Source organism: Durio zibethinus, chromosome 1 (genome assembly GCF_047325235.1).
Source record: "Durio zibethinus cultivar Kanyao isolate XHJ-2024 chromosome 1, ASM4732523v1, whole genome shotgun sequence".
Lineage (NCBI taxonomy): Eukaryota > Viridiplantae > Streptophyta > Magnoliopsida > Malvales > Malvaceae > Durio > Durio zibethinus.
The window spans coordinates 6,309,533-6,381,621 of NC_143162.1; the positions used below are offsets into that span (position 1 = coordinate 6,309,533).

Consider the following 72,089-nt stretch of genomic DNA (forward strand, 5'->3'; position numbering starts at 1 on the left):
CTCCCCCCTAAAATATTACTTCTAAAACTTTGCTTATTTGCTCCATTTGAATTTTGAAACCCTAATCATCCATTTGCAATGCCAAATAATAGAGGAAAAAATTTTTAAAAAAGAAAAAATTATTTAATATATGAAGTTTTTTAATTTCACAAGTAAAATTAAAATGATGACACAAATCTCAATTTTTTATATTAGTTTTTTTAAAGATATATAATAAAAAAATATTTATCATTATCTTAATTTTATTTGTAAAGTTAAAAAACTCTACTATCAGTATTTGATAATTAAAAAAAAAAAAATAGCTACAACGAGGCTTCACAAATTTTTTAGAAAGTCTTAAATTGAGATAAGGGTAAGGATCTCATAAATTTAAATTCTTGCTAGATGGCACTTATCAAAAATAATTGTGTAAACCAACTAAATTAAATCTTAAATTTAAAACTTCACAATTTTAACCATTAAAACTAAAATCAATGGAAAGTCTGTAAATAGTGTGGAAAAAGAAAAGCCCAAAATGAAGCCATTAGCAATGATAACAAGAAAACTTAACCCTGGCCCTCAAGGGACAAGTCTGCTCATGTTTAGTCCATAAACCAATATCTCATGGATAAAGGTATTAAAATCAAAAGAAAAAGAAAAATGAGCAAGAAAAAAAAAGTATAAAAGTACGTCTAACCTGGTTATCATTCCACCATGAATACATTAGTTCCCTATTTCTCTATTTATAATTGCCCTGAACGAGAACCTATTTTAGCACAAAAAAGAAGATTAAAACAGTGTAGAAGAGGAACAAATTTATATGAAGAAAACATTATGGTAATTTGTAATAAATAAAGAAAGTGAAAAAAACCTTCTTAAAATACTTTTGTCTGATTCTATTGAAGGTTATTGAAAATGGAAAATCCCACCCGCATTAAAAGGGATTTTTATTCTTGTGTTGATGTCAAGTTTCATATATTTGTATGAATAGGAAGTGTATACAATTATCATGATTGTTTTTAGAAAGCTGTTAATTTGTCATCGATCACAATTGCAATGTCTAAATAAAACAAAAGGAAATTTTAGATTTTCCTAATCTTCAATCAGAGATTCTCTATCATTTTTTCCTTGGAGAATAAATCGTTTTGTTTTTTTTTTGTTTTTTTGTTAATTATTGATCTTGAAAAAAATGTCCAGTTGACATTTTCTGTGGACAAAAAGAACTCGCCTAATTCGTTAGTATATGACGTGGTACATAGCAAAATTCATGGCAACCCATTTTTTTTTTTAAATCCAATTAACAAAAAAATATTTTGTCAACTAATCCAATTGCGCCGAATCCTGGACCGATCGATTAGTTTATAAAAATTCAGGATGCCACATTCTCCACTGCATGCTTAAGAGTAAGGCTAGAGTCTTTGACTTTTTGGTGCTATATACGTTTACAGAAAAGAAAAACCATTTAGCAAGCTTCGTGGCAAATCCTGGAAATAAAGCTTGGGTTGGCTATTGGTTGGATAACTCCGATGGAGAGAAATTGACTTAATCAACTTCTTCTCGATGATTTGAGTATTTGACCCTCAGTAACTAGACAGATACAAGGCTACAAATTTGCCACGGCCAGGGGAAAGAAAGCGGCGGAAAAAGACAGAACTTTCACTATTCCATATGGATATGGTGGATGAATACCAAGATGAAGTGGTCCGTGCTGTTTTATTAACCTTTTTTATTTATAAAGAAGTCAGCAGATTGAAATAAAGGAAAAAGGTTGGTTACGTTGACTTTGCATTTTAAATTTTTTAAATGTTATTTTAAGATCGATTATATAAATTAATTAAAATAAATCATGAGTTTAGGGATAACAATTATTTAGTAAGTTACAAAAAAAACTTAACAATTAAATCTATTATGTAATTTTTTTTAGACTAAAATAATAAAAAATATTAAATTTTATTATTTAATTTAAACATTTTTTTATACTTTTATTACACTCTTATTTAAGTATAATAAAATATAGAAACTTATTTAAAAAAGTGAAATGCTTCAAAAAAAATTTTTTGTGTTTCATATTTTTGTTATTAATATATACATATTTTGTTAGGCAAAAAGTATTTATCTAATCAAGCCAACAGAAATATAATCAAATAATTAATCAAATAAAAAATAATAATTTAACGTGATTTTATCCAATCAATTAACGTTTATGTATAAAAAATAAAATTAATTAATTATAGAAAATTACACATAAACAATCAAATCAAGCACTTACTATTAATAATCATGATTCTCTCAATCTCCTCTAATCATAAAAATATTATCAATACAAACATACATATACTTATATGCACTAATGCATTATACTTATGTGGATCATCCAATCTCTTCTAGTTCACTTACAAACATATAAACATACACATCTATAAGACGTAAATCTCCAATACTCTCATAGGGTGTCTATCCCATAAAATCTTACAACTTTCTTATATCTTTTTTTCATATATAATCCTATAAAGACTCCTTCTATTTATAAACATACAAACTTACATATTAAGAATCACATACCTCTTAGAATTATTCTTCTACAAATTTTTTTGTCCATCAAGCAATGTCTAATCAATCTCAAATAAATTTCTTATGAGATTTGAGTCACTATTTTCAATAATTTCTACCTTAACTCAAATTTTATCAAATCATCTATTTTTATGCTAAACATACTTGACTTTACTTATAATAAAAGTCTTACAATTATCTTCTCTTATGTGCCTTCATTCTTTATGCTTTTCAATCCTCAAAATATAAACTCGAGTTCTTCTCTTGAATCGAACTCTTTTGAACTTACCTCTTTTTATATCTCAAATCATGTTCTGATACCATTTATTAAAAATCAACACACAGCACTCGAACACACAAATATATTTGTTTTGACACAACTCAAAATAGTCTATTCCAAACTGAATTCACTAACAAATAAATATTTAACTATAAGACTTTTGGAATAAGAAAAGTTACAAAAATTTATTATTCAAAACTTAACTCAAAACTTAATAACACACTTTTAATAGTCTATTCATTTAGCTATTTTTTTTATGTCTAATTATCTGAAATTATCAAACAAAAACTAAAATATCTTAGTGAAATTTTTTATATTTTTACTAAATTCCAAATATGAGATGTAAAATAATGTTAAACTCTTATAATTCACTTAATTTTTTATGTAAAATTATTATATTCAGGGTAAATCTTAATATATCTCATGCAAACAAGAACTAACAAAATCATGTTGTCCAATATTAAGAACATAGGCAGTTAAAATAATTAAGTTGGAACTACATCCAAAGTTGTATAAAATCCTTAATTTCTTTTTTTTTTTATCTTAATTTCTTTCAGATGCTACCGTAAGACAAAAATAGATGGTATGTCAGTACAACATAATCTGTAAATCTGAGAAGATTACTATTTACATTAAGCAAAGCACTTAATTAATTAGAAATGTTTTCAAAATTGTTGATAACGTTTTGACTTTTACGCTTTCCCACACTTTTCTCTTTGGAGATTATTATTGATGAAAATCGTACCGAAATCTGTACTTCAGTGTTTAGATCGTTTTCTTCGTGAAAATTGCACTGCTGACTTTAGACAAACGCTTTACGACTAGCATTATGTTGATTAAAATTGAAATTTTATCATTAAAAAATAGGAAAATTTCAAAGATTCGGTGAGTTTTAGAGGAAAATTAACGCACGACCAGAAAAATATTAGCCAAGTATCATATGTGGCTTCTACAAATTTCTTACCGCGCACTTAATCAAAATTCAACAGACGAAAAGAGTCATTTAGACGTGCAAGGTATTAATTGTGTCTAGGCTCCAATGGAAGTTGGCAAATTTCTCTAGGAATTTCTCCATTAGTAATTATCAACACAGAAATTAAAGCTATAGCTGATCTCGGATTTCTTTTCAAAAAATATATAAAGAATGATGGAGTGATTGGATGTTTTGAATCATATTTTTTTGAGTAAAAAATGCCTACATTTATTATTAAATTAAATACAAACTATCAAATGTGATGATTGGTAAACACATGCGAAAGTAAGAATGTTTAGTAGAGACCGAGAAGAGAAATAACGAACAACTTGACTAATTAATCCAAGGGACCAATGGACAACAAGGAAAAGTCTTCAACTAATTTTATTGAATACACATTGATTACTATTCTCACTCGTGAATGTATATATAGCACATAAAAGTTAAACATGTTATTGTGATAATGACAAATATTATCGTTTGCAATATGGGTCAAAATTTTCTAGATATTTGATCGATTCAAAGCAATAATAAATTTGGGGTTGAATATATATACGAGATGGTTAACCTTTGATGTTGATTTCTCCACTATCTACTTTATAATGTACTCCACTATGAAGCAAGTGTCACTTGTTTAAACCTATATCGAGTGCCTATCTGGTGCTTAACTCTATTTTTCTTTCAGCCATTTTACTCGAAGGATTTGCTTGTTGGGCTTTCTTTTTATTAGCCTTAACTAGTTTAAAGTGTTCTGTTATCACTAGTTAAGCTACGGCCTATTGAGTTCTGTTTTCTAATCATATTTGCTCTCCTAATCCTTTTAAAGCCTTTTGTATAGCAACAACTTTGAAGTCAAATTTAACGTTGACTTTGGCTTCATTTAGATAGGGTAGCACAATGAGAATCCTAACATCGAAAAGGGTTAAATAGTGATTGAGACGCAAAACCATCCGGTGGAATAGCAAAAAACTCAAGGTCTTTGTCTTTCACATGATGTCCTGAAAAGCTCAATCAATGGAGGGCTGGTAGATGTTTCACAGTTCTCAAGAAGATATTAATTGACGTTCTTAGCTACCTTGATAACGACAACAAATTTGTTTCCACGTCTAGTGCATTAGAAAACACGTCAAGCTGTTGGAGTAGTTTGCAAGGAACTGTGTGGCTTTTCTTTGGTGATTTTGAATAACTTCTTGTATAACAGATTGGTTTTGAACGAGGGACAATAAAAATGGAAGATGAGAGGCGTGATTTCATCAGTAGTTTGCCTCAGGATATTCTGAAACGAATCATATCAATCCTTCCTCTGGAAGAGGCAGTGAGGACAAGCGCCTTTTCAACTGTCTGGAGAAGCCTCTGGGTACCTGTATTACTAACCTGTCATGAAGAAGCCAAAGAAGAGCTACAGGAAATCATCTCCCAGTCTTATGATATTCATCGGGTATGGAAGCTGTGTTTAAGCTACCAGGAAATTAAGGATGGAGTCACTGTTTTAGCTACCAAAGGGGTAGAACAAGAACTTCACCTCGAGTTCTCTAAGAGGGAGAAAGAGGCCAAGAATTTCCATTTGAAGTTGAAACCAATAACTCGCCCTGCCTCACAGATAGTCCGCTTTTCCACTCTCAAGATGCTTCGTGTTAGATCAGTTAATCACCTTGGCAATGATTTGATTTCTGCCTTATTCTCCACTTCTAAGTTTCTTGAAAGCTTGGAGCTAGAAAAGTGCAGTGGACTGCAAATCCTTGATATAGAAGCGAATGACCACCTTCAAATCCTGAAAGTGATGGATTGTCCAGACATGGCCAACATCACAGTCTCAGCTAGAAATCTCAGATCATTTTGGTATCAAGGTGTTCTTCCTCAGATTCAGCTGAAGAATACTTTAGACTTGGTAGAAGTGATGCTTGATTTGAGGAATGGTTTTTGCAGTAGTGAGTTTGATTGTGAGGATGTTCTTTCTTTCCTAACTTCTCTCAGGGAAATTGAGATCCTCACTATTAACAGCTGGCTTCTTGAGGTATAGTTTTTTTTCCCCATTAAACAGAACTCTCCTTGCTTTTACTTTTTTTTTTTCATTCCTGACAAGAAATACTTGTCTTTCCATATATAGTGGTTGTGCTCGGGAGGAGTAATCTTTTCAAGGCTGGAATTCAGATTCAACAATTTGAAGGAATTGAGCTGGATGGATTCTGGACTGAACAAGACCAAACGGGACTCATTGGCTTGCTTCCTGAACATCTGTTCTTTCCTGGAGAAGTTGTTAATCAAAGTAAGAGTTGGTTTGCCTACAAGTTTCCCGCATTACTTCAAATGTTTCAATATAATCTTTCATTCACTAATTTTTTTGTCTGAATAAAAACTGCAGATTGATCCTGACCTCAATTCTATACCTTGTCCATATTTTCACCAATACTGGCATGAACCTCACCTTTGGATGGATGATGCAACAGTGAAATCCAATACTTCACAGCTCGAACACCTCAAGATTGTAGAGTTTTTGGGTTATAAAAGTGAAGAAGATCAGATTTTGCTAATGGAACTTTTATTGGAGAGCGCAAACATGCTCAAGTCAATAACTGTTACTTCACCAGAGAATCATTCATGGGAGGTTGCAAAGGTCCCTCAGAGTCAGCTAAAGCCGACATGGAATACAAGTAACCAACAACAGCAGAATGCAGTTTTCTCTCTTATAAAGGACTTCTTTTTGGAATTTTTTGGAGAGATTAATGTTGTTTTCCGTCCAGAAAAGGCTGGAATTTGTAATTTGAGTTTTTGGCATTGAATCCTACTTCTGTATTTTGATTGAAGAAACTGTAATAATATTTTCATTGTGTACGTGCATAAATCGAGTCGTGAGCTATTAAAGAAAGGGATAGGGATTGATTAACAAGGAAGTCCAAAAACCCTGACCTACATCTTATGTAATACATAATTGAAACTGTTTATTATGAACATTGTGCATTTCTATTCCGCAATAACTATTCAGTAGATTTTTTTCTGTTCTTTTTTTAGAAAATGCGACTACAGCCGGCCTCCAGTTCTTCCTCAAGCCATTTTATTCACTTTTCTTTCTTTTAATTCATTTTTTTTATAGCTGGAACAGAAGAGAAGAAGGATGCTTTCCGGGCTTCATTAGCTGGATATCCCGTCAAAAGATTGATGTAGCATTTTACTGTATTTCTTTGTCTTGCACTTCAAGTTACAGAAAGCTTTTAAGGGCAGTTTTCCTTGAATTATACCATCACATTGGATTCAAAGTCTAAAAACTTTTAAGGGCTGTTTTCCTTGAATTCCCTTAAGCAAGCTGTATATTTTTCTTCCAATATTCCACCGACCCCGTGCAAGTTGATGACCAAGAATCCTTCAGCACGACATGTGAACACTCACGAAGTTTCATTTGAATTTGTCATAGGAAAAGTTTAAGCAGTACCAGAAGTTTTGATTATCAACCCGTGTCACTTTCCTTCAAAAGAAATATGAAAAAAAGTTAAATCTTCGAGTAGTAGGTAATAGAGGCTGCTTGGACCATGCACAAACAATTGATTAATTTAGGTGAGGCTGGAGGTGATTGAATTTCTCACGTTACCGACAATCAAACAAAGCAGACAGCTGATCAGGCTTATGCGACAACGTTCCTCTTCTGTGGTTTCTAGATGGTTTCCCCAATTAGGCAATCTACTTAGAATTTCTTTAAACCATGGAATTCACCGATAAAACTCATTTAAGGTCTTATGAAACAGCTTTCCTTTTGTACATTGTTGACTGTTCTAGTTTATTGACTTTAGGCTTTTCCACCTTTGGAGCTTATTTCTAAGCACTCACTCACACACATACACGCACGTACATACACATATATATATATATATATTAGCATGTACATAATTAAATGAAAAGAGACTAATAACAAAACTAAAAGCGAGACAAATAGAAGATTAATTGAGGGAAACAAATAGGAACTGTTAAAACAGAGAAAAAACGGATGTTGGTTAGAGTCGGAATCAAGATTGAAAGAGCAAATGCACATGGAAGGAGATGGTGGGGGGAGGGAAGGCCGTCCTTGGAGGGGAGGGGAAGGCCGTAGGAGCTAGCAATCAAGGTCAGTCCCGAGCAGGACCTAAACACAATGATGAGGTATTGATGCCCCCACGTCAGGTGGGTACACAATTCTTTCGTTGGGTTATCCTTTGGTCCCACTGCCAGACCAATTTGATTGACAAACAGGGCCGATGTTTTTAATTCACTGAAGACCCATCTCTCCCCCATGATATGGCCCACTTCACTTCCTGTTCGGGGTCGCCACTTGCCTGCTCCCCCGTTTCTCATTTCCCTTGTCTTTTGACAGAGGGTAAAGAAAAAAAATCGAAGAAATTTAGAATCGATTTTAAATTGTAATATTTGATTTAATTGGGATTGAATTTTTTTATTTTATTTAGATTTAATTTAGATTTTAAATATATATTAAATTTGAATAAATATAAAAAATAAAAAATCGAATCAAATTATATATTTTTGTTAATTTTATATATTTTAAATTTTTATAAAATAAAAATAATTGTTTTACATCTAAAGCTACTTAAATATCTCAAATTTTATATTAAAATAATATATAAAAAATTATAAAATAAAATTTAAAACTAATAAATTAAATTAAACCGATAAAATGTGATTCGGATAATATAAAATATTGGTTTCAATTTGAATTAAAATTTAAAAATTTATAAATATTATATATTATTTAAAAAAAATTAAATCATATCAAATCAAATTCAAATAGTTGCCGTTCTTAAATTTGATGTTTGACTTTCTTTTTCAATTATTTCTTGAGGAATAGAAAAGAAACAAAAAAAAAAAAAGACAAGACATGCAAGTCTTAAACTCGTCGACAATCGAAGTTAGTTATTTTACAATTTAATTTTAACTATTTTTTTTTCCCTTAAATGATATATCGACATTTAAATTTTATTTTCGAGATGACTAATTAGGTTTGTGAAGTGTTTGTTCAAGCTTTGAATTTTATTTATTTATTTTATGGTGAGGATGCTTCTTGTTTAAGAAGAGTAAAATGTATGGATAAAATGCATGCTCATTTCCCTTCAATTATTACTAACAACGATTTGCTTACAAAATTCAAATCATGTCCAAATTCAACTACCTTTCTTTAAAAAAATTTTTATAAAAAAAATCAAATTTAAAAATAAAAAAATAATTGCAGAGGTTGAGATTTTAATGTCAAACATACTAAATGTCATCTATTAAATATAATTATATAAATAAATTGAGTTATATATTTTAAGTTTTATATAGTAACTAGTTTTAAATTCGTGCAATGCACAAAAATATATTCATATATCAATAAATCTTCTATAAATATAATTTTTTTAAAATGAAAATATAAGTTATGAAATTTATGAACAACTCATAACTTATATAATTATTTTTATTTAAATTTATATATTTTAATCTAATAAAATAAATTAATTACATATTGAACGTACTTATACAATTATCATTAGCTCTAAAAAAAATTCAAACCATAATTTATTGAATCAAAATAATCTTTAGACAAAAGATAGTAATGTTTTCAATTTCATTTCATCCTTAAAATCAATCTTTCATACAAACTTTTTTCATGGGAGATTCTTTTATAAGTTGTTATTGAAACAAATATGCAACAATTGATTATATAACTTTATAACAATCATAATCATTATAATAAACTTATACATACCTCTTCCAATAATTTTTGCCATTCAAAATATTATACTTGGTTGCCATCGTCTCGAACACACAAATATTACTTCTAAGATCTTCAACTATCTCTTGAATTTTATAATCTCCATTTTCCTAAATCATAAGTATAAATATATCATTCAATTAATTTAAATATTAAATAATATCAAAATAATTTTTAACTCAATACTTTAACAGATATTTTATAAAGATTGTCAATATTTTTATTAATTAAATCCTTAGCTTCTGTATTGAATAGTACAAACATCGTCTTATCAGAATTATCATATGCCTCAATATTCAACTCGTACCTACAAAAAAATGTAAATTTCTACAATTATAAATATAATATAATAATTTAAAATACTTTTATTATCATCATGAAATAATAATTTTTTTTATGTATCAAATATAAAAAATATAAATGCTAATTACATTGGAGTGGGATTAGGGGCATTAACATTGCAGGAATAACATTGAAATTTTTCATCAATTTCAAATAGCTTCTTGTTACACGGACATGACATATAATGCCAACCAAAAGTGATATCAACTTTCATAATAACAACTCTACTAGTGAAAGACTTTTTTTGCATATATCAAATCATCTTTAAATTAATCATAAAAAAATATTAAAAAAAAACGCTAATATCTTAGTTAAAGAAATATAAAATATAAGTATAAAAATAGAATAACCTTTAAATAGCATAGATCAAGAAACAATGTAAAGTAAAAATTAGAGAGAAAATTGAAATAAAATTAAGTAGTGATCAAAAGATATAAAATTAGTGAAAAGTGGTTAAAAATGCATTATACTTAACCTAGAGCTACTTATACAAAATGTGTGTTGTAGGTTAATTAATAAGGTAATTTTAAATTACAGAAGTTAATATTGAAATAATAAAAATTGTGAGTGAATAATGATCTAACAATGACAAGTTTATTGATATTAAAATATTTTATTCTGCCATTAACATTTAGAGATCTTTTAATTTAAAACAATGAAACAAATTAAATTTATTGTATTTAATAATGACAATAAAACAAATTAAATTTTAATTAAATCAACGTGCATTAATATCTAGTTTTTAAAATTATAGAATGTTATCAATGAAATCAAATAAAATCCACATGCGTTAATATTTTATCAAATGAAACCAAACGTTACAATGAAATCAAATGAAATAATATTTAATGAAATATAAATATATCAATTAAATATAAATTAATAAATATTTTATTTCATTAATTTAATTATGGAGAATTAATTTGATATATTTGCTCTTTATATTTACACATGAAATATATCAATTACTCAAATGAATACTATATTTAATCAAATATAAATGTATATAAATTATTTTATAATTATAATTGTAGTATTTATTAAATTATTAATTATATATTGATTGATTTAATTTGTCAAAATAAGAAATTTTTAAAATTTTAATACTTTTAATATGAATTGAATTGAGAGTGATTTAAAGTCAATAATAAAAATATAAATATAGTCAATTAATAAGATAATCTTAAATTATGAAAGTTAATATTAAAATAATAAAAATTGTGAGTGAATAATGATCTAACAATGACAAGTTGATTAATATTGAAATATTTTATTTTGTCGTTAATATTTAGAGATCTCTTAATTTAGATAATAAAACAAATTAAATTTATTGTATTTAATAATGGCAATAAAGTAAATTAAATTTTAATTAAACCAATGTGCTTTAATATCAAAGAATAAATTATAAAATATTACAAATGAAAACAAATGAAATTAACGTGCATTAATATTTTATCAAATGAAATCATATTTAATAAACTATAAAAGTATCAATTAAGTATAAATTAATAAAATATTTTATTCCATTAATTTAATTATGAAGAATTAATTTAATATATTTACTTTATATATTGACACATGAAATAATCAATTACTCAAATGGATAATATATTTAATGAAATATAAATGTATCAAATAATTAATTAGAGAATCAACAATTTTATAATTATAATTGTACTATTTAGTAATTTATTAATTATATATTAATTGATTTAATTTGTTAAATTAAAAAATTTTTAAAATTTAATACTTTTAATATGAATTGAATTGAGAGTAATTTAAAATCAATAATAAAAATATAAATATAATCAATTTAGTTTTTTGAATTATATTTGCTTTCTATGTTTATACATGAAATATATCAATTACTGAATACTATATTTAATCAAATATAAATATATCAAATAATTGATTAGAAAATCAACTATTTTATAATTATAATTTTAGTATTTATTTAATTATATATTGATTGATTTAATTTGTCAAATTAAGAAAACTTTAAAACTTTAAAATTTTAATACTTTTAATATGAATTGAATTAAAAGTGATTTAAGATTAATAATAAAAACATAAATATAATTAATTTAATTTTTTGAATTATTTTTAAATTAAAAATATATTAAATAAAATAAAATACATTTATTAGATGTCACGTGATAATTTTTAAAACCGTCCACATTGTAACATTTTAAGCAATCCATGTAGAATTTTTTTCATTTTTGCCAAAAACTTTGGCTTTTATATATTTATATAAGATTAAAGTTACAAATTAATTTAAATTAAGAAAATGAATAAACTTTATCATATTATATTCTTTAATTTTTATGAAATTATTTTACTTAATTTTAAGAGTTTGACTCATCATTATTATTTTTAATTAATGACCCTTTTATAGGATTATAAGATTCAATACTTAAAACCTTTGCAAAAGTTCAAACTAGCTGCATAGTTTAAAGTAAATAAAAACATTGGCATTTACCACCTTCACAGCTCTTAATAAAACCTGTAAATAGACTTTTATTATTTAAGAAATTATTTGTAATTATTTACTCATTCATTTTTTTTCTTCGCAAATTAATTAAAAATAACAAAAAGAAGCTAATCTCTTGCATTTTAGATTTTATTGCATTTCAGGTACATACATAATTAATTTTGAATGTGAATTAAAATAGAATGTATTTATTGAGTGATTAATTTTGTTTAGTGACATTTCATTTTTTTTTAATTTGCTATTAAATTTTCTATTTTTATATTAATTTAACTGAAGATAATATTACATGTATAAACTCTTTTAAAAATGCAATCTCAAGTGTTAATTCTCATTTCATGTCAGCTAATTGGCTCAACTGACAACATATCATCAATTTATAGGAAAGTAAAGATTTTTGGACCACCTTTCTCATGCATGGATTGTTATAGGATTTTGTTGATAATGAAAAATATATATTATACTTATTTAGTTAATTAATGCCTCATATATAATGTTATGTTCATGTAAGACTCCAAACCATATATACTAACTCATATTAATGGTCGCTCCCCCCACGTGAACTGAGTTCTGGCCCAGTGGCACCCAGGTGTTCCAGAGGAGGCGTATGCGAGTTTTAGTTCGTCCTCATCAAACAGGCAATTAAAGCAGGTAGGGAATAGGGGATTATGTAATATATATGTATATATATATATATATATATATATATATAAAAGATATAAACTAACTAAATATAAATGAATATAAGTATATTTATAACTTATTTATTTATTTAATGAACAAACTATTTAATATTATTCATAATTATTTATTAAGTATCATAAACAAACAAAAATCGAATATGTTCACAAATTATTTATTAGATGCTTTATTAATTTTTACAAATAAATCAAATATAAATGAATTTTTTTATATTAATTAATTAATGAATTTTAAAATATTATTTATGATTATTCATTAAATTTAATAGATAAATATATATAAACAAAAATTAAATATATTTACAAACTATTTTTCAAATATTCTATTTATTGATACTTCTAATAAAAAGAAAACTGCAACAATAGAAGATATATTAGATATAAACATACAATTAGATAACTGGAGGCTAGAAATTTAGAAAAAGAAGAAAATAAGCTGCACCTGCTCTGCAATACTATTTAGTACTGCTACATTATTATTTAGATCCTTTGTCGGTATGACAATAACGATTCTTTATTTGCTTATTTGACAAATTCTTTAAAAAGGTATTTATATGAAGACTTGTTAAAATAATGTTTATAAAAAATTACTGTGATTAATGTATTATTTATTTAATATTTTGGAATATGACAAAAATAGTGTATTAAATGAAAAATTAAAATAATATTTTAATTAATTTTAACAATTATCAATATGCATTCATTAAGTGAATTTAATCGAGTTCAATTAATCTTTGTAGATAATATTTAAAAGAATTAGATTTTAAATATATCAAACAGATTTGAAAGAGTTCGAGTTTTTAAAACCACCCAAAAAAATCGATTTCAAATAAAATTTGCAAATACCTGATTGTATTATCAAAATAGGAAAAAAAATCTCATTAATTGGATTTTTTTTCTATCTTTGCATTGCATGAAATATGGAATCCAATGTTGCATTGTTTAAAATTTTTTTATTTAATAGTAGAGGGTTTTTTGTGTTTTGCTTAATATATTCTCTTTTTAATCAATTCAAACAAATTTATTTATGTTGGATCTAAAAAATTAATAAATTTTTTTTTTACACGCTCAATAAATTTTAACTTATATAATAAAAAATAACATCTTTTTTTATCACTTGAATTAATCATTGGATTAGGAAAAATTAGAGGGGAAAAGTATGGAGAGGGGGGGTTGTGGCATATAAAGAAGACAAAAGCAATCATATTTACGGCCTCTACGTACACACATACACACACACATATATATATGCATGTAGTATGTATATTTACTGCTAATAATCATGTCATAAGACTTTGAAGACAGAGTTTGTAGCTACAAAAGGGGGAGGGTTAGTTATGCCGTGAATCTTGTGTTCTTGTTCCCACTTTAGGGTTTTCATGTATGAGTATATACTCACATGTTCTTGTTTCCACATTTGCTCGAATTAAATCTCATATTGTATTTTCTTAGGGTGTTGAAAGTCTTTTCTAAGTTTTTTAAGTGTTTGGTTGGACTATTGCTTTTTGCTATCATTTTGTTCACATATACTTCCATATTTCGACCGATTTGATTTTTGAAAACCTTGTTGACCAATTTCTAGTAGGTCACTCATGTATTTTTTAAGTCGAAGAGTATTCCATTGTAGCAATACAAGGCTTTCTCAATAATGAAGGCTATTTTTTCCTCATTTTCTTTCAATATTTTGATTTGATTATAGCCTGAGTAAGTATCTATGAAGCTAAAAAAGCCATGCTCAGCATGGTCATTATCAGTTGATTTATACTAGGGACGAGAAAATTATCTTTTGGACAAGCCTTATTGAGGTCAATAAAATTGACGTATGTTTTTCATTTTTTTGTTGTACTTCTTTACTATGATCACGTTAGATATCCATTCAGAGTAATAGATTTTCCTGATAAAGCTTACTTATAATAGCTTGCCAATCTCTTCTTTGATAACTTTTTACCTTTTTGAGGTAAATGTCTTTTTTTTTGCAAATTGGTTCATGTTCGGGTTGGTATGTAGTCTATAAACCATTACCTTAGGGTCAATCCCTAGTATGTCGGATGGTGTCCAAGCAAATAAGTCGGCATTGTTTCTCATGAGTCAAATTAATTATTCTTTATGGTCGAGTTTAAACCCAATTTACATACATTTTTCTAGGTTATTCTCCTAAAAGGGTATAGACACAAGGTTTTTTGTGGTTTAGGTCGATTTTCATCTATCTCAAGTTTTTAATCAATTTTTTTTTTTTGCTTAATTAGGTTGATACTATTTATGCAAGGACAAATCCTGACATGGTAGTTAGTTTGTTGTTAGTAAGATGATAAGTAGTAGAAATGTAGAGTTGAACAAAAATTTCATTTCATTTCTCATTCAGTCAGTTTCTCAGCTCGATCTTATTGACACGTATATTCTGGCTTGAGAGCTCGATCTTTGTAAATTCTATCAAAAAATTGCCAAACATGTAACTTATATAGGTATGGAGCTTAAAAGCTTAAAATAGTTTAAAAGCACACTTATTTTAAGTCAGATTTAGTTGTTGTTGCTTACCTTTACTTTTTTATTTCTCTTCAATCTCTGTTGCTTCTTTCTTTTTTTCTATTTCCTCGGTCCTAGCCAAATTGTCAATCTGTTTTCCAGCTTTTCCCTTTATCATTGTAACATAACATTGTCATGTCGCAGACTAGTCTTCCAAAACTTCTCTAACCCCATGAGGTATTGGGAACTTAATTTTCAAATGGGTAGCCAATCCTATGAGCTGTATAATAGACTGACTAGGTCAACCCAATATCATGTTGTAGGCTAATGGGACATTCACGAACATAAACTCTATGATTGAAATAATTGTCTTTGGCTCGATCCCTAGAGAGATGAAAGTTTGATGGTCCCTTTGACTGACATCTACTTATTCTCGAATCTGATCAATTGAGTAGGATAAGCTAGAGTTGGTCTTATTTAATTCTCATATTCTTTATGGTAGTGTAATATAAGATGTCGATCAAGCTTCCATTATCAAACAAAATCCTTTTAACCACATAATTATACACCACATTTGTAATTATTATGACATCGTTATGAGGGTATTGGATTCCTTGTAAATCTTTTAATCTAAAAAAGATTAGCTCGTTCTTCCAATCCTTCTCCCTTTTGGTTGAGGAACCAATTGCAATAACCAAGACCTGATCAAACTTCTCTTGGTCAAGATGGAGCTTTCCTTAGTAATTACATTGATTACCCTGGCAATCAATCGATTATTGATAGCTTGGCTTTCATTTTCTTGTTGTTCATCTTTTCAAGCTTCCTTCTTATTCTCATATGGTCTGTCCACCCTATTCCTTGCTGGTTCTCTATAGTCTCTTTTTTTGTAATCTAACTTATCTTGACCTTGTCTTCGTTGATCTACGAATCTTTCTAACTGGCCTTTTCTAATCAAATTATTAATTTTATTCTTCAAATCATTACAATCTTAAATATTGTGGCCTATGTTTTAGTGAAATACGTGTCTTTTGGTTGGATCCCTCATTGTATTTTATCTTAGTGGCTCTGGCCATATGAGCTTTGAATTTCTCTCAATTTGTATCAGAATCCTCTTTCGAAGGGTGTTTGTGAAGTATAGTTCCTTTCTCTATTAGAGCTCTTAGGCTTATATTGTCTTCTTTTTGGGGGAGGATAATAAAAATATTTATCTTTTTTCCAATTGAAAAAGGGGGATAGGCCTCTTTTATCTTCGTTATTTCTTATTTTAGTTTCGGTATTTATATACTTATCAGCCACAAGTAGGACGTCCGTTAGCATCTTTGGTAGCTCTAAGAATAAAGTTAGTTTGAGGTTGTACTTTTTGTCATTGAGTCCATTTGTCAAGGCGACTACAGCAGCCATTTGCTCTAAGTTTTTCACTTGTAAAGCTTCCACATTAAAATGCATGACGTAGTCTTTCATAGACTCATTTCTGCCTCAATAAATTGACATAAGACTTAGAGTGATTTTCTTAGTTCTTCTATAGATTACAAATGAAAAAGGAATAAGTGGCTTAGCTCATTGAATATTGTAATTGACCTCGACTTGAGGTGCAGTACTTGGATCGAGCTACCTCTTTGAGAGTTGTGGCTATTCCTTTACACATCAGTGCTTCATCTGTACCGTACATCATCATATTAGTTCTGTAAAATTTCTAATGATTAAAAGGATCAGATGTACTATCGTAAGTTTTTAAGGTCAGCATTTTAAATCCTTTTAGAGGCATGGCCTTGTTAATTTTTTTTTTTTGTGAAGGGCAATGTCTCCAAGAACTTTTGCTCATCCTTAAAAGTAACAGCCTTCCTTTTCAACTCCTTTTCCATAGCCTATATTCGATCCTTTAGGTCTCTACTCTGTTGAGGTTCTAGGTTGGTTTTTTTTTTTTTTTAATTTTTGGATTGTGGTGTAGGTTGAATTGTGGTTGGGATAATGGCGGACAGTCGGGATAGCATGTTTTTTTTCCCTAGAGGCTAATAAGGCCTTAACTTCTTTATAGCTTAATTGTTTTTCTGTAGTTTACCGACTAGGGGTGATCAAATTAGGTACTTTTGAAGCTTGGGATGGAGTTATAATTTATAACATTTGTTTAAAGGCTTGTATCTGCTCAATCAAAACTTAAAGTTATTCCACGATCAAATTGACCTATTATGGGTTAGGTTAGTCCGTATGCTGGTTATTATATGTTTCTATTCCAGTCAGGACATCTGTCTCTTTTTCCTTATTGGCTCTCTTTTTAGGTGGCATGATTTCTGGCTCGACTAATGAATTAATACCTTTATTTGACATGCCAAAACGTTGGTGCTGAGCTCCGAGCTGAAGGGTAAATTTCTATAGTCATAGCAAAAAAAAGAGAGTGGTTAAAGGCAAAAGCATGTGGTGTTTCCTGCGTTTGCATTCTAATGTTCAAGTTAGAGATCGGTATAAGAGATGTTTGAAAAAGAGAAAAGTAAAAAAGTAAAAAAGGTATTAATAGAATGGAAATGGATTGATTATACTAGGTGTCTTTATTTATAGGCATAATGCGAGGGGTTTGTGAGGCATAATGATGATGTGGCTGAATTGACATGGCACTAAACATGTTAGGTTAGCCTGACATGTCTAGTCAGCCCAAAAGTTCAAAATGCTCCTGGCTATCTGTTGATAGTCGCTAATGAAAAAAATGACTAGAATACCCTTTTGACTTAAAAATGCCCTTAACAAGCACATTACTACCTTGAAAGTTTGATCAATTGCTTTGCTTTGATTGGGGTTTTCCTTCATCATTTTTGGAGGGAAGGTTTATTTAAAAGAACAGGTTACCAAAATACTTGTATAGATTTCGTTGATATGTGAATTTGTCAGCTATATCTCTTTTTGGGAAAGGTTATGGTTATCTCAACTTCAGGTTAATGAGTGTTTAGCTAGCTCTAAACAAAAATTAAAAATAGCATTTAAATAAGTCACATTCACCTTTAATATCTATACATTAATGAATTTGAATGTGTTTCATGTATGATATATATTTTTTTACTTAAAACTATTAGAATTTAAATATTAATCACTAAAATTAAGGTTATGTTTAATGCATAGGATTATTGATAGGATAGGATGATAATCATCCTATATCATATTTGATTTGTATCTAAAAAGAGGGATAAAAATTGTAAATAGTATTAATATCCTTTTGGTATACAATTATTCAATCCTTCCCAAATGGAAATGATTATTTTTAATCTATGACATTAAATTTATATGTCCAATTATATCCTTAAAAACTATAATAATAATTTTGATAAATAAATAAATTATCCTATCTTAATCCTTACATACATTAATCATAAAATAGGATGACATTATCTAATCTAATTCCATTCATAATATCATTTTATCTTATCATATTATATTCTTGTGTACCAAACATGACCTAAGAGTTCAATATTCTATCATCATAAAGTTATGTAATGTACAATGAACTATTTTCTAATAATAATTTTGGATTAATGCATGATTGTGGTAGTACTATAATTAACTTATTTATATAAATCAGAGTCTATTGCATTAACAAGGAAACAGAAAATCAAGAATTTCGTTAAACATGTCTTCCTTGGAAAAAGCTAATTAAAAAGTTTATAGTTGTATGTAGGGTGGGAAGCACCATTGTCTAAATGATTTTGTTACTTCCACAACTATATATTGATCTTCAACTTTGCATTACGTGGTTGTTCAAAGGGAATTAATTAGTTAACAATGGAAAAAGAAATTAAATGAAAAATGGTTGAAACTGGAAAATTTACTCACTTCCCCTGACCCTTATTATCTTATATATCATCATCACACACATACACACACACACACACACACACATATATATACACTAGTTTTTAGTGTGCAAGATGCACATAATTTTTATATCTAAAAATTTAATTTAAAAAATAATTTTGTATTATACTTTCATAATAATAATAACAAAATGCTAGCAGTTTATGCTTGATTTTGATATATATATATATATATATAAGTAAAAGTTGATAACTTTTGATTTTAATAACCTTTGATATGTTTTAATAACCTCGATTAAAAATTTCATAACTTTTGATAAAATTTTAGTAATTTTTTATATAATTTTGATAATATCCAATATTAGTTTGATAACTTGTGATAATTTTTTTAACCATTGATACAAATTTGATAATTTCTTATAAAATTTTGGCAACCTCTTGAAGTAATTTTGGTAACCTTTCGTATAATTTTTGTAATTTACGATCTATTTTTTGTAATCATTAATAAAATTTATGCTATCATATATTTAACAATTGAATCCCACATCAAAGTGTGAGTTCCATTTTAGAAATGTTTTACTAAATTATTTTATTGAAAAGGTTCATTATAGATTTATCCTAGTCTCCCAAGATGAAAGTTCTACTTTCATTTCTATTAGTAATCAAAATTCAATCCTTAAAAACTTCAAATATAAAAAAAATTATTAATGATTGATAATTAAATTATAATTAATTTATTATTATATTATCAATGATTTACTACTAAGCTATCAATTATTTATTATTAAATTATCTACTAAATTATTAATAATTTATTACTAAATTACTGATGATTTATTATAAAGTTATAACTCATTTATTATTAATTTAGTTATTATTTACTTCAAAGTTATCAATGATTAATTAATTTACTATTAAATTATCACTGATTTATAACCAAGTTATTAATGATTTATAACTACTAAATTATCAATAATTTACTAATATATTGTTATGTATTTACTACTATGTTATCATTTATTTACAATTTAGTTTTTAATTATTTTGCTATAAAATTATCTTAGTTTGATTATTTACTATAAAATTATCACATACTTATATTAAATTATCCATAATATACTATTAATTTATCACAAATTTATATTAAATTATCTATTATTTATTATTAAGTTATCACTAATTAACTATTAAATTACTGATCATTTACTATTAAGTTATGTTTATTTACTTTTAAGTTTTAATTATTAACTGTTAAAGTATCATAGATTTACTATTAAGTTTATCAATTAATTATTATCAAACTGAAGTTGATTTATTATTAAATTATCATTAATTTATTATTAAGTTATCATTAATTTATTATTAAGTTATCAATGATTATTATTAAGTTATCACTTATTTTTTATTAAGCTATCTTTGATTTACTAATATGTTATTATGCATTTACAATTATAAAATATAGATTTTAAAACGTCTACTAAAAATATATGAGATAATTTTTCTTTTATATACTAACATTATTACTTCAGTCAAATTTAAATTTTTTTACTAAATTTTTTATTAAATAGAATCATGGTAGAATTATTATAGTCCCTAAGATGAAAGTTTTGGTTTCATTTCTACTAGTAATCAGGGTCCAATTTTTAAGAATTTTATGTATAAAAAAGTTATCAATGATTGATAATTAACTTATCATTAATTTATTTCTATGTTATCAATGATTTGTTATTAAGTTATTAATGATTTACAAATATGTTATCTATGATTTACTACTAATTTATGAATAATTTACTATTAAATTATGGATCATTTACCGTTAAGTTATAAATGATTTACTATTAAATTGTTAATAATTTACTATTAAGTTATTGATAATTTGTTATAAACTTATAACTATTTACTACTAATTTATCGATAACTTATTACAAAGTTATCATTGATTTACTAATTTACTATTAAATTATCATTGATTTACAATTAAGTTATTAGTGATTTACTACTATATTATTTGTGATTTATTATTAAGTTATCAATTTACTATTAAATTATCAATTATTTATTATTATATTATTATGTATTCACTATTATGTTATCATTGATTTACCACTTCATTTTTAATTATTTACTATAAAATTATTACTGATTTACTGCTAAATTTTTTTATAATTTATTATTATGTATCACTGATTAATTATCTACTAAATTATCAAATATTTACTACTAAATTATCATTGATTTACCAATAAATTATTTATGATTTACTACTATCAATTAATTACTATTAAACCAAGATTGATATATTATCAAATTATGACTAATTTACTATTAAGTTATTATTAATTTATTACTAAGTTATCAATTATTAATTACTAAGTTATTCTTTATTTTTTTAATAAGTTATCCTTGATTTACTACGTACTATGTTATTATACATTTAGAACTATATTATAATTAATTTACTGCTAAGTTATCAATTATTGACTACTAATTAAATTATTATTCATTTACTGTTAAATTATCATTAATTTATTACTAAATTATTCATAATTTACTATTAAGTTATTACTGATTAATTGTTAAGTTGTCAATAATTACTACTAAGTTGTTCTAATTACTTTTAAGTTTTCAATGATTAATTAATAAGTTATAATTTATCTAATATTATATTGTTGTTAATTTGCGTATATCCAAAAAAGAAAGTAACACAATGTATATTATATGATGTAATTTGTAAAGTAAATAAAGAAAGTAAGAAAAAGTTTAAATGTAGATGACTTCAAAAGCATTGAGTAAATGCTCTTAATTTGTTATTAGTAGTTTAACGCATAATTATAAGCTAAAATTATAACTTATTATGTTAATGCAAGTATCAAACTAATTAAATAAATATATACAATATATATTAAGTCAATATTTCTAAGATATTTTTCAAATTTTTTAGTTCATAGTAAAATTGTACATATTAAGATAAGCTATATTGATTATTTGATTGAATGATTAGTGCTTATATTTTCATACCTATTAGTGAAGTATAATTGCATATAAAATATTAAATTTTTTTTAGTTGTTCTGTTAATAATAAAATTAATAAACTTTGCCTTGTGTTTATATTTTTAAGTATATAATTTTAGGTAAAAATTTTATTATATATATGATAAAAGAAATGAGAAAAGTTTACTAAATAAAATTTATAAAAAATAAACAGACAACATTTTTTAAAAATTATTAAGTTCATAATTATTACCTTCACATTCTCTTTCAAAAAATTTATCCTATTAAACAAAAAATGGTATATTTTTAGTTGTTGCTTCATTTTTATTACTATAATTCAAAATTACTTCTTTCATATTTTGATTCCAACCAACTTTTCATTTGAAAAGAGTAAAAAATATTATAATGGGTCATAAAATAGCACAAATAATATTTAACTCTATGTTATTTTTTTGAATGAGTATGAATTATAATATCTCTTTTAAATGAAATGCTTGAGTTATTTCCCTTAACTCATATAATAGCAACTTAAGTAGTAAATGAACGATTATAAACACGTTAATTTAAATTAACATTTGTGTAATACAAATTTCAATATCTTCAAAAGAAGATATATTCATTAATCTTTGTAAAACTTAGACATAAAGATTTTCTTCTGGAATTATCGTTAGTATCTCTATAACTTTTGCACTTAAATTATCATTATGTTGTGTTCTCATTTTATTTTGAAGTTTATTACCAGTGTTATAAAAATATGGCTAAAAATAATATGATTAATCAACTTAAAATTGAAACAATTCAAAACTCAATTTAAGTGTACATAGATTTTTTTACTCATTTTAAGTTTTAATTTAATTAAAAATTATTATGATACACAAAATTAAAAAAATGAACTAACTTGACTTAGTTTCAACTAATTTTAAAAAATCAACAACTTAATAGTTATTTAAAACTTGAAAAGATTGAAATAACCAAAATTTGAATTGAAATAATAACCCAATCAGAATCCATCATTTTCTATTCATCTTATGTAACAATTAAAAGTTACTTATTTAAACTTTTTTCTTTCATCTTTAATGTCTCATTTTTATTATCTTTGTGGTAGAATTAGTTAATTAATTTTAAGAACATTTTAAAATTTAAATTACAATTATAAGTAATTGAGTATACTTCTTTGTTTATTTGTATTTATGATGATTTGAATCCAAATTTTTAAACAAAAGGAAATATATACCAATTATTGAGTAAAATTTGCTTAAGTGCATAAGTGAATAATTGAGTATAGTCTAAATAAAAATAGATGATAAAAGTTGACTTAACCTAGTTGATCCATGATCTTAAGTCTAAAACTCTACTTAAAATTATGAAAAAAATTCAAAATTATTGGAATGGTAAATACAAAATTAAATGAAGATTTATTAAATGAAATTTGCTAATGAATGCCTTTTGTTAAATTATAATTTATAATAATATTTTGGCTAAAATATTAAAAAAAAGTTAAAACTGTTTCACTTTTTTAAATAAGCTTTTATACTTTTATTATACCTAAATAAGCTTTCATCTTTTGATTTGTATTTAAATAAACCCTTATTTCAAATCAAAAATTGATTTATGTGAAGTATTCATTTAGGTAAATTAAAGATTAGTGTTTATTTGGATACAAATTAAAATTTAAGAATTTATTTAAGTGCAAATTAAAGTTGAAAGGTTTATTTGGATGTAATAAAATTATATAGACTTATCTAAGTAAAGTAATAAAGTTAAAGGTTGTCTTTTTTAGCGTAATATTTTTTATATTAAATTTAATATCGATAATTAATTTAATGAATTTCAATACTTTTGAATAAATATTACTTAATATGTAACATTAAAAATTGTAATACAATAGTGAACATTGTTCAACTGATACAATAGAAAAAATGAAGGAGTATACAATATTTTTCCTAATAAAAGAGTTCATATTAATTCTAAAAAATTGGAAATCAATATATTTGTATATTCTTTATTGAAATATTATATAACACTAATCTTATTTATCATATAGAAAAAATATAATTATGCATAATCAGTCAAATTTTCATCTTATTTTTTGCTTGGCATAATCTTTTATTGGTTCTTTCATTTATTGAATGTAATTTTATGTTTTATCAATTAAAAGCTGAATTTTTTTAGTTGAAAATTTTTATTAAGTAAAAATATTAAAATACAACATTTTAGAAATTAAAATGAAATAAAATAAATTTCTAACCTTGGTACTTGTTATATTTTTTCTTAAGAAAATTTTAATTCTCAAAATAATAAATTTGTTACATAGCACCTATACAACTTATAATTATTCCATTTTCAATATTAACAACATAAATTTTTATAAATGAATGTAACATTGATGATAGCAAATTTTTTTTTTAATATTAGTATAAATACATTCAAAATATGGTTCCAACAATTTCTGTCACACCTTAAAAAAATTCACCAAAAATAATTAATCATACTTCACTTAATAATTCTCTAATTAGAATAATTATATTAAAAAATAATCACTTTTAACACTTTTACATATTAAAAAATAACTATATTTACCTATATTGAAATGAACAACAAATTCATTGTTAATACCATTAATTGACTTCGATCTCAATGATCTATGCTAGTTAGAAGCATATTACCATGTAAGTAAAAAGTCTTGCATGAAAGATATGTTTTACATATATATATATATATATATACACATATGTATATCGCTTAAAATTTAGTGATACAATTTAATGAAGAATTTAGTTAGCTTTTGATGTGCTTTTTTAAAGTTTGAATTAAATAAAATTTAATTATATATAAAAATAAATTTATAAAATAGGAAAAAATAATGAAAAGAATATTGTTTAAAGGTAGATTTTTTTATCAAACCTCTATTTTAATTGTAAGATACACTTTTATTTTTTTTTAAAATTATAACAAATTTAATATGACATGAAAATCAATAACGAAATTATTAAAATAATAGTAATAAAAAATATGCTTAATAATAATAATAATAATAATAATAATAATAATAATAAAAATAAAAGTTTAAAAATAAAAAATATTTAAATTAAAATTTATTAAAAATTTAATAAATGAGAATTTAATAATAAAAAAATCATTTAAAGTAAAATTTATTAAAAATTTTATTAAGAGTATTTAGTCACTTTTAATTCTTTAGAAATTAAAATATTATTGAAGGTATTTTAATTGATCACTTTCAAATTTTTGAAGTTCAAATTTTTATACATAAAGATAATATATTTATTAAAGAATTCGAACTCGGAAATAATAATTAACGTTACATTGAAGTGAATTTATACGGTTTTTATGGTAAGGTCTCATCTCACATCAACCATCATGGGGTATGTTTAGTTGCCTGTCTTGTTCCTCTTGAAGTACTCTCTTTGAAAAGTCGTCACACTTGACAATGTTTTTAGCAACCAAACGAGTGTCACAGCAAGAGAGAGAGCTTCATGCATGTCAACAACTGCAATGGGGAATTCAGACTGATTATATTCAAACATTAATCATTATGTATCTAATTTATAAGGTATTGTACATTTTAATTTGTTGAATCTCATGATTTTATTTCATAAAAAAATCTTATAAATTAAAGATATTATAAATATTTATATTCTAATACAAACTCTAATACACAATTGACATGTGATTTATAATTTTTTTTCAAATTATAACAATTATTTTTTGTGGTGAATTACAGTGCATGGATATTAAAGCTATTAACTAATTGCCTCGAAAGCTTTTCAGTCCTTTTGGGAATTTGATTAGAAGACTCTCACTACAACAGAAGATACATTTTATAATTGAACTCTTACCATCCCATGCTGGGAGTTAAAGGTGAGCATTAATCAGTTTTATCTGAATAAATAGATGAAAAATCAAAATTTAATTAAATTAGATTCAGTTTTATTAGATTTTTTGGTTTTATCAATTAGAAGAGTAGATTTATCGGTTTAATTGATCAGTTTATGGTTTTGCATTTCATAAACCGAACCGACAAGAAAACCGAACACCCATTTACTCAACAACCATTGTTGTTATAAGTCCCTAGATTTCCTTCCTTTCTTTATCTTCCTCTCACATGCCGTTCAGCCCTCACCTCACGCCTCTTTGCTCTTTCAACCCTCATGCCTCTCAGTTTATTTATTTGGCAAGAATATTTGATATCTAAAGCAAAGCAATGAAAGAAGCCAGCAAATCAAGATTTCAAAGATGTTGTCACTACATTGCTTGCTAGTTTCAAATTTCTCAGCACATGTGAGTCTTGAGGCTACAACACAATTTGCAGCAACCACTACTTGGGCTACAGAGTAATTGCATTTACTTTTGATTTGACTCGTGGTGCTTCTGTACTTGTTGGTGTTATTGTTGAAGGTACTTGTTTGATCTTTTAAGTTAATTTTTGAAATTTCTTGCTGATCCCATTCAAACCTGACGTGTAATGTTAGATTGATTTATTGTTTCTATTTTTTGAAAAATCTTGAAAATATAAATCCATGGAAATTCTTTTTACAGATTGATTTTAATCCTTTATCTACAACGTACAAAATTGAAAATGATTTTCTGTTTTGAAAAGTCATATGATGTATGTGAAAGGGTGTTGGGTTTGGTTTATTTTTGAATGTATTGTCTGTATTATTTAGTCTTCATGCGATTTTAAAACTAAAAAGAATTCAATGGGCTAACTTTGTTGTGCATAATTTGGTGAAGTAATTTGGTGTGTTTCAAACAAAAAAAAAACCAAAAAAATCAATCCATTTATTTTGATTCGGTCTTTTTTATTTTTATTCCTTAAATCGGTTGATTCATTTTCTTTTTTTAAAATAAAATCGATTTTTAAATTTTTATAATCGAATCAGATCGATTCTCAACCTTATGCGAGCACTTACTCAGGCTCCTAAACAAAGCCTTAATTTAGAGCCACAAATTTCAGATTTGAAACAGATTATATATAAAGCGCCATTTGGACAGCCAATCCAACATTTAAACGGGGCTCAAAGTCTCTTTGAATGCGTTGAGTATTGGGTTAGATCCATGAACAAAGATTTTCAAGCTTGGGCTACATCTTAAAGTAGCCCAAACAATAATATTTCCATAATGTTCTCATATCATAAAATCTGATCCGTTCATATCCACTAGGTTCCACGATCCACACGCTGCATAGGATTCCAATACTTCTCTTACATAACGATGAAAAAAATTTAGTTTCACTTTCCCACTTCGACTCGACAGCGCTGCAACACCAATTAAAACCCGCCGTCAACCAAAAAAAAAAAAAAAACAAAACCAAAAGCCCCATGGCCATCTCCGCCGCCATTTCCCTCTCTCTCCCACAACAAACCCGTCGTTTCTCCGTCACCATCGCCCCGTTTCGATCAATTTCTTCTCTTCATTTCGATTCTCTCCGTTCCAATCTTTCTCTTAAAACCCCCAACTTTCGAGTTTCCGCATCTTCCATGAGCATCGGAACTCCCGAGAAAGTCTCCACGACGTCGTTTCTTGACCGAAGAGAAAGTGGATTCCTTCACTTCGTTAAGTACCACGGCCTCGGGAACGACTTCATTTTGGTACTTTCTCTTACCCATTTCTCATTAGCAGAGAAAAATGTGGGAGAAATTTGACTTGTCTTTTGTTGGAATAGGTTGATAATAGGAACTCGACGGAACCGAGGATTACGCCGGCGCAAGCGGTGAAGTTGTGCGATAGGAACTTTGGTGTTGGAGCTGATGGAGTGATTTTTGCTATGCCTGGAATCAACGGCACTGATTATACTATGAGAATCTTTAACTCTGATGGTAGCGAGCCTGAGGTAATTAGCTTTTTCTTACTCATAAGTTGCTAAAATGTAGATACTAGTAAGTATATTTGATTTAAAATTGAACAAAAAGTCAAATGTAATGCACGTTTGAACATAGTTGTTCTGCATAAAAGTATAATCGCGGCTTTAAAAGAATTTATATATGGGAATTTAATTATTTGAAATGTTACTTATTTGCTTTTGTATCCGAATGCTCTTTTGCCTTCGCATTTGGAAGCTAAAAGCAAGTAGTGAAAGTAATAACCAGATAGAACCTTAGTGTTTGAATTATTGACATTGAATATCGAGTGGTCTTGCCTTACGTGTGTTTGCTTGTGTGTGTGATTAGGGTTTTGGTTAAGTTTTTAATTGATATTTGTTCTTCTAGATGTGTGGTAATGGGGTGCGGTGCTTTGCCAGATTCATTGCTGAGCTTGAAAGTTTACAGGGGAAGCATAGGTATGGTTAAGGGCTTGTTTTCTATTTTCCTGACATTTCGTACTAGAATGTTGCCTTGTGTGTTTGTTTGAAGGTGCTGCGCTCATATATTTTATTTCCTTTGCTTCTAATTGCAAAGTTTATAGCATTATATTTTCCATGATGATTTTACTACCAAAAATGTCATAGTTTTGTTCTCTGTTTTATTTTATGCAGTTTTACCGTGCATACCGGTGCATAGGTATGGTTAAGGGCTTGTTTTCTATTTTCCTGACATTTCATACTAGAATGTTGCCTTGTGTGTTTGTTTGAAGGTGCTGCGCTCATATATTTTATTTCCTTTGCTTCTAATTGCAAAGTTTATAGCATTATATTTTCCATGATGATTTTACTACCAAAAATGTCATAGTTTTGTTCTCTGTTTTATTTTATGCAGTTTTACCGTGCATACCGGTGCTGGTTTAATTGTTCCAGAAATTCAAGATGATGGGAAGGTATGTTATTTGAATCCTGTATGTTACTGTTTATCTGTGCTGATTAATGCATCTGACATTGAGTGACACTATTTCAGGTTAAAGTTGATATGGGTGAACCAATTCTTAAAGCATCAGATGTTCCTACAAAATTACCAGCAAATAAAGATCAATCTGTTGTTAAATCCGATCTTAATGTAGATGGAGTGATTTGGAATGTGACTTGTGTTAGTATGGGAAATCCACACTGTGTAACTTTTGGCACCAAAGGAAGCCAGGTTTGTATTCCAGATGATATTGATAATAAGACTAACCTAGGGTTTATATTTATATGAACTGTTCCTAGTTATACTTCCTCCGCAATATTTGAAAATTATCTTTCTTTTCTGTGTATCTGATAAACTATTTGACTTGAGTTACATGGCTTATAGCAGAAGAGAAGACATCTATCCCTGTGCCAAAATTTTCTTGGTGGATCAATAATGTACATAGGCTTGATGATCATAACTATTTCCTCATTGCATGCTCCAAGAGAAGAAAAAGACTAGGAACAGTTAAAAGAGCTGCTCTCTTTTGCCAATCTTGTGCAATAATAACAAGCATATTCATAAACTCCTGCAAAAACATCTTTTACTTCCACTGAATTACTTGTTGTAAAAGAAAATGGATTCATTGAATGATTATTGAAATATATATTTTCTGTTTTCCTTTCTCTTTTCATTTGCATTTCTAATACTTGTCTTTTACTTAACGATTGTTATTGAGCAGAATTTGACTGTTGATGAACTAAATCTAGCAGCAATTGGTCCTAAATTTGAGCATCATGAAATGTTCTCAGCTAGGACTAACACAGGTTAGTTGTTACCTAATCTCTGAGATGATCTTTGCAATAAATTCCATGGCTAACATCTGTTAGCAGCTTCTTGCTTTTTGTATTTCACAAATTGGTGTTTCTATTGCATGGTTGTTATTCATCTCCTTCTGCTAAGCCAGTCTGTCGTCTAATCATGAATGTGTTTTATATGATTAGAATTTGTGGAAGTTTTCTCTCGTTCACATATGAAAATGCGTGTTTGGGAGCGTGGAGCAGGTTAGCTATAATTACCATGTACTTATATAAAATGAGCTATCATTATGGGTTAGTTTTTGTTCAGGCTAAAAACTCAAGTCAATTGCATTTCATAGGAGCGACACTGGCTTGTGGAACTGGAGCTTGTGCTGTGGTGGTCGCAGCTGTTCTTGAAGGACGTGCTGGGCGGGTGAGTGCATGACTTGATGTTGTTTAAATTGTGTTAATGGTTTGGACAATATGCATATCCACATGAGATGGGACATTAAGGTAGTTTCATCTTGAAGTTGTTAACCTAGGTTTCCAAACTACTGTTCATGCTACATCTTTGCATCTGCCTCTTGTCTATGTTTTCCTCTCAACTGACAATTCGCGTTGTGAAATAGAGTTGCACGGTTGATTTGCCCGGAGGACCATTGGAGATTGAATGGAGGGAGGAAGACAACCATGTGTACATGACAGGCCCAGCTGAAGTAGTGTTTTACGGAGCAGTGCCACTGTGACAAATCTAACGCTAAACCAATTTTTCATGATGGAGAGAACTCATTTACTAAATGAATTCTGTTGAAATATAAGACAAATGGTAGGCTTTTGAATGTGGACATTCTTTTTGGTTCTATGTTTAAGAATGTCAGTGGTATGCATGTTTGTCCAAAAAAAAAGGATGGTTGTGATTAAATGTAAAATTCCTACTTAATATCACAACGGTTATTAGGGATTTAATTAAAGATTTGGATTCATAAATGATGCCTAAACTGGGAAAAATTAATTAACCAAATGAAGTTCGTAATAAAGAGTTATGAATATGGGAAAGTTACCGAAAGTACGGATGACAGCTCTGATCAACGTAGCGTCTTAATTGAATAGTCACGCCAAGGCGCCCCGAACTTTTTTAAATAAAGGCCACGTGTGCCAATGGCTAAGATCAACCCAGGTAGCCGTTAGAAAACATAAAGGTTTCTCTTTTCTTTTTGTAAAAAATAAAATGAAAAGAAAGGGAAAAACCAAATTTTAACTTAAGAATGTCGATATTATTCATATTCAACAGAGAATTTAATTTTTAATCCAAATAAAAAAAATATTATATTATACATATAAAAATAAATATTGATATAATTTTAAATTTTTGTTGAATATGAAAATAAAAACGAATAATAGAATATCTATCACATATTCATATTTTATTTATATATTTTTATATATTTAATAAATAAAATTTTTTATTAAATAATATAAATTATTATTTTAAATTAATTAAAATTAATATATTTTATTGATAAAATATATGTTAATAAAAATTACTTAAATATATAAGAGAAAAATGAAAAATATTAAAAAAATAATTTTTTTTATTTTTTTAGAAGGTTATAGATACAAGGATTATCACGTCCATTAAAATTTTGAAAATATAAAAATGAGATAAATTTAAAATATACATAAGGTATAAATATGAGGTTATATATATATAATATAAAAATCCAAAAACAAGATCCTACCTTTACATGTATTTTCAGTTCTTCACTCCTACAAAGATAATCAAAAAGAAAGGAAAGAAAGGACGATCGAAAGAAAAAAGATCTTTGCATCTCACTTATTCTTCCGATTCTACTTCAATTGAGAAAAGAACTGCGGTAAGATTTTATTTTGAGTTTTTAATAATTTTCAAAAACTTTTTTCCGCTTCATTGATCATTGAACGATTTGATCAGGTTTTAAAAAAATTTGAACTTCAAAACACAAAGAAATGATGTCACTCACCTCAGATCAGTTTAGAAAAGCAGGGATGGGAGGATTAATAACATCTCCATCTCCTTTCTTCACTTCTCGCCCCGAACGACGTCGTGCCAACTCGAGAGTTACCCGATTGGAGCTCTAATCGCCAAGATAGATACAAAGAGGTTAATGTTCAAGTGCTGCTTAGATGCAGTTATTTTATTTTTATTTTTATTTCATTTACTTATTTATCATTGAATGAAAATTTTTTATTTAATTTAATTCAGTATATTCTTTTGCTTGATGATTATGGTTTTAGGCCATTAAGTGAAGATGAGCAGAGAATGAATGTTCCGAGATCGATTTCGTGTAATGAACATAAAAGGGAAGTTACAGTTTTGCAAAATTTAGCTAATCAGCAAGTAGACAGAGCTTTCACTTTTGACAAGGTAAAGCTCCTGCCCCACTTTTATGAAAATGCCTACCATTTTTTTTTTTTTTGGCAAGATGATTTATTGGATTCATTGAAGTTCACAGTTTTATTTTAATTTTATTTTTTTGCAAGGTTTTTGGCCCCAAGGCACAACAAAGAACAATATATGATCAAGCTATTGCGCCAAATGTTAATGAAGTACTTGATGGTTTCAATTGTACCGTCTTTGCCTGTGGACAGACTGGCACTGGCAAAACATGTAAGATGCAGGAAGCTGAAAAGAAGGTAAACTTCCATTTTTCTCTTTAATGCTCTTTTTATTTAGTTATGATTTGAGACTTACTCCAAAATAGGTGATTTCCTCCAATTAGAAGAAAACTTGACTTTTAGTGTCAAAGATTGATCTTCACTCTTTATGTAGGCTAAAGGTGATTGGTTTGAATTTTTACTTATATAACCTTGCAGGCAAGGATGAAGAAGATAAAGCAACTGGGGAATGATCTCAATCTTAGTGAGAAGTTATAATTCTCACACATTTGTACCTTCATTCTTTTCTTACCATGTTATATTTATATTAATTCTTCTTCTTCTTTATGCAGCATGCTGACAAGTATAGTCAGCAGTGTCTCACTGAAACAAAGGTTGGACTTAGAAAGTGACCTTAAGGATTTTAGCTTGGACTGGAAACATACATATTTGTTGTCTTAATTCTGGACAATTCCCTGCTCATAAATTGTTATTTGTTCGCCAGATAAATCTTGAAAAGAATTGCTTGATCTTCAAGAGAACCACAGGGCAGCCATCTTGACAGAAGGAAAAGGAATATATCATCTCCAATCTGCTATGCTCAGGTGCCAGAGTCAAATGTTGGAAGAGTTTCATTGTCTATATTTTTTGCTTACTACAATGGCAATTGTTTTATATTAAAAGAAAATTCTTTGATCACGGGCTTAGAAGTTACGTACTGATTTGCAACATGCATCAGAGGACATAAACTCACTTTTTACAAAACTAGGTATAGTAACTTCTCTATGGTTTTTTGAAGTTCACGATTGTATATTTGATGTGCTGTCATTGTATGGATTCTATATCTTATTAGTTAATTAGATTATGTTACTTCATTAACAAGTAAATATTAGTTCTTAAAATAAATATATAAAAAATTAATATAATTTTTAAAAAATTTACTTATTAATGAGATTGTATCATTTGATTCATCACATTAATGAGATAGCATTATCTGATAATGTATGCACTGATAATTCATAAAATATAAATTTTTATTTTTTAGTTTATATTTGATGCACTGTCAGTATATAAAAATCTATACACTTGTCAATCAATTGGATAATGTCAATTTATTAATAAGTAAATATTAGCTTTAAAATAAATATACAAAACATTAATAGTTTTTAAAATATTTATTCATTAACAATGTATTATCATTTAATTCATTTTATTTACTTTAAAATAAAATAAATAGCATTACCAGATTGATTGACAGTGTATAACAGTATATCAAATATAATAGATTATATATACTATCAATCATTCAGATAATATTATTTCATTAATGATGTAAATAAAATGATACATACCATCACTTCTAATAAAAAAAACCTTGTTGCTTCCAATCAAATGTTTGTAAGGAGATATAATATGATGTTGCATCTGCCACACTTTTGCAAACCATATTTCATACTTTGGTCCAGCATGTGCAGTTGGCCCAATGGTGTTGGCAGCCATGAGTTCACAAAAAAGTGAAAATGCTCCTTTACATGAAAGGTGTGGGATAACTACTTTTGTAAAGATGTATCCCATGAAATGAGATCTGAAACAACACTAGTAGCATATGAGCATTCAAAAATACTAAAAAAAAAAAAAGTGTTTATGAACCCATTTACTACCATTTGAGAGGCCTTAAATATATTCTTTTACTAAGCACAGATGATAAAGACAAGATGGAGGTAGAAAATCGAAACATCATTTTAACATTTGGTTCTCAGCTTGATCAGCATTTAAAATATTTGCAAAAGACCATCTTGGACTCTATTTCTCAACAGCACCAACAACTTAGATGCAAGGAAGAGCATGCTCATACATTTCTTCCCAATAAATGTGATACAAGAGTGGAAAAATGTTGCCCTATCTTACTCTAGGCATCAAGCTCACTACAAGAAAATAAGTTTTTTGTGACAATTTTTTAGCGTCATTTCCCTAATAAATACTGCAAGCTTTCATGTTTTCACAATTATGGCGGCATTTGTTAAACAAACGCCACTAAATTTGAATACAGCAGCATTTATAAAATCAAACATCAGTAGTCATTACAATTTTGTGGCATTTGAACAAAAAAAAAAAAAAAAACTCCGTTAGAAAAATCCTTGAATTTTATTAAATAAAAATATAATTATTTACAGACGTTTCACTAAGAAACTTCGCTAGTTTTCTTTTTACAAACTCACAGGGTTTGTGCTTTAAACGCCACAAAATCATTTTATAACGGCATCTATGGTATTAAATGTCATTAATCGTTCAGCATTTACGGCATTTGTAGAGGGTAGCGTCGCTAAATTTAATATTTAGTCCGTTTGTGGGCGTTTGTTCCCACAAACGCCACTAAATAATCTCCTTAAGTATGAAATTTGGACCCCTAAAACACTTATGTTCTAGCTTAGACTTTCCATTTGTTCAGAGCCTAGCTTAGTTCCAGCTTAAACTTTCCATTTCTTCTTTTTTTCCTTCCGAATTTTAAGCAGATATTTTTAAATGGCCACCTTCTTCCATAGCCACCTTCTTTGGTTGAACACCACCGACCAACCCTTTTTGGTATGTTATACCTCTGCCAACTGTTTTTGGTATGGGTCATTGATGCTTGTTTTTTCCAAATTTCCCTTTTTCTTTTCTCTATTTAAGTAATATATGGTTGAGCGCATGAAACACTAGCATTGAAATATATGTTTAGTTTTGGGCAATGGGTAAAATTGGAGACCTCGGCCTCAGGTAGGCATGGTGGTTTTGGGTGGCACGTGATCTATTTTGGGGCAGGTGTTCCTTTGGCAAACTCCTAAATCAAGGGGTTTTTGGTTGGCTCAACCCATGACCGTTGCCTGCTGCCACTCGCTTATCATTTCTATTTTTTGCTTTACAAATAGAAATTATTTTAAATAATTGAAAGTATTTTATTTTTCTGTTTGGTTAGTTAGAAAATTGAGGCAGGAAAGGCAAGTGATCACTCTAATTTTTTTGATTAAAAAAAGGCTCTATGAAATTGCAATAGGTTATAGTAAGTTGAGGTGAACTTAGTTTGATGAATTTTTGTGATTATACTTTTTGTTTAAGCTGTAGTTTAATGAAAATTACAACAACATATGCAAAATAATGAATGAATATGTTGAACAAACCTTTCATAACTATTTATATAATTTTATATACACATGTACAATTTTACTAACCAACAAACATCTTTTAATGAATGAATATCAAATCAACTGTTAAAATTTATTTTAAACCATTTATAAATTGAAACCCAGCTATCCAGGAGGCTCAACATGTTAACTAGTCAACTAGCCATATTTTGGTTGATAAAAAAATTTGTTTTACCACAAATTTGAACTTGCTAAACCAATTGTGCCAGCACTTTTTTTTGTCAATAAGTTAATTTCAAAGGAAGATGGGATAAAAATATTTCCAACTTTCTCAAAAGTTGGAATAATTTTAAAATGAGGTGGGCTAGTGGATGATTTATTTTTTTAGTGAGTCATTCATAATGTAGATAATTGATTAATTTGACATTGTTTAGTTGAAACTATGCTTTGTTTTAGAAGTGAAAGAAAGCCCTAGTTGGTCTATCTTTTTGGCTTGGATAGAAATTTTTTTTTTTATATGAATCAATTGAGGCTTTTAACATGGAATTCTTGAAGTTGGCATAATGGGCATTTGTACTACTTATTTATTGAACTATTGAATTAAAAAAAAAAAAAACGAATGATCCAAAAAAATAAAAAAAGCATTCAATTCAATTTGAAACAAAAAAAATTACTTTGATCTTATCAAAAGAAAAAACTAACAGAGTGCAAGAATATTATTATATATGGATACCTAGGTAGCACTGGATATGTCAGGAGTGGTGTCGGAGGCCGACTTTAATGCTCAGCATGCAATGGTGTTTTTCTTGAACTCAATCCAACTTCTTCAAATAAAATAAAAATAAAAATAAAATCTCATGAACAATTTAGTATTGGTCTATATCAAACATTCAACAATGATATTTCAATGTTGAATTAATCTAGTCATAGAATATTATAAATTTATCCTTATTGTTTATGCAACAAACTTAAGAAAACTCGAGATAAAAGGTGTTTTAAACCGTTATTTGCCAAATGGTTTTTTGTCCAATGTCTTTTTTTTTTGTTTGACTGTTTGTTTTCAATTTTTTGTCATTTATGTCTGTTTAAGATATTTTGTGTCATTAAAAGACAAAAAATCAAATTTGAATTTATTATTCTATTTTAATAGTTTAGATAATTTTAATACATAATATTAAATTTATCTGAATGATTGAACTTAGTTTTCATAATTGATATGTGTGAAAAAATTATCATTTGTGTCTTTTTAAGATTTTACTGTGTGTTAAAGGGTAAAATAAGATAATTTTATAGTTATATTTATATTTTAACAGTCTAAACAGCTTAAATATATGATATCAAATTGATTCGAATGATTGAACTTGGTTTAGTAGCTATATATGTGTGAAAAAGTTAACGTTTATATCTGTTTAAGACTTTTTGTGTCGTTAAAAGGTAAAAATACAAAATTACATTTATTATTCTATTTTAATAGTTTAGATAACTTCAATATATTATATTAAACTTGTCCGAATAATTGAACATGATTTTCACAGTTGATATAGGTGAAAAAGTTACTGTTTATAGCTTTTTAGGACTTTATTGTGCCGTTAAAGGGTGAAAATATAATTTTGGAGTTATATTTATATTTTAACAGTTTGGATAGTTTAAATACATAATATTAAATTTTTCCGAATAATTGAATTTGATTTTCACAATTGATATACGTGAAAAAGTTGTCATTTATGTTTGTTTAAGACTTTTTGTGCTGTTAAAAGATAAAAATGTAAATTTGCATTTATTATTCTATTTTAACTATTTAGATAGCTTCAATATATGATATTAAAATTGTGCAAATGACATAACTTAGTTTTCACGATTAATATACGTGAAAATGTTATCGTTTATCTTTGTTTAGCATTTTTTGTGCCATTAAAAGATAAAAATATAATTTTGCAATTATATTTATGTTTTAACAATTTAAATAGCTTAAATATATAATATTAAACTTGTCTAAATGATTGAATTTGGTTTTCATAATTGATATGAGTGAAAAAGTTATCATTTATGTTTGTTTAGCACTTTTTTTGTCGTTAAAAAGCAAAAATGTAAATTTGTATATATTATTTTGTTTTAATAGTTTAAATAACTTCAATACATGAAATTAAACTTGTCAAAATGATTGAACTTGGTTTTCATAGTTGATATGTGTGAAAAAAGTTATCATTTATATCTTTTTAGAACTTTGTTGTGTCGTTAAAGGGTAAAATGTATTTTACAGTTATATTTATGTTTTAATAATTTAAATAGCTTTAATATATAATATTAAATTTGTATGAATGATTGAACTTGGTTTTCATAATTTGATATGTATGAATAAGTTACGAATTATGTTTGTTTAGGACTTTTTGTAACGTCAAAATGCAAAAATGCAAAATTACAATTATTATTTTGTTTTAACAATTTAAATAGCTTTAATATATTATATTAAAGTTGTCCAAATGTTTGGACTTCATTATTGCCATGCTTGATATGCATTAACAGGTTATGATTGATATGTTTTTAATAATAATATGTGTTTTTTATGTAAGAAATTGAGTTGGGTGAAAAAATTAGACGTGTGAAACTTTTTCGATTAACCCACACAAAAAAAATTGGATTTTACCTGATTATCGAAATACAAAAAATTACGATAGTTTTTTTTGATTCATTTTATATAGAAAGTAAATATTTACTATTTCAAATATATTATGAATTAATTATTAAATTTGATAACTTTATTTAATTGATTTACAAGAGAAAGCGAAATAAAAAAATGGCTTTTGATATTAAAGTAGTATCCTATTATTCTGTCAATATGCAAGAACTGTAAGATCAAATTTTCATAAAAATTATTAGAAAAGAAAGGCATGGACGGATTTGAGGCCTTGGATTGGGTCTAACATTATCCAGCTACTATGGACATAGCTTTCAATGATTTACATTTTTAGCAAGTCAGTCTTCGTGAAACATTTCAATATTGAGAGAAGGGTTACAAACTATACAAAAACATATCTAACAAATGGGAGTAGAAAGAGCTGAAGAGTGTACTAAAATGGATTAGGAGCATAAGCAGTTGCATGATTAATTCAACACTTTTATAAATTTTGTGTGATGACAATTTTCATAAACCAATCTAGTTGGTCTACCAACTTAGGTATATATCTAGCAATTATTTATTTTTTTAATATAAAAAATAGCTTAATATTAAGTGTAAAAACTTATTTTACTTTATTCGATAGGTTCTTGAACATGTTAGTAATCATGGTGGAAAAAATTCTTAATCAAATAACAGTGCTTCAAGTCTAAGCAGCCATCAATTTCATACATTTTAAATTTTTGATTAATGTACTGAAATAATTTGAATGTTATTATATTAAACTTTGTGTAACATGCATACTGAAACAAATTGTGTATTTAGATATTTAAATATTTAGAATATTTAGTTTATGAATTTAAATTTGTTTTTATTTGTTTTAATATTTTTTAATTTAAATATAGTAGTAAATATTTAAACAGATAAAAAAATTAAATTTCCTAATTTATCAACATTTGTGTGTAAAAATGCTGTTAAATTACAAAAATTAGAGATATTTTTACACACAAATGTCGCTAAATTAAAAAATTTAGCTGCAGTTTTTTCATAAAAACATCACTAAATTTATCGACATTTGCGTATATAAATGTCACTAATTTCTATAATTTAGTGGCGTTTGTGTACATAAATGCTGCTAAATTTAAAAGTATTTAAATAGACAAATGTTGATAAATTTAGTGATTTTTTTTCTTCAAACACCTTTATTTTTCTCAGTGCAAATATAGCTAATGCTTTTAGTGGTGTTTTTAGCAAACATCATGAATCGTTAAATATGAAAAAAATGTCACTATGTTCTTATTCCTTTATAGTGGCTACTTATTCCTAATTCCTGATTTATGAATTATTGACAGACAACCCAAGCCTTGGAATCTAGGAATAAGAATATGATAGAGACACGCTTTAAGAATGGTAGCAATGAAGGAACTTACCAACATAATGTAAAGGAATGCTTCTTTCGACCTAGAACAAATGAATTCTGCATTTCTATCTAAATATTAGCTATTAAGATGGTATGCTATCTAAAAAAGATAATTATGTTTCAACTTGCTTATGGAAACATGTGACTTTGATTTGCTAATTGGTGTGTTTATTTTGTCTTTGTAGTTCCTTGTCACTGTAGTGTTGGAGCCCAGTGAGGTTATTGAGGATTTCCAAATTCTGTTAATGAACAAAATGAGCTATTGGTTTTCTTTACTCAATAACAAAAATAGGTAGGTGTGTTTGTTATTTTTCAATTCCTTTTTATTTATAGTATTGACTTTCTTGAGTAAGCATTTCTCATATTTCTAGATAATGACAATGATTACACTGCAATTTGATGTTAGGATAAGAAATATCTAATGCAAAAGTTGATTTTGTGATTGACATCCATAATCAAGCCTTCAAATTCATGACACCCCTTGAAGAAAGCAATTAACAAATTTTAAATGCAGATTTAAGGCAAATTTATATATAACATTGCATGATTGATATTGGGAAAAATAAAGGCTAATAATGAACTTGGTCTACTGTAAAACTAGAAGAAGTTGCTAAGGAGGAAAGGTAGGCAATGGAAAAGATTGCAGCAATATTAGCAACTTTGATATCTAATAAAAATGCTATGGTTGGTAATTTGTCACTTTCTTTTTATGCAAAGCACAAATAAATTTTAAGAAATTTATGCTTACAAAAATTATATATTAGGTTTCAGAGGCATCAAGAAACATGAAGGACTTGGGTATTCAAGATAATAGGATATTGTAGCAATATATCTTTACTACAACAAGTTTCAACTAATGTTAGGAAGGAAATGATCAAGTCTATAGAAAAAATGGAAAACAATTTCATGGAATACACCTTCTTAGTGGCTTAACCTAGGAGTGTAATGGAATATGACCTTTAAGAATAGTAAAATGAACTTAATGTAAACAGTCTTGCAAAAAACAAATATATTATTAAGTAAGTTTTTCTTGTTCCTTGGTTCTTAAAGTCCTTGTAATTTTGAACTTTAGAAGTGTATTATGTGTTAAACTTTTTGCTTATTGCATTGACAGGGAAAATATTAAAAGAAATCATGTAGTACATGAAGAATTTCTATCCTTATTTTCCTCTATGGATGCAAAGTTTAGTGCTAGAACTAGAAATATAGTAGTAGCAATTAATAGTAATATATTTGCATGTTAATTGCAAGTTCCTCATTTTAGAATTATATTTCTTTCTCATTCTAAGTGGGAAAATATTGTCCATTGGTTGATTCATTTCTTTATGGCCACGAAAGTAAGAAGGAAATATACTTTTTTACAAACTTGTGGCTAGACAAACTAAAAATAGTGCTAAAAAACCATGGTGAAAACATTTCAAATATCAAAAGTAAAGCCAAGAAATGCCTCATAAAAGGCTACATGGTAGGTTGCTAGTTTAAAATGTCTATATAATTTAGAATATTTGATCTTAGAATAATGAATTCTTGCTACAAAAGATGTTGTTATAGAATTTATAAATATATAATTTGCTTAAGCTCTTCAAAAGCCCTTTGACATTAATGTGTTCATCTAAATTTTGAGATATTTCTAAAAATTTTAAAGAATAGTAGGCATCGAATTGTCGACCTTGACATGAATTTGCTCAGGGCAATAATTTTTCCTATTAATTTTTGAAATTTCATAACCGAAGTTGGTATTTTCATATCAATTTTGGCTTAGGTATTTTCAAAATTTGCTTTTATCCCTATTTTGTTAATCATATAACCAAAAACTTAACCGACGTGACCCTAAAATCGCATTTACTTGGATTAAGCCTCATATTATATATTCTAAAGTTGTTAAAGGTTTTTTCCTAATCCTTCAGATATTTCATCGAGCTATTGCTTTTTACAATCATGTTGTCAACATACACTTTGACATTTCGACTAATCTGATTCTTGAAGATTTTGTTGACCAACCTTTGATAGGTCGCCCTTGCATTCTTTAAACTAAAAAGCATTATATTGTAGTAATATAAACTTTTTTCAGTTATGAAAGTTGTTTTCTTTTCACATTCTTTCAATATTTTAATTTAAAGCATTCATATAACTGAACAAGCCATGCTTAGCGTTGTTATCTACCAGTCGATCTATGCTGGGCAGAGGATAATTATCATTTGGGTAGGTTTTGTTGAGATCGGTGAAATTCATGCACATTCTCTATTTTTTACTATGTTATTTCACCATTATGACATTAACAATTCATTCAGGGTAGTATGCCTTTCTAATAAAGCTTGCTTTCAATAATTTGTTGACATATTCCTCTATTGCCTTTTACCTTTTTGGGGTAATGGTCTTCTTTTTTTGCCAAACTGGTTTCATGTTTAGATCAATATGTAGCTTGTAGACCATAACTATAGAACTTAGCCTGGGTATATCAGATGGGGTCTATGCAAATAGGTCAGTATTGTTTCTTAAGAATTGAATTATTTGTTATTATGCTCGAGATTAGCTTCGATTTGTATGCATTTATCAGTATTATTTTTGTAAAATAGCACAAAGATGAAATCTTTTATCGGTTTTGGTCGATTAACATCGGCTTCACGTTTTTTATCTATTATCTCTTTTTGCTTGGTTATGTTAGATTGTCTCCTGCAAAAAGGATGAATCCTTACGTAATTGTTAGTTAATTTGTTAATAGAATCATATACTATATAAAAAAAAAAAAACCAATCAAAATATAGCTTTTGTATTCATTTAACCGATGTAAGAGTGCAGTTTTGCTTATATGTGTGTATACCAACTTGGGAGATTGGGTTTAATGAATTTTTTTAAAAAATCTCAACTATATTTGCAAGTGTTGAGTTTGAGAGCTCATAGTGGCTTACGAGAGCAATTAGTTTCTATTTTCGATTTCTTACTGCTTTTTACTTGAACTATTTTGTTTTGCTTCAACAACCATTGCGCTACCACCATTAATTACTGCTATCATCTTTCGTCACCAATGGCCACAGCTGTAAACTAGAAAAAGAAATCCCAATGCTAAAGTCAGAGAACCCACAACGTTGCCACACCTTCTTTAGCCAGTAGTGCCTCTTTCTTCTTAGTTTATAAAAAAAATAACCTAAAAGATAAACCAAACCTAGAAAAGCAATATCAAGCCAAGACCCAAAATTTTGATTTTTCTCTTGGATGTTCCTGCTAATGGTATTTTTTGGTATGTTGATTGTTCTTAGTTAAGACTTTCAATTTTTTTGCTTATCTGCTTGTATGCAAATTCTAGGTTTTGTGTCTTTTTGGGAATAAAATTTTTGTTGTTAGGAATTGTATCAAACATCAAACAAACAACCAATTTCTTTTCGGCAACCACACTAATTTTCAGGGACAACTATCAATAGAGCAAATAGAAGAAATCTAGAAACAAACCCAACATCTACCAGAAAAATTCACGAAACCTAAATCTACCTTAAATTATACATAAAGCAGCCACAAATCCATATAACAGGCACAACAACTTATTAGCAAGGGATTGTGATGAGTTCATGATTCCAGACCAATTTTTCTTTGAAAAGTTTGAATTTGATAAATAATAAACAAAAAAAAAATGGGAAAGAGATAGAGTTTATTAATTAGACGTTAACGGCAATAAAAAAAACTAACAGAATGTCACAGATACACAATTCAAGATGGTTAAGTGTCACTTTTTAAACTTCAAGGGATAAATTCAAACTGCATTAAACCTCCAAGTATATTTATATAATTTACCGTTAAATATATTGTTACCATCAAATTCTATAAGTAATAATTAAATATTATTATCAACAAAATTTAATTTAATTTAAATTTATTATCTTTTTTAATTTTAAATGAATTTCTTAATAATCTATATAATTTCTTTTTAAATTTAAAAATCTTAGTAATAAATGCTATTTTAAAATAGATTTCTTAATAATCTAATATATATATATATATATCTATCTATCTATCTTTTTGAATCTAAAAATCCCAAATGCAGTAATATATATTAAGATTATTTAGATATTAATTTAATTACATATATCCATCCAAATCACAAAATTTCTAATGAAATAAAAACAAGAAACGTCAATAGAATAAAAAATCAAAATTTTAAGACACCAAAGTATATCTTTTTAAAGAGAAGAATATATCTCAAATGTAAAATATATTATTTTTAAAATAGATTTATTAATAATCTAGATTTATATATCCTTTAAAAAAAAACTAAAATGTACTCATATATTATTTTTAAAATAGATTTCTTGATTACTTCAAAAAATGGATTTTTTGATAATTTAAATATATATATCTTTTAAATTTCAAATTCTCAAATGCAAATTTGATTTTTAGAGATTTCATAATTATCCACTATTAAACTAAAATGTACTAATATATTATCTTTAAAATGGATTTCTTGATTATTTTTAAAAAAATGAATTTTTTGATAATTTAAATATATATCTTTTAAATTTTAAATTCTCAAATGCAATTTTGATTTTTAGAGATTTCATAATAATCCTCTATTATTTGATTATTTTTAAATTAAAAGTGCAAAATATGACATATTAGAACAAATAATTTAACAAACTCTTAAAGTCAATTATTCTATTTGCATTTTTTTCTCTACCTTTATGTATGCTTCTTCATATTTTGTGAAGTATAAAGTTACAATTTATAAAAACATTTGATCTTTTCTTTTGTAAGTGTTGATGATATGTTTCTTATCTTTAACTTACAAATATTTGCATTAAATTTGCTTCTACGATAATCACTTTAGTTTCTAAAATAGGTTTTATGTTTAATAATACTACTAAAAATGATAATTCACAAATTTACTTGTAGACCTCATGTGGCAGTACCACGCACAATGATACTACGCTACCAGTTTTGCATGCACTAATCTCATACAAAAAATGATTGGTAGATAAATGTTTTATTACTCTATTTTATGCTTATTTGCTTTAACTTTCAAAATATAGAACTCTTTGTTTTCAAGCATGGATGCTAATAGAGATTAGATACATGTGTAAGTACTTTGCATGAGACTTTTTATCAACAAACATCTAGATTAACATTTAATTACATTCTTTACTCTAAAAAAAAAACATTTAACTGCATTTTTTAATTTTAATATAATATATTATATATATGATATCTTTTGGATATTTTATTTTTCTTCAAATTATATTTTTCATATTTTTGAAATTTAATAAATTTTTAATAAAAATTTTTAATTTTATAATAATTTGATATGTTAATTATATTATATTTATTTTACATATATTTTCAACATATAAATAATTAAATAGCTAATTTATGTATTTATACACATTTAAATAATTACAAATTATCCGTACATCGCATAACAACTAATGTATTGTATTAAGAACTTCATTCTTGATGCTAATTTACTAGGTGTCGTGGCATCAGATAATTGTTACATCATTTGTTCTTTCAATGTTGATATTATGTTTACATCATACCTAATTTTACTAAGTTGTCTTGGCATCACATAATTCTTAGCCATATTTTTCCTGTTATTTCTTTCCCTCTGTTAGCTACAACACTCTTATCAGGAACTCCCATCCTTATCAGAATTACTTGGTCTTAGTCAAACGATTAAATCCAAGAAGGAAAAGGTGGAAATTAGATTTTCTTTAAGCTACTAAATTTTTTAGGATGGGTTCAAAAAAAAAATTAATACATTTATAAAATTTATTTTTTTTATAATTTTTTAATAAATTCAAATCTATAGTCAAAAAAGAAATATATTCTTTTATCACTTGAACCAATATTCGTTCCTAAATGTCTTCTTTATACATTAACTGTAACCATTTCAAAGATTTAGAGTTTAATTGATTGGAAATATTAGCTTAATTGTCAAATCGTTTTGGAGGCTGTAGGATTTAGAGTTTAATTGATCGAAAAATTAGCTTAACGTCAAATATGTTTTGGAAGCTGCCTCTTACCTACCTCAACCAATAAAAAGCAAATTTGACTTGTACTTAAAAAACCCCTTAAAATCAGAACAGGCAGTTTATTAAAAGCTATGGACATAAAGTTCTCCATTCACACTGCACTTACGTATAATAATTCATTTTGTCTATGCTTAATTAATAAGTACCAAAGTTAATCGGAATATAAAGATTTACAAGCAAGAAGCAACCCACAGGTAGCAACAAACCAATATCCGCGGCCCCTATTGCTTGAAAATTGAAAAAAGTTAGACAATTCCACTCGGCCTGCAACAAGTGATTTATCTACTACTTATCAACTATGCAGCTGTGGCAACAATGGAAGCGTTTGAACATTGACAATTTCAAGCAATGGGAAAATTTCTTAGGTGTTGACAAATTAAGCTTTCAAGCCCTTCACTTTTTTCGACATTCTTTGGGCAGTTGGGGGGGCTCGTGTTTCAACCTTCTAAGTTACATCAAGAATATCCAGTTATTCACACTGAAAATTTACATTGACTAGGGAAAAAAAGAGTTATGCTATGTTACAGAAAACTATTTTTTATTTCTCGCAAATTATATGATGAAAATAAATAATAATTTTATGGATATTTGTTATTCAGAGTAATCAATGGAAAGATTATCATATGAGATTAAGGTAAATTTTAGTTTTAGATTATGATTTAATATTAAATTTTATCTTTATACTTTTAATTTTATTGATTTTTAGATAAAAATACAATGACTTAAAATATTTCATTAAATATTATTTTAATTCACGGTAAATTCCTGCTATTGTATTCGCAATTGCATTGACTTTTTGATAATAAAAAAAAAACCATATTGAAATATTTCACAAAATATTACCATGTTAATGTAAATAATAAATTTCCATCAATTTCGTTATTTTATATTTAAAAATTAACAAAATTAAAAATATAAAAAAATTCAATGAAATTGAAATGCGGTTGCAAAATTGATATTACCCATAATATAATGACAAATTTTGCCAACAATCAATGTAAGAAATCTTTGAACTTTTAATTTTATTAATTAGGATTCAACTTCTAACAATTTAAAATACTCAAAAAATTTTGACAAATTTGATCTTAATTAATGCATTAAAGAATTCTTTAACCCCTCTCCCTAGAAAAAAGTTAAGCAACCCATTCTGCCTGGATTTGTATGACTTTTTAATGGTGGCTACAAGACTAATCAGCAATAATCAAGTTAATGTTTTTATGTAACAAAAGGTAGCCGAAACTTCACTGAGAGTCACTGTTATAGCCATAGCTCGCCACTGGTGACCTTGTCTCTGGTAAGACCAACTTGGGTGAGGAAACTGCCCCTTGGTCCTCACACAGAAAAGCTTTACCTTTCCTTATGTTTGACCAAATTGAAAAACGCCGAAGGAGAAGTACACGTGTTTCATTCTAACCACCATGAAAGAGTTTTTAAGACTCCGCAAACAAATGGGTGCTTCTGTCTTTTAGACTAGTCAAATTAGCAGTCAAACTTCACAGCCTCTGAGAGTTTCCTTCTTTATAAAAAGCCGAAAAACCAGCTTCCAAGTTTCTCATCTTCTTTCACTCAGAAACAATACCAAAACCCAAAGCATTCATTTTCAGATTTTGTAAGTTTTTCTTGTTAGCTAATAATGAAGAGAGAAAGAGAAAATGGAGAGATTCAGGGTTTTGACATTGCTAAATGTCTAATGCTGCTATCTCAAGGCCTAGAAACAAAGCCAAAAAACCATTCGGTTAGCGAGGTTTTCGAGTGCAAAACTTGTCACCGTCGTTTCTCATCATTCCAAGCATTGGGTGGCCATCGAGCCAGCCATAAGAGACCCAGATTGATGGGGGAGAAAGCAAATGAACAAACACAATTCTTAAGTTTGTCAACCAAGCCTAAGACTCACGAATGCTCCATTTGCGGCCAAGATTTCTCCATGGGGCAAGCTTTGGGTGGCCATATGAGGAAACATAGAGCTGCCTTGAACAAAAGCTTCTCTCCATTTCCCCCTGTTTCAACAGTGCCGGTGTTGAAGAGATCGAATAGTAGTCGGAGGGTTGTGTGCTTGGACTTGAATTTGACTCCATTGGAGAATGATCTGCAAGTTTTGTTCGGGAACAAGGCTCCCAAGGTTGATCTTTGCATTTGATATATAATCCCATGCATTATTCCCATGTCAAACTTGTAATTTACATTTCATTAACAACATTTTTTCATTTGTTTTATCATGTACAACATTTGAAATCTTGAATATTTTTCTTTATTGATTTGTATACTTTAATTTGTTTCTTTGGCTTTCATTATCAGTTAATTTGTTGTAATTCTGACTAAAATTTCTAATATTATCAAATTCATTTTTTCCCATGATTGTAAGTTCCATCATCATCAGTTAATTTGTTTAGTTCTGATAATAAATTCAGGAAGTAACTCATTGATCTTTTCTAGCCACTTGAAAACTTAAATCCAACTTTTTCTAGCCATTTTAGCTTTTGGGTTTGTCTCTTAAAAAAATAAAAACTAGGGAAAAATCAGCGTTTGTTAACTTTGAAATTGTAAATTCAAGAATAAATATATATATAAAGAATGGAACTCTCCTTTCGCCCAAACCATAAAGCATATTTATTCTAAACTCAGTTTATCTGTCATGTTCTTATATAAGTTAATTTAAAAAAAAAAAAAAAAAATTACATGTTAAAGCCTTATTTTTTTTTTCTATATTATTAGTTTATTGCAGGTTTTTTTTTCCCTTAGCTATGATAAATGGTTATGTTTTCAATATACTATTTTGAATTCTACAAAACTATTAATCTTTACTTAATTAAGAAGGTACAGTCTACAACAACGAAATAATGAACTTTACAAAGTTTTAGTAAATAATAGCTAATTAATCATTTTTTTATCCTAATAAATTCGAATTATGTTTTTTAAATAAAAATAATTTACTAATTAATTGAGTAAAATGATCGATTAACTTTTAATTCAAAGGGAAATAATTATATATGACTTGAATTAAGATCAAATGGTCAAACATCTTGACCATCCTCCATTTAGGATTTGCTACCAAAAAAAGTAATCTAAAAGCACTGTTTCTCTTTTGTATATCAATGCAGTCAAATAACGCTAATGAAAACAACGGCTTCCACTTCTCTTAAAACTATAATTAGCTCTATATTTTTTAGCTATTAATTACTATTTTTAATCTATCCCAATGGTATAGAATCAATTTTAGGATTGAAAATTTCCAATTAAATTAATTATTTGAGCAACAAAAATTGTATTAGATCCATGAATGTTAAGTTTAACATTAAAATCTTGAAAACATAAAATCATTAAATATTTGCTATAAGAGAATTTTGGTCTCAAATTAGTATGCGACAAATTTTTGTTATTTAAGATTATGAGCATAATGTACCAAAAGTTACAAAATAATACACAATAATTTAATCAATTGTTATATATGTTAAAGTGATGCTAAAAAATAGTTGTTAACTTAAAAGTGGCTTCCGTTAAGAACGCGGGGTCTAGCCCCGTTTGGTTTTGGCCAAAAGACTTTTTGTTTCTAACCCAAAAAAAAAAAAAAAAAAGCCTTATATAATAAAAGGTGGGTTGGTTTTTGGCATGAAAAGGAGTGGCGTTCAAAAGAGAAAAAGAAAATACCAAAAAAGAAAGAGACAAAAGAGAAAAGTGAGAGTTGTAAGTTGAATGAAAGTTGATTTGTTGTTTGATTAAGTTAAAATTTTGTCAACATATTCATGATTTAGTATTCTACATTCTAAACAGTGGAGATTGAGTTTGAAATTCTTTAGAAATAAATTTAAAATGTATTTGTTGAGTCACATATCTGATGATATTTCTTTAATTATCTCTCTAATTGTTATTTAGTTTTAGTTTTAGTTAAAGAAAAAATTTATATATTTATTATTTGATAGTAAATATTTTTCCTGTAGTCTGTAATTTTTTCTTTTACACTGAAAGGTTTCTCACGTAAATTTTAGTGTACTTTACTTTTTTTGTGTTGTTAATTATTGATTGTTATTCATTTGCAATGGATTTATTACGATATATTATTTTTGTATTGTTATATTTGTCACTTTAAGCCCAACAAGTGGTATTAGAGCACTGATTATTCTTGAGACATTGATAAAATAGTAACCTAAGACAGAAATAAATTTTGTTTGAGATCATGAAAAATGATACAAGTTTCATGATAAAATTGACAATATCGAATTATTTAATTTGAAAGCCAATGATGGAAGATTATTTATACTACAAAGACTTATATGAGTCGATATTGGATAATTCAGTTAAACCAACATATACAAAAGATGAAAGCTAAAAGAAGCTAGGTAAAAAGATGCTGACCATAATTAGAAAATGAGTTGATATTATCATATTACATCATGTAGCATAGGAGACAAACGACCACACTGTTTGAGAAAAATTAGCAACATTGTATGAGAGAAAAACATGCATGACTAAAATTATGTTTGTTAAAAAGCTTATAACTTTACATTATAAGGATGAATGATCAATTACAGAGCACTTGAGTGATTTTCAAGATATATTCAATTGGATGACTACTATAGAGCTTAAAATGAATGATGAAATGAAAGCTTTATTTATTTTGAATTCATTGCTAGATAGTTGGAATACTTTAGTTGTGGTTGTTCTTAATTTAGCTCTTAACCACAAGATGACATTTGAGATGATAAATGACAGTATGCTTAATAAAAAAATAAGATAAAAAAGACTTTAGGAATCAAGCTCTTGCCATTGATAACAGAGGTAGAAACATCAACAGAGGTTAAAACTTGAAAGGCTATAATAAGTCTAAGCATAGATCCAAGTCCAAAGATAAAGTATAGTACTACCATTATGATAAATCTGATCATATAAAGTGAAACTATAAAATCTTAAAGTAAGAGTAAAAAAATGAAAAAAGTAAGAGTTCAGATAATGACAATGCTACGATGGTGAATTCAAATAATGTTGGTGATCATATTGGTGATCACGACATGGAGTAGATAGTTGACATAAGATAGACATATCATTATGCTCTTAAGAGGAAGTTATTTACAACTTACGAAATAAGAGACTTTGGTTGTATCAAGATGAGAAACAAGAGTGTGTCTTAGATTATTGGGCTTGATGATATTGTTGTACAAATTAGTACAGGCTACATGTTGACTTTGAGAGATATCAGACACACTCTTGATATGAGAATGGATTTGCTTGTAATTAATATCCTTAATAAGGAAATATATGAGAGTTAACAAAAAAATAAATAGCAGAAGCTTTTTAAAAGATCAATGATAGTTGCAAAAAAAAAAACTGTACCACATAATGTACAAGACATGAATACAATTAAATAACAACTAGATAAATATCATTGAAGATGATGCTTCAGTAAATTTATGGCACCAAAGGTTGGCATACATGGCAAGAAAGGGTTGTAAATTTTGGAAGGTAGTTTCTTATTTTCTTGATCAAAGATACATCTCTTAATTTATATGATCATTGTTTGTATGGTAAGTATCGTAGAGTTTTCTTTCATAAATGTTCTTAAAGGAAAAAGATATATTGAAATTGATTCATTTTGATGTATGCGATCTTATTGAGGTTGAGTCACTAGGTGATAGCAGATATTTTATTACTTTTATCGATAATGTTTCACGTAAAATTTATGTGTATATGTTAAAAAATAAAAGCCAAGTACTATAATATTTTTAAAAATTTCATGCCATGGTGAAAAGGATGACAGGGTTACCCTTAAAGTGTATTCAAACTGATAATGGTAAAGAATACACATCCAAAAACTTTTAAGAATACTATTCAAAGCATATGATCAATTATGAGATGACAGAACTTGAAATGCCATAGCATAATAGTGTAGCTAAAATGATGAACTGCACCATTACAAAAAAAGTTAAATGTATGCCCAGGGTGACAAAATTACCAAAATTATTTTGGGATGAAGCAGTCAATATAACCTGTTATTTGCTTAACAGATGACCATAAGTTCTTTTAGGTTTTGACATTTCAAAAAAAATGTGGATAGAGAAAGATGGTTCATACTCTCCCTTGAAGATTTTCAAGTGTAAAGCATTCTTACATGTGTCAAAAGAATAGAGATCAAAGCTTAATAATAAAGCCACATAGTATGTATTTGTAGGATATGATAATAAGGAATTTGGTTACAAGGTATGGGATATAGTGAAAAAAGATAGTTAGAAGCAAAGATATGGTCTTCTATGAAAAAAAATCATAGCAGATCTTGAGAAAAATAAGATGACTACATGAGTTATTGTTAAATGTGATGTTTTAACACTAACAGAGGTTCTACTGAGAAAAACTTCAAATGGTAAAAATGAGTAAAAGATAGAACTTAGAGATTCAAATGAGCCAATTATGGTTAGTGATGAGCCAAATATGATTAGTTTTGAGTAGAGAGAGCCAAAGTTTCAAATAGCAGTCGAATAGCGGTATAGCGACGGCTATTTTACAGTAGCATTGGCTTTCGAAACCGTTATCTTTCGCTATAGAAATGAGAGAGATGAATCACATCAATAGCGGCTTTTTACAACCTCAAATAGCCAAAAAATAATAAATAACGATAATATCAGTTTGTTTTTCTCGCTATTGAGGGTTCTGTGATATTTTTCTTCACTTTTATCACATCAAAATTCTAACACGTAGCAAAATAAAGATAAAAGTCCATACCAAACCACAAGAATCAAAGAGATAGTGTTGCTCTTTCATAGCTTCCTTACTTATCAATTGCGACGGATAATAGTTTTTGATATTTTCAACCTTGAGAGAGAAGAGCCCAAACATGAAAGATAAAAAATTAATTGAAACAGAGGCCATAGAAGTCTGGGTGCTGCATAAAGTTAGACGGATGGATTTGGTTGTGGTTGGGATTGCATGGATGGAGAAGAAAATTAAAACAATGAACTGAGGCAGGGGATAAGGGAGAGTGAAGTAGGAGAAGAAACATAAGAGAAAGAGAAGAGAGGGATTTTCAGGGGAGTTCATGATTTTAAGTTAAAATTATTTTTTTTTTGTTTATATGCAAAGTTGGGAGGGAAAGCAATTAAATAGTGAAAATTAAGAATTTAAGAAAATTTTTTAATGATTTAGATAAAACTTGAGAGGAAATGAGATGATAAAAATGAATTTATTTTTATGAGATTTTTTAAAGTTATTTTTATGAGTATTTTGTATGTATTAATATGGTTTAAAAAAATTAAATTTAAATGACTAAAGTTTTACTACTTAATATTATTGTTTTTTTTTTGTTTAATTAAAGTTTGCTTGTTAAATTTAATTTGTGAATTATAATATATTAAAATTTTCATCCATTAAATTTTAATTAAATTAATTTATGAGTTTAATTTCATATAATTAAAAAAGATAGAAAATATTTAATTTTTATGTATAATATTATTTTGTCACTCTTATATAGTTATGATAGTGAATATCATGATATTCATTAATATATTTAAATAACTTTTAAATATGGATTAATTTAACTATAATGATATAACATAAAAAATATTAATAGTTTATTTTTTCATATGAGTAAAGAAATTAAAATGTTCTAAATTATTTTAAATATCATAAAATAAGAGTTTTTACTGTTACATATATAATTGACTTCATTATATAATGAGTTGTGCAAAAATAAAAAAATTCATGACTGCGATGGGCGTAGTGATTGTTATCTTATCCGTTATGTCCGTAATCGCGATAAACACAACGTAACCGAAAATGTGACCACAACTACGATTTAAATCCTTGGAGAGAGCTATCCTTTCTACCAAAGAGTATTAAACAACGTGAGCAATCTTCTCTACTAGAGAGTGTTAAGCAAAAGGAGCTGCCTTCGGTATCAAATAGTGTAAAGTCTCAACCTAAGAGATCTACTAGAGAGCGTCAGTCATCCATTAGGTATCCAAGTTCATATTTTATTTTAGTTACTAGTGGGGGGAGCTAAAAAGCTTCCAAGATGTACAAACTATTTCAGACAAAGAGTATTGGTTAAATGCAATGAAAGAAAAAATAGAGTCATTATGAAAAAATAGTACATATGATCTTGTTAACTTCTAAAAGGGAGAAGGCCGTTAAAGAATAAATGAGTGTTCACGCTAAAAAAAGATGGTGAAAAACTAGTTAGGTACAAAGCTCGATTGGTGGTGAAAGATTTTCTAAAAAACTCGATATCAATTTTCATGAGATTTTTTTTCTAATTCTAAAGATGAGTTCCATTCAAGTAGTACTAAGATTAATAACTAGTTTAAATCTTAAGCTTGAGTAACTTGATGTTAAGACTATATTCTTGCATAGTGATTTGTAGAAGTACATTTATATAAATCAGCCTGAGGATTTTGAAGTTATAGGAAAAGAGTATTTAGTTTACCAACTAAAGAAAAACTTATATGGCTTGAAACAAGCTCTGCGACAATGGTACAAAAAGTTTAATTTTTTTTATAACGAGTCATAGTTATAAAAGAATGGCAATAGATTCTTACATGTATGTTAAAAAACTCTCTGATGATAACTTCATAATTCTTTTATTATATGTTAATGATATGTTAATTGTGGGACAAGATCTTGGTATAGTTTACAGATTAAAAGAATAATTGTTTAAGTCTTCTAACATAAAGGGTTTACATGCAGCAAAGCAGATTCTCGTTATGTATATTATCCGAGATAAGAAAGCTAAAAAATTATAGTTGTAACAAAAAAAGTATGTTGAACGGGTACTTAGTAAATTTAACATTCAGCATACTAAATTCATTAGCAGTCCACTTTCCAACCATTTTTATCTAAGTAAGAAATCTTATCTAGTGACTAAAAAAAAGCAACTAGCCATGTTTAGTATTCTTTATTCTTCTATAATTGATTTTTTTATGTATCTTATATTTTACAAATGGCCTAATATTACTTATACAATTAGTGTAATGAACAAATTTATTTCTAATCCAAAAAAATTCACGAGAAGTAGCGAAATAGATCTTCAAATATTTAAGGGGCACCTCAAAAATATACTTGAGTTATGCAATTACACAATCAATTGTCAGCACGTTCATGATTTAGTGTTTTACATTCTGAATGGTGGAGATCGATTTTGAAGCTATTTAGAAATAAATTCATGATGTATTTGTTAACTATTTGATGAGATTTTTTTAATTATCTTTTTAATTGTTATTTAACTTTAATTTAACTAAAAGAGAATTTTGTATATCTATTATTTGATAATGAATTTTTTTTATGATTTATAATTTTTTCCTCTACACTGAAAAATTATTCACATAAATTTTATTATATTATATTTTTTTATGTTATTAATTATTGATTATTATCTATTTATTATGAATTTATTACAATATATTACTTTTATGTTATAATTTTTTTTTCCTTCACGCCCAACAGCTTCATCTTTACTCTAGCTACATATTATATTTATGTCTATCCAAAAATTAGGTGATGTAGCGATGAAGCAAGGAATTGGGTCACCTAAAGCCCGAAAGTATCTAGAAATTTTCAGCCCTGGAAGTCTGAAACATCCGAACGCACCCGGCCATGACTGCATATCCTGAAGGTTTCGTTAAGCATTTCCTCTGGCCTCATTTCCCAGATACTCAACGCCTGTTTCATGTGTACGAGGTTTATACTATGTGAAGCAGACAAACATGACATTAATTTAATGAAATAAATTATGTATGTATTAAGAAGGTTCGAATCCAACCAAACTTTTCTTGCTTTATTTATGTTGGCAAGTAACGCCCTTTTGGGTTACATAGATTTCCTCTCAAACAAAATTATCCGAAAGTTCAGTGATAGTTAACAGCCACAAACAGCTCACCACTTATGACTTTTTCATTTGCTGGACATTTGCTTAGTGCTTAGGTCCATTTCCGTCTGCTAAAGATCAGCACTCAAATTTTTTTCATTACCATAATAAAAGACCAAGCATTGTTCATTGATATAAGAGCCTAGGAACAAAGTATAAATACAAGCTCCAAGGCTTCTCGGTACCAACCCAAAATAGTAATTATTCTCTATTTTGCCTTTAAACAATAAAAATTTTCTTTAGTAGATATGAAGAGAGGTAGAGAAATTGAAGAGAATGACTTTCGTGTCCATTGACTTGACAAGATGTCTAATGTTGGTGTCTCAAGGCCTGGAACCCAAGCCAAAATTAGAACATTTGGTCGATCACGTTGTTTTCGAGTGTAAAACATGTCGGTTTCCATCATTCCAAGCACTGGGAGGGCACAGGGCGAGCCATAAGAAACCCAAATTGATGTGGGATCAGAAATTAGGAATTAATGATTCCAGATTTCTAAGTTTAGCAACTAAGCCCAAGATGCATGAGTGTGCCATATATGGATAAAAGTTTGCCTTGGGATAACCTTTGGGAGGTCATATGAGGAAACATGGAGCTTCAATTTTTGAAAGTTTCTCTCCTTTTCCTTTTCTTTCAAAGGTTCCAGTGTTAAGCAGATCGAATAGTAAGAGTTTTGTGCTTGGACTTGGACTTGAATTTGACTCCTTTGGAGAATGATTTGTAAGCGTTGTTTGAGAAAATGAAAGTGGCTCCTAAAGTTGATATTCGTTTTTGATGATCCTAAATTTGTTTCTTTCCCCTTAACAAAATTTTTTTTCGTTTATTTCATGGAAATGTAAATTATGATTCTTTTCTTTGTTATAGTAAAGATTGAAAGTCCTAATAATATTTTATTGATATTTTTTCCCATGATTCTACATTTATTTTGGCTCCCCTTTTCCCCTTGAAATATTTTTAATTTGTTCTGTCATTGAAAAACATTTTGGGCCAGGTTTAGAAATTAAATGGGCTTCCTTCATAGTGAAGAGGACTTTCAATAAAGCTTAGGCTCTGTTGTAACTTATAGAATCTGATTAAGTAGAATTGGGCCACAGTAAAAAGCATCAGCTTTTTCTTTTTAAAATGGCTATAACAGCTATGATGGGAATTCCTCTCTTCGTTTATCCAAGTGACACCTTGATTTACAAGAAGAAAATGCTAGGGTATTTGCGATTCAAGGCGTATTGAGTAACTTTCATCATAGAATTCAACCACAACGATCAAGCCATTTTATAGCCTCTAAAAATGATTCTGTTAGATAAGTTACACCAATGGTATTTTGCATTCGTAACTGTGTCCCGAATTGCTAAAGAAAATATATATATAAAAAAGAAATAGCATTTACGAGTAACGATGATCTTTCTCAAAAAAAAAAAAAAAAAAATTCTTAATTGAAATGGAAGGAATATAGTTCACAAAAAATATTTTAGTATGTCACCCAAAAAATGCTATGAATCAATTTTTTTTTTCGTTTTTTCATATGGCAAGAACATATACATTTCTTTTAGTATGTCACAAGATGCAATTCCTTATAAAAATTTACTTTTGAAAATTAACAAAGAAATAGAAAGCTCTAGACCATCATCATCATCATATAAATTATTATAAAAGCTGACAATGAGAAATTAAGAAAAAGAAAAGGATGGACGGCACTTTTGAAAATGAAAAGATCTTATTGATGCCAAGAACTGATATTTGAGATGTAAAAATGAATTGCAAATAAAGATATGTTAATACTCCAATGTTACTTATAAAGCACTTAATGTGGTAGTACCAAAAAAATGCTAGTCAAAGAATTACTAACTAGTGGTTCACTTTTAATTAGCACTAAAGCTAGCAAACGTTTGCCTTCATAGTATAATGAAAAGATTTCTTTTCAAGGTGATGCCACCAAACTTTTCAAAAAATGAAAAAGAAAAAAACAACCATAGACCTCGTTTTGCTTCATGAAATCAACCATTCATTCCTCAAGCTTTCATGCATGTGATGAAATCATCCACCGGTTGCACTAGTGAGATTGATTCCAGATGATTAGTAGTAATGACAAGTGACAAGGCTTAGTTGTTTAAGCGGTTTTAACTGCTATTTTTAATAAAAAAAAAATTGAAAGGCCTTCTCATGCATTTTTAAAATCACCCATTAAAAGTATACTTTAACTTGCTTAATTACTATATAATATTAATTAGTTAATAAAATTATCATCAATCCTATTTCACTGAAATTGAACTAGTCCTTTATAATTTATGTCAATGATTACCTAGGAAGAAATCTACTACTAGTATTTTCAAACCAAAATTAACAAGCCTGGAGATACAATTTTCTACTTTGAAGGGTGTAAATTAACAAGCATCGATCACTTCACACCCGTGCTCCTGAAGGATATCTTGCATCCGAAGGAGTAACACAATTTTATATAATTTACATCATTCTTAATGTGGTTTTATTATATGAACAAGCATGCATTGATAAATTTTATAGAAGTCTCTCGAGCAATCCATTGTGGGATGATTAGTTGCCAAGCTGCATTGAAAGGAAACTATAATGGCTGTATAAGCAGTTCGCTTTCGAGGGTCTAATGCCAGTACAATTATATTGCTTAAAATGTTCACTTCATAATTAACCCTGATGTTAACAGGTTTTTTGGTCACTAGCATGAGTGTGACACTTCAACAACATCTAATAATTAAGTACATTGAGATGAAATAATCAATCTAGAAAGATCTTACTTTCACATTAGCCCTTCTTTTTTCTTCAATTTTCATGCAACTTCAAATATAAAAGTTCAGGTAAGCAATGCCAACTGATACAAGAAAGTTCATAGAGAATTATGCAGTCAACTAGAGCAATTGATCTTCCAAGCTGAAAATGAATAATATTATTGAAGAGAAATTATGATGCTTTGCACTGATAAAAGTTAAGAAAACCATATATATAGGAGTATATTCTAACCATGCCAAGAATCTGGTTCAGATACATTGTGTCATTATGGGATTTTTATCTCTATGGTTGTATAAATGACTTAATAGCAATGATGCGAAAGTCTATGAGTTGAAAAAGTAAGAGACTATAACGAATAATTGAGGAAAATACCTAATGAAATCAAGTGCCAGTCTTAAGTTGCTTGAAAATTTAGACTTGCCTTGATAATGCAATCAATATTTAATAAATATCTTTCAGTTTCAGCAGCTAAATCTGAGTCATCTCCAACCCCCAAGCCTCAAGTGTTTTTTTTTTTGGTTAGAACTGAGATCTCTTGGAAGGGCCTGACTTTTTGGGTCAATCTCGATCTTGTTCTTGTGAGGATCCGTTATTGCCATCCATATGATTCTTCCCATAATGTTAATATATATATATATATATATGGTTCCATTTTTGCTTAAATACTTTCCCATTATTTGGGTTGGCTCAATGCTTGTGATAACCAGGAAAAACATTGACCAATTACTTTGCTGCAAACCAAACAAGAAACGTACTTCATTTCTCACCAATCTTTGACAAACAAATTAGCCATATGTGATTTTTTCTTCTCTTAGCTTGAGGAAAAAATCACTCCTTGAGACAACCATGCCTTCTTCCATTTTAGGATCCACACCCTTGAACTATTCTTTAATTTCTTGGCCACAAGTTTTTTGCCAACTTCTGCTAAAATCAATTAGACAATCACCCGAAACACGCAGTCGTCCATTGCCAAGCTAAGCATAGCTTGAAATCAAAGCGCAGGAAAAAGTGGTTCTTACTGTACTGAACAAGTACTAAACAGTTAGTTGGTTGAGCCACCAGAATAATAACTCTGATTGATTCTAGGTAACTGTCTTAGTCTTAATTAATACTTCAGAAAAATCCAAATAACACTTCATAATCAACTCGAAACTTGTTTTCCAACATATGATCGTGTTCAGACTTCTTACCACCTTAATTAACTGGTTTTGTAATCAAATAAAGTTAATACATGGGTTTTGCAATCAATGACATTTGCATAATTTTAAACTGCAACTTGTTGTAGAAGTTGACTAATGAGAGCTCCTTGTTGGAGCACAAACTCAAATGTTGTTTTCATATTCATCATAAATTTAATGAGATTGCAGCAAGTGCCTGAATTATGTTTTTCCCATGGAATGGAAGCAGACAAAGTGCAGCTAAACGTCATTACTGTGCCAATTAATAGAAATTTGTTAGCAATTGCTAAGCATTAGATAACTACCAAATGCAGGGGATTTTAGAAAAATAAAGAAAATAGAGGATTGGACCCTAAACTATTGAGAACATTTATGTCAGTTGAAGCAAAATCAAATAATCAATTAATCATATAAGAGACAACAATTTAATATGGTTTAGTCTAATTAACTTACATTTAAGGATAAAAAAAAGATTCACTAATTGTAAAGAATTACAAATATAAAATCAAATCAATCACTCATAATCAATACCCTTAAACTCTTTTAATCTTTTTTAGTTCTATGGAATATTCTCAACCTAAACAAACATATACCTATGTGCACCTATACAACATACATATGCGAATCCTCTCAGTCTCTTATAGTTCACTCACAAACATTTAAATATAAACACCTATAAGACATAAATCTTCAGTAGTCCTATAAGCTGTCTATCTCATAAAACCCTACGACTATCTTATATATTTTTTTCTTATACTTAACTATATAAAGACTTTACCTAGTTATAAACATATAAATTTGCCTATCAAGAGTATTTTTCCTCTTAAAATTCTTTTGCTGCAAGTTTTCTTATTTATCAAGCAATATTTAATCAATTTCAAATAAATCTCTTATGAGATTTGAATCACTATTCCTAACAATTATCATATTGACTCAAATTTCATTAAATCATTGGCTTCACCTACAATGAAAGTCTCACAATCATCTTTTTTTGTATATCTTTATGCTTCATGCAAATCAATATTCAAAACACGAATTCGAACTCTTCTCTTGCATCGAACTCTTCTAGGTAATTTTTAAGGCAGGATTATTGAAGGCAGGATTATTGAAGGCGTTTTAGTCGATAAATGCTGTTAATATCAAGTCTTGGATAACGTTTATAAGTAACAATAATGTTATTTGAATATTTAGTGGTGTTTTGATAATAAACATCTTAAGTTTTATAAAACCATGAAAGCTAGTCACGTTTGTGAGTAAAACGCCACTACAAAACTACCATTAATCTTCTATTTTCTTGCAGTGATTTTAAAATTTTTTTTATTTGAAGAATGTGCAATTCAAGTCTAGCTCTTTGGACAGAAAATCATGTAGCAACCACTAAAGCTTGAGTCAAGACTCAGTTGCGATTTTAAAGAATCCTTAAGCATATTGGACAAATGAAAAAGACAGGGAAAGAAGAGCGCAACGGCACTTAATTCTCAAAGGTGGCCTATGATAATAAGCTTCAATTCATGGAAGCTCAAAATCATAGCTGTAATTGTATGGAGACCCTACAAAATTGATCTTGTGGAGTTCATGATTAGGACACGTAAATCTAATTATGTCAATCTAAACCTAAATAATTAGGTGCTAGCTTTGCTTTAAGTTGCAATTCGATTTTTTTTTCATTAACTAATCCACTTTTCATTCTTAATTGATATGGATTAGTTTCAAGAATATTGATATGAATATATCAAGAAAAACTCATTTTATCATTATCAAAACTTGAAGTAAAAAATAATGCAATGTCGTGTAAGGCATCTTTATTACAAAAAGTATAGTTGAGGGAACGTTGATAAGTGTTTATCAAGCAACTATTTTTGTCGTTGCAAATTTCTTGTAATTTTACCAGCTAGTTTGGAGCCTACATTGGCAAGAATCTGGCATGACCGACTAGCGAGCATCATTAATTGGATGGAGTGGACCACGGTAGTGAACAGCATTTACATATGTCATGTAACATCTATTATCTGTCCCAAATTGATTAAATGTTTTTTATTTTCATAGAGTTTTAAAAAAATTATATGTTTATTTAATATTAATATTTAATTTTTTATAAAATTAAAAGTTTTATCATTTTTAATTTAAAAAAAATGAAAATAATTATAAGATATAAAAAAAGAATTCTAGATGTTTAAAAAAAAAGAGAATATAATTTTGAAACATTCAACAAATGGGTAAAAAAAAATAAAAGGAAGAAAATATATAGTAACATTTTTACTTATTTTTAAAGTTTACCAAAAAAAAAAAAAAAAAGGTTAGCTATAAAAGCCTCGGATTGCCTTAACGCTAATTTGAAACCTCATGCGTCTCTTTCTGCCTTTTTTTTTTTTTTTTTTTTTCATGTATTGCCTTTTCCCCCTATTTCTTGAACCTCGCGGAACAATGTCATCGGTCCCAATTTCTTCTCATTGTTTCTTCCTTTTTTTTTTCTTTTTTTTTTTTTTTTGGGGGGGGGGGGGGGTGGGGGTGTGTGGTTCTATTGGTTCTTGACAGAGTAAAAAATTTGGAAACCTAGGTAGAGCTCATCAGTCATCACACCGCCCCCATATCAAACACAGCACTATCCTCCATTTCGCACTGTAAATTAAAAAATTAATAATAAATTTGATTTCCAGTCTCCTAAGAATTTGTTATCGAGGAAATTCCCATAATAGATTGTCGGCGAGTATTAAATAAACAAGTATCGAAGCTTCCATGGAAGATTAGATGATGATTGAACCAGCTGTTACGTAGTCCTTCCAGGATGAATTGGTCGACCATTTACTCCTTGGGTGCGCTCGTCAAAAAAGTTTTTGTAAGGAAATCGACCATTGGCAAACCATATTTCATAGTATTTGGTCGCATGTCAGGGCCAACTTTTGGTCCAACTTTTAGATTCTAAGGTGGTCGGAACTTTACTAATGTTAATAATTAATAAATAATCCTACTGATCAAAATTTTTTAAGATTGTTAGTTTAAAGAATTTAAACCTATAATATTTTTTTCAAAGGCAGATAAAGATTGAAAAAGTTAAAAATAAATTAAAAAATTCAAAACAGAAAATTTATAATACTCATAATACAAAATGTTTTATTAATTTAAATATATTTATAAAAAATTTAAAAACTAATTAATTTATTAAATCAAGACATATTAAATCTTTAATTTTTCTCGTAAAATTTAAAATTTCATCACGAATACATAAAATATTAATTCTATGTATTATTAAATTATCATTTCATTTTTCATAGACTAACTTACCATAATATAAAGCAAATTTGACCATCCTAAATTTAGGAGGCAAAAAGAATGATTTTATAAGGAATAAAAAATACTAACCTACCAAATAAAACTTTAAGGGTTATAAGATAAGTTTAAATTAATTAATCGAGGACATCAAAATCAAAGGGTAAGTTTAATACAAAACGAAAAGAAAAAATAAAAAATGTGGAAAAAACAAATGTATCTAAGATAAAAATCCTCGGTATCTGGGTGAAAAAGAAATGCAAAAGTGTAGCGTTTTCCCTCTCGGTGTCTTTCAATAATCAGGGTAAACTTTATTAAAAATATATTTAAATTGTTATAATTTTTTTTTTAAACTTAGTCACGGACATTGGGGTTAGGTTGCAGGCATGATTTGCTGAATCTGCTGGGCCATTGCAATTAGGCCACACGAGCTAGTTTTAAGAGATAATCACGACACTCTATTTTCAACCATTGGTTCATCTCTTTGAAACTCCAAACTAAGCAATTTTTAATAATAATTAATTTAATCAAAGGAAGCTTGGGTTAATCATTGTTTATCTCATGGGAAAAGGATTAAAGCACTTAACCTTTATCCTAATTTAACTAGCATGTTAGCTTTAAGTATACGAGAATTTTTTTTTTAATTATTTAAATTTGAATCGGTTAAAATTATAAAAAAATTTATAAATTTGATATAAATAAATTTATTTAAATTAATTAAAAAATAACATGTGAAATCTTAAAACATTTTACGCTAAAAAAAAATTTCCTAACCAATAAAAGCCTAATCGTAGGTCTCATTAATTTGCCTGAAGGTTACCTTTTAGTAAATTAATAAACCCTTTTTTCTCTGGCTTAAATCTTTGACTCAGTAAGGTAGGGAGACCTGAGCACGTGTTTAAAGCGAATTAGGTTAAAAAATTTAAATTCTAATGGCAGGGTTAGAGTTAATATATTACGAAAAGAATAGTTAAAGGTTAAATAGGCCATACAAACAATCACTTGGCTTAATTGGTTGAAATTTATTTTTTTGATAAAGAAATTTTTAAATTGAGTTTTATTGATAATTATTTATTAAAATTATTTTAAATATATAATTTATAATTATTTATTTTAAATTATTGATATATTTTATTTTAGTTTAAAAAATTAAAAAATGTATTTGTTTCGAATTTTAAAAAAAAATAAACGGTTAAATAGACTTCGTTAATTAGGAACACATGTTGTAGGCGTGGGAAATAATGGTTGGTTATTATCGGATTTTGATGGGCATTTTAGAAGACAAGAGATACGAAAAGCTACTAACCTTTTGGAGATAGACTATTATTAATTTCTGCCAAGAAAACACACTTTCATTCTTGATTTGACTGTTGAAGTTTGGAGATTTAAAAGACTAGCTCTAGTACTCCACATGGAGGCCACAAAATCTGGCTGTCCCAAAGCGTGAGGCTAATTCAAGGCTGCTTTCTACAAGCTGTTATTATAAGGGGTTTGTCATTTTGTAAAATATGCTAAATCTACATGATTTTTATTCATATGCAATTAAATTATGGTGGAAGAAGCCTTGGAATTGCAACTTGAGAACGTTGGCGGTTGTACCATCGAGTACTTTCTTTGCAATCTATTATGCTATGCCGGTTGGGGGAAGTTTAGTTGAGAAGCTGGTGCAGACATCTTTTAGTAGTGGCTGATTATCTTTGTGTCACATCAGCTGTTAGACAAAATAAAAAAAAAATAATAATAAAAAATATTTAATTTTGAGACATGAAAAATATTTTTTTTTAAAAGTAATTATATTTTTAAGATATAACAAAATTTCAAACTCTTCAATCAGAAGTAATAAAAATGGTTATACTAAAAAAATTTTTTCTAATGAATGAACAGATATAAATTTTTTTTCAAATAGTTATGACCTTCTGTATAATCATAACTTTTATGAATAATAATCTATTTATATTCAAAGAGTTATGACAATTTATCATATGATAATTATTTCTGTTTAAACATAATTATTTAAAATATAATTAAAATTAATACAAAAATTAATTTTATTCATCAATAATTAAATCTTTCAATCCAATATGGGATGCATTACATTTTAAACTACCAACAATCTCCCACTAGTTTGAAATGTTGGTGCTTAATTTTTACTTTTCATATAAATAAATATTATGAATACAAGAAGTTATCTCTCAATTTAAACCTTCAATTAGTGTATATATCATAAAATTCTAATGAAGTTGATAGTGTCTGCAGATTAAACCTCAACTCTTAGTATTAGAATTGAAAATGTAACACACATAATACTTATTTATTCTTCTGTTAGAGGTTTATAAACGCTTTTAGCACTATTATGACCATGTGCTTATCCTATTCATAAACATTTATAAAAGAGACCCTAATTCTTCTTGTTGAAGCGGCACTATTTCTATGCTTATATAGGTTGAGTTTCCATTATGTCTCCATTGTTTTAGACATTTAAAACTCCATTAAGAGTATAAAAACTCATCCTCCTAACGTAATGGATCACACTAGCTTCTAAAATTTGAATGAATTTTACTAGTATTTAACAGACACATAACAATAATTTATTTTTACCCATTAAACTTTGTAATTAAAGGTTACTAATTCAAAGTGGGGTTCCCATTATTAGTGTCTAATAATAAATGTTTAAATCCATTCTCCTTGTAGAACTACTAATCAAATTTTTTGAAATTTAATTTTCTTTTATGGTAATTACTCCCACTTGAGATTAAATCTCTAATATAATTACTTCAAGCTAATATATCCAAACTTTTTATTTTGCATATCATTTATACGCTTCAGACATTGTTGTCTCGTTCTTATCATTTTAAAAAATAGTTGGTTTTGGTTGTGACCACAATTCTATATTCATAAATTTTAATCATTCTATTTCCATACTTTTGTACATCTTTAATACAAGTATACTTCTAGTACAATTGAATAAATTCAATGAATAAACCAAACTATTTTAGTCATTTTAATATATTTTTTAAAGACCTTTTTATGACTTTAATAAGTGTTTAAACTTATTAACTTGTATAATTTGTTCATAAAATTATACCAAAATCTTACAACATTATGGTGGTAAACTTTTTTATTTCTTTTGATTCTTATCACTCCCACCATATGCAAGTATGCATTCTTTTATTAAAGAATATCTCATTCAACTATCAAGATATCATATATACTTAATAAGTTGTCATTTCATTTATCTTTTCACTATTTGGTGATTTTTTTTAGTAAGGGGCCTCCAAATCCACCTTTAATGAAAGATAATTAGCTGATATCTTAATATTTCAATAAAAGTTTTAAAACTTTTATATTGTAACTCAATATAATAATTTACATTAATAAGCATATTTCGAATATAATCATGCTTCTATAATCTCCTTTTAAGACTTTTATGTCAATTCATAAATATTTATATGAATCTATTTCATCATGGATACTACTAATAATTTTTATTACCATGAACAAAACCATTTTCATCACCTAAATGGATCAAATAGCATTCTTTTGCTATTATAAAGGTTTTCAAATTTGTGAGATCTTTGAGTCAATCATGGCTTCCAAAGTAAATATACTTTGAAATTTTTACTATATAAAACCATAGATGATAAATGATTTATACAATCCATGAAGTAGACCATATACATAACAAAAATTACCTTAACGTGATCAAGATTGTGGCATCAATTTTGATTTATGGCTATTTTAAGCCAACTATAATAATCCACCTCATACCTACAAATTATGTAGATTTGGCTATTAAAATTATTTCATTTATAATGATGGTTTTTAGTGAAAACTAACAATCTCAAATGTTATCATGAGTTTTCAATGCATATAATAATTGTCCAATGGCTAATTTCAAGTTCATAATTATTAAAAACCTCTAAACTTGATTTCAAACTTTTATGAGAACTTTATTTCTCTATCATTGTACAATTTATATATCTCTCTGTTATTTACCATTTTTAATTGGTCATAACATTTTTTTTATATATAATAAATTCAAACTTTACTCATATGACCAATATGCCTATGTAAAATAAGAATCCATAATATATTTAACTCTAATTTTAATTACTTTCACAATCATTTTATGATTAATATGTTCATATCTAGATCACCAGTCTCAATACTAGTAGGAATTTCAACAGAACTTGAGCCAATATTTAAAGATGTTCAATTCTTGGACTCCTCCACAAAACTTCCTTTAGGATTAGAGTTACCACTGCGATGTATGTAACACCTAGAACACGATGACATTCCAGATACAGAGTCATTATCCTTTTCAACAGAAGATGCTTGAACATGAGTGGTATTTTGATTACCAATTAAGACAAGTTGGTCCACAGTATAAACCACATCCTCTCTTACAAACATTTTGGAGAAGGTTCCAGAAAGCTTCTTCATGAGGATCTCAACAATTTGGAAGGAATAAACCAAGACATATGGATCTTTTCATGCTAAAACACCAGCTAAGAAACTTGATATGTTTGTCACACTCAATAGGTTTTGAAGAATCTCTGCACTACTGAAGTACATCAATTTTCCAATAACTAAAAGACATTTGGGGCGAACAGTGCTATTGACATTGGAACCATAGATATGTATGAGAACAGGAAAGAGCTCCATTCCAAATTGCTGAAGAAGTTTGGATTGATCATTCAATAATTTTTCTCAGGTTGAAACCTCAGTAGCATTTCCATTGGTGTCTTCTTGCTTGCCAAGGTTACTAGCAAAAGACTTCTTCACAATAGATCCTTTCACAAATATATTTAAGTTAGCAGGGAAGGAGATGGTTTCTTGTAGCAATTGAGGAAGAAGTTCATTTGCTAGATTGTCAATCTTAAAAATCTGTTCCGTTGGTCTACTTAATGCTGGCAAACCAAATGAGTTAGAGGAAACGCCAAAACCTAATAGTATATTTTTAAGTATGCCACTGATCCCAAGTAGAAGTAAAGTGTTTTTTTTCAGAAGAGACCCCTTTGCCTAGAACTATTAAATGTAGCTCATACTTACCTAAGATCATTAAATGTAGTTTATAATCACCCACGTGGACTTTTTTCAAACTCTATGTAAACTTACCATCAACTATTAACTATCTTAATTAAGTCATCACCCTTAGTCTTATATATAAGGTAAAAATGAGGCTTAGGAGTGTAAGACTTAAATATTCTCTCCATTATACCTTTCTCAACACATTTCACCTTTTTTCTCTTCAAATCTTAGGCACTTCACTGACTTAAACATTAAAACACATCTTGGAGAACCAACTCCAACACCTTTTAACTGTGCTTTCTGGCTTTAGGTCCAAGTTTTCTCACCTTTAATTTTCAACTAGCTTTCTTCCAGCTAAGACACCTAAAAACACCATTAACAATTAGTGTCGTTTGTAAGAACGACAGTCATGTCTCACCTCCACTCTTTTGAAACAACAACACTAACCATAGATGCAACCACCCAACCTATATTTATCTTCAACCCAGTAGCCATACTACCAACCCTCTTCACAAATCCCATCACTAAGCCTTCCTTCATGGAACCTATGATATGACCCCATTTTTCCATATCCCAATAAGCCAATATCATTAAATACATGGGCTGCAGAACCATTAGGGTATTGTCAAAACTTGATGGAAATTTTATCTCCAAACATGACTATAACCCTTCATTGGTCCACCCATGCCATTACCGTGGATCCTTTAAACTCAACATCCTAACCACATCCTATGCAAGTTTAGTCTTCATAACTCATTAATGCCACTTATTGGCAAAACATTTCCTTTGCCACATCAACTGTGCATGTTACATTACCACTTCTACATATCCTTATATACTAAACCAACATGGACAAGCCCCCACCATAGTTTTATCATCCACTGATAAATAAAATCCAGTTATTAAATGCTCAAGTAGCCACCCAATAAGGATTGCTTCAACAATATTAACAAGCTAACCATCAACCCCTACAAGAAAAACCTCACATAGGGAAAGCTCTGCCTTTTCCTTTTGGGAACCACCACAAATCCCTACCTAGCTTGAAAAAAATTACTCATAACTTATTCAAAACAATACATATCCTAATGAAGCAACAACATAAAACCAAACTCTCACTAATTTTAACATAAAGAATAAGCTGGCAACATAAGTGGCTGTCATACAAAAAGAATTGGTTGACCTCAAAAAAGAGAAAAATAATAACCTACAATGTTTAAAGGATGACCACAACCCTTTACCCCTTATTAGTAGGTGAGCCAATGTCCTTACATCTTTTAAACTCCTCAAAAAAACTTACAATTGGCCACTGATATAGAAGACTACATAGATCCCTTTAAGACTTTTACGGACTTTCATAATGCCTCAAATGTAGTCAAATATAGAGTTTTTTTTCCATAACTTTGTAAGGTAAAACCCGTACATGGTTCTATTTCATGACCCTAATAACTTTTGATAATGTTGACACAATCAGTAAGTAATTTTTAGCCCACTTTCTAAACAATAGGGCTATGATACGTACCTTTACAAGCTTGTTGGAAGTAAAGCAGAAGCCTTATGAAACTTTCTAGCAATATCTCAAAAGTTTAATGTAGCTACCTTAAAGATTAAGGACTTTAACACAAAATAAGACTATCCAAGTTTTTACTTTTATGGTAAGACATGGTAACCTTAGATACTCTCTGACAGAAAATAAGCTATTATATTAGCTTTATGAAAAAGCTCAAAAGTTTATTAAAATTGAAAAACTTAGAGTTGCAACTAGCGCTGAAGGCATAAACAGCACCTTGAGCATTCGTAAGGTGATAATAAAAGGACAGAAACCACCAACCAATGGTTCTAAAACAATTGTCAATCTCATTATCAATTTATGAGAAGAAACTAACAGCACAACACCAGTCAAAACTCTAAGCCACATCCTAATCACTACCAAATCACAAACTAAACCATCAATGCCATTACCTAAAAACCTATATAAGGAAACAACCATAGACCTAGCTAAGTAAGACCAGTGCCTAAAAAACTTAATAACCAACCCCTATAAAAAAAGACACTACAATTACCATTCAACATGAGGCATTCCATTGACAAATATATAGCCTTCGAAAAAGAGATTGAAAGGTTGAATGGCCTAATTAACAGCCAACTCGCTTACCATGATAAGTGCCAAAATAATTTACCACCTCACTCGATAAGAAACCTATCCACCTATAAGCCAATAAGGCAATGGTTTTTCCCAACAACAAGATAAGGCTCGTTAGAAAAATGCAGCTGGTAAGTGCCCTATGTAAAAGATAATCCACGTCATCATCGGAGCAATAAAAAACTAAGCCAATAGCAAATCAAAGCTCAAATCTCACTTGCGCAGTGTCATGGCTATTAACATGGCATCTAAAAAGTAAAAATTGAAAGATTAAAAGATGGAATTCTCAGAAGATAATACAGATATCCTAGTCAACAATGGCAATGACCCTAAAGTATTCTCAATGATCATCGTCAACTTTCAAGTGCAAAGGATCTTGATGGATAGTGGAAGCGCAGTGGACCTTGTACAATACCAAACATTTAAACAAATAAGATTTTCAGATAGTGACCTAAGGTCATTAGAACTCATACTTAGTTTTACAAACTAACCTAAAATCATGAAAAGATCTATCATTCTGTTAGTTACCATAGAGGATAGCAAGCACACACTCACAATTATGGCATATTTTTTTGTTGTGGATTAACCTTCAATTTATAATATAATTTTTAACAAGCCACTAATGAAAAAAATGATGATGGTTACCTCTATTTACTATCTTAAGGTCAAATTTTTCAAGCCCACGGAGGTTGAATTTATGAAAATCAATCAAGTAACAGCCTGTTAATGCCATTTGTTCTCTCTATTCCTAGCATAGAAAAAAGATACAATAGTTGAAACAACAACTTCGCCAACAAAATAGCCTAAAACACAATTGTATATACCTAATTTTTTTTATATATTTTACCAATTTAATACAGTCTCAATTTTGTAATTGGACCCTAACCATAATTTTTTGAGCCCATTATATTGTCCATTTTCAAATGCTCAATGATGAGACCCATGTGAGTCCCATGATTAGGCTTGTTGTATTAGCCCTAATAATACCTAAAATGTCCCAAAATGGAAGTCTAAGTTAGCCAAAAAAAGCTTATAAAGTAAGAAAAAAAAAGAGCCATAAAAAAACCCATAACTAGAGGCCGATTTAGCCTAAAGTTTTTGCATGAAAACAAGGCATTCAACCTATTAAAAGTTGTTGAAAGAACGGAAGATCAAGTGAAAAAAAAGAAGAAGAAACTAATACAAAAAAAAATTATGCAACGTGAAAGGTATCGTGGCCTAGGCATTATGGCTTGGGCAACATATGTGCATAAAAGCGAAAAGGGAAAAGAAAAAATAGAAGAAAGGATTTGGTTATAGTAAGGAAAAAAGAAAACAAAAAATTGAAAGAAAAAAATTTTAAAAAATATTGCAGCTGGCATGAACTAAAGTTTTTTAAAAAAAGACAATGAGAAAAGAAAATGAAAAAACTTGTATGAACCAAAAAAAGAAACTAGAAAAGGAAAAAAAAAATTATGCAGTAGTAGAAAACAAAATCAGAAGAATAAAAGGACTTGTAGTAGAAAAAAAAAAGAAGAGTAGCAAACAAAAAATGTGTGGTTGCAATAATAGATAAAAATAAAAAATGAACCAGAAGCAAAAACAAAAACTCAAAAAAAAAAAAAAAACTAGTAGTAGCAAAAGCCATTAACTTGTGGGAAGGTTTGTAGTATAGCAAAAGTAATGTTTCTTTTAAATCTTTTCTTTTATATTTGAAAGTCAGTTTCTTTTCCTATTGTTTTATTTTGGTTTTTGGCATGATGTTTCTCTTTTACATTGCATGTTACATTTTTTAAGTTTCATGGCATGTCCCTTGCATTTGGTTTGTCCCTTGTGTGTTTAGACCTTTGTGTGTTTAGAAACAATTTTATGGCTTAAAGAGAAAAAATAAATAGTTTCAGGCATCTAACTAGCTTTGCTTCAATGTTATTATGTTTTTTTATTCAATTTGTTTCTTTTATCCACGGTCTAAGTTACATAACTTCTAAAAGTTTGCTACAACTTTTCTTTATCATTAATAAAATCATGATTTTAAAAAAAAGTTTTTGTTTGCTTAAAGATGGTTTGCAGAAGCTAAAGTTTCAAACCTTTCATGTTTTTTTTTGTTTTCTTTCTATCGAATGTGGTTTGTTTACAACAACTTAGAATTTTTTTGCTTGCATGTTGGCTATTTTGTGTATTTAGGGAAGTTTAAGACTCCAACATGTCCTTTGTTTTA

At 28.0% G+C, this 72,089-nt stretch overlaps 3 protein-coding genes and 3 pseudogenes across 4 annotated transcripts; all 6 read left to right on the forward strand.

Moving 5' to 3' along the window:
- Window positions 1-4,791: 4,791 nt before the first annotated feature.
- Window positions 4,792-6,614, forward strand: LOC111311065 (F-box protein At2g39490-like). Its single transcript, XM_022910443.2, has 3 exons — window positions 4,792-5,796; window positions 5,890-6,048; window positions 6,145-6,614. The coding sequence occupies exons 1-3, from the start codon at window positions 5,011-5,013 to the stop codon at window positions 6,559-6,561; spliced, it is 1,362 nt and encodes a 453-aa protein (XP_022766178.2). The 5' UTR covers window positions 4,792-5,010; the 3' UTR covers window positions 6,562-6,614.
- Window positions 6,615-27,553: 20,939 nt separating this feature from the next.
- On the forward strand, window positions 27,554-30,842 carry LOC111311066 (diaminopimelate epimerase family protein). Its single transcript, XM_089761341.1, has 9 exons — window positions 27,554-27,904; window positions 27,979-28,146; window positions 28,523-28,593; window positions 29,009-29,066; window positions 29,144-29,323; window positions 29,814-29,898; window positions 30,076-30,135; window positions 30,231-30,304; window positions 30,501-30,842. Exons 1-9 carry the CDS (start codon window positions 27,635-27,637, stop codon window positions 30,615-30,617), a joined length of 1,083 nt encoding a protein of 360 aa, XP_089617467.1. The 5' UTR covers window positions 27,554-27,634; the 3' UTR covers window positions 30,618-30,842.
- Window positions 30,843-31,611: 769 nt separating this feature from the next.
- Window positions 31,612-33,324, forward strand: LOC111311067 (kinesin-like protein KIN-5B). 2 transcript variants are annotated; one of them, XM_089760187.1, is made up of 7 exons: window positions 31,612-31,745; window positions 31,823-32,011; window positions 32,146-32,275; window positions 32,392-32,544; window positions 32,725-32,777; window positions 32,859-32,900; window positions 33,011-33,324. In XM_089760187.1, exons 3-7 carry the CDS (start codon window positions 32,171-32,173, stop codon window positions 33,012-33,014), a joined length of 357 nt encoding a protein of 118 aa, XP_089616313.1. In that variant the 5' UTR covers window positions 31,612-31,745; window positions 31,823-32,011; window positions 32,146-32,170; the 3' UTR covers window positions 33,015-33,324. The 2 variants fall into 2 exon arrangements, with proteins under 2 accessions (XP_089616313.1, XP_089616273.1); XM_089760147.1 differs by having other exon boundaries at window positions 32,859-33,324.
- Window positions 33,016-41,691, forward strand: LOC111310609 (kinesin-like protein KIN-5B; annotated as a pseudogene).
- A 5,529-nt stretch (window positions 41,692-47,220) lies between these two features.
- Window positions 47,221-48,030, forward strand: LOC111311068 (zinc finger protein ZAT11 pseudogene; annotated as a pseudogene).
- Window positions 48,031-55,798: 7,768 nt separating this feature from the next.
- LOC149520309 (zinc finger protein ZAT11-like) lies at window positions 55,799-56,294 on the forward strand (annotated as a pseudogene).
- Window positions 56,295-72,089: the final 15,795 nt, after the last annotated feature.

Excerpts from the sequence above, each read along its gene's own strand:
- LOC111311065 (XM_022910443.2), top strand. The coding sequence starts at position 5,011 with ATGGAAGATGAGAGGCGTGATTTCATCAGTAGTTTGCCTCAGGATATT. Across the intron at positions 5,797-5,889 it reads TTAACAGCTGGCTTCTTGAG|TGGTTGTGCTCGGGAGGAGT; the intron begins GTATAGTTTTTT and ends TTCCATATATAG. Across the intron at positions 6,049-6,144 it reads TGGAGAAGTTGTTAATCAAA|ATTGATCCTGACCTCAATTC; the intron begins GTAAGAGTTGGT and ends TAAAAACTGCAG.
- LOC111311066 (XM_089761341.1), top strand. The coding sequence starts at position 27,635 with ATGGCCATCTCCGCCGCCATTTCCCTCTCTCTCCCACAACAAACCCGT. Across the intron at positions 29,067-29,143 it reads AAATTCAAGATGATGGGAAG|GTTAAAGTTGATATGGGTGA; the intron begins GTATGTTATTTG and ends ACACTATTTCAG. Across the intron at positions 29,324-29,813 it reads TTGGCACCAAAGGAAGCCAG|AATTTGACTGTTGATGAACT; the intron begins GTTTGTATTCCA and ends GTTATTGAGCAG.
- LOC111311067 (XM_089760147.1), top strand. The coding sequence starts at position 32,171 with ATGAATGTTCCGAGATCGATTTCGTGTAATGAACATAAAAGGGAAGTT. Across the intron at positions 32,276-32,391 it reads GAGCTTTCACTTTTGACAAG|GTTTTTGGCCCCAAGGCACA; the intron begins GTAAAGCTCCTG and ends TTTTTTTGCAAG. Across the intron at positions 32,545-32,724 it reads TGCAGGAAGCTGAAAAGAAG|GCAAGGATGAAGAAGATAAA; the intron begins GTAAACTTCCAT and ends ATAACCTTGCAG.